Source organism: Lolium rigidum, chromosome 3 (genome assembly GCF_022539505.1).
Source record: "Lolium rigidum isolate FL_2022 chromosome 3, APGP_CSIRO_Lrig_0.1, whole genome shotgun sequence".
In the NCBI taxonomy this organism is placed as follows: Eukaryota; Viridiplantae; Streptophyta; class Magnoliopsida; order Poales; family Poaceae; genus Lolium; species Lolium rigidum.
The window spans coordinates 370124134-370196222 of record NC_061510.1 but is presented as its reverse complement, the minus strand read 5'-3'; the positions used below and the strand labels follow the sequence as shown (position 1 = coordinate 370196222).

At 46.8% G+C, this 72089-nt stretch overlaps 2 protein-coding genes and 1 pseudogene across 2 annotated transcripts; 2 read left to right on the top strand and 1 right to left on the bottom strand.

The window, feature by feature from the left end:
- Positions 1-17974: 17974 nt before the first annotated feature.
- LOC124697406 (BTB/POZ and MATH domain-containing protein 1-like) lies at positions 17975-19081 on the top strand. Its single transcript, XM_047230004.1, has one exon. It carries the CDS (start codon positions 17975-17977, stop codon positions 19079-19081), a length of 1107 nt encoding a protein of 368 aa, XP_047085960.1.
- Positions 19082-21704: 2623 nt separating this feature from the next.
- On the top strand, positions 21705-22787 carry LOC124697405 (BTB/POZ and MATH domain-containing protein 1-like). The gene has a single exon (XM_047230003.1). It carries the CDS (start codon positions 21705-21707, stop codon positions 22785-22787), a length of 1083 nt encoding a protein of 360 aa, XP_047085959.1.
- Positions 22788-27916: 5129 nt separating this feature from the next.
- Positions 27917-40113, bottom strand: LOC124697404 (annotated as a pseudogene).
- Positions 40114-72089: the final 31976 nt, after the last annotated feature.

The window sequence follows — 72089 nt, the reverse complement described above, 5'->3', positions numbered from 1 at the left end:
CTCGCCACAGCACACCTGATTCATCAATGGCCGCCGCGGATCTAGGAACCGCGGAGTGGGAGAGGTCCAAGGTCACAAACCAGGATGTTAACCTGCTGAAAAGGCTTGGCTTGATGAAGAAAGAAGACGCCATCCGCTTCCCCAGCGAAGAAAGCTACCCCAACCCTCCAATGGAGTACCGGGTTAGTTTCGTTGATCATCTCATCCGCGGCCTTTCTACCCCAATTCACGATTTCCTCCGCGGCCTTCTCTTTGTCTACGGGATTCAGCTACACCAGCTGACTCCCAATTCCATCCTTCATATTTCTATTTTCATCACATTGTGCGAATGCTTCCTTGGAATCACTCCAAATTGGGTTCTTTGGAAGCGCATTTTCTGCCTCCGCCGCAATGGCTCCCACAGCACCACCTATAACATAGGTGGAGTTGTTATCTCGCGTCCGAACCGATGTTGATTACTTCGACGTCAAATTTCCCGATTCTCGTCCAAGGATGGCGCAGAAGGTGGCTCTATATACACGAAGAAGATGCCAACTCTGTCGAGCACAACATAGTCCCTTTTGACGGAAGTGCCAAAATTCAACGCCGCCATTCCTGGGATGCTGAAGCTTCCGAAGAAGAAAGAAAGGCGACAGAAGCGCTTATGACTCGTATTCATGAGCTTCAGAATACTCGAGGCAAAGAACTTTCTGGTGTTCAAATCATTGCCTACTTTCTTCGGATTAGAGTGCAGCCTCTTCGAAGCTCGCAAAAATCCCCTTTGGACGTATGCTTCGGTGAGAATGACGCCAATAGGTTGTCGAAGGATCTTGCTGTGAAGGACTTGGAAAAACTTGTCCAAAAAATTACTTCGCTGAACAAGAAGGATCCTATTCCTTCCTCTTGCCGCGTGAAACCATATAGCTCTACCAATCCTCTCCCCAAGGTATGTTGTCTTCTCGAATTTGTTCCTTGTTCCGAACTTTTCCTGCATCTCATTGTTTTGATATTTCTCTAATTTTTTTTTTTATGTCTTTATATTTCGACAGAACCATCCTTCTATGGATTCGCTTCCTCCTCTTCCTGAGGGTGGAGATGTCGAGGAAAGGGCCATTGTCACTGATGACAACCAGGAAGCCCCCTCATTTGTAAATGAACCCGCAGATTCTCGAAAATCTGCGGGATCTGTTGAAAAGGATGTTGCTTCTGAAGATACTGCCTCAGCACAAACTCCTCCTCCTGCTGTTTCTCCGAAGAACAAAAGGAAGAGAAATGACGTCGAGGACTCCGGGACCTCTCAACCCAAAGAAACTGCTCTTTCACCGCAAAAGGCAGCTTATGACCCATATCTCGCGAGTCTCATCAGTTCGTGAGTTCCCTGTCTTTTTTATTTTCCTATTCGAAGAATTTTGCTTGCCTTGCTTTTTATGCTGCCACCTTGTTTTGATAGTGATGATGACGAAGAAACACCAACTTTGGATGTGGCTGCTCGAACGAGTACGTCACGTACTCTAGTTATTTCAGAGCCGCGAGTTGAAGGAGAGGAATCCTCGCCTCCTCAACAAAACATCGGCGCTTCTACTCCTCCTCCGAGCCCCCGAGCCTCTTTACCGAAAAGGGCAAGGATGGAGATTATTGCGGAACCTACTTTCCAATTGAGTAGCTCCTCGAACCCTCTCATGGAGGATGTAAGTTCTTCACTTTTTTTTGTCATTGTTTATGTTTTCTCTGTTTACTTCTGTGTATCACCATATTTTTTTCATACCCCCATTTTCTCTGTCCTCTTTTTTTTAACAGCCTATGATCAAGGATCTTCTTCGCATCGGTACCCAATTTGTTGGGTACCGTGAATATGCTAATAAAACTGAAGGTAATGTTTTGCTACTTCTTTTTGCCTCTGCCCTTTTGCTCCTTTGTTGTCGAAGTTTTTAACTATATTTTTCTTCTTTGCCAGAAAAACTGGCGGAGGCCAATGAGCGTGCCAACACACTTGCTCAACAGTTAGAGCATAGTGAAAAGGCTCGCAAAAAGGCCGAATTGGATGCTACTGAAGCTAGAGCAGAAGCTGACAAGGCCAAGGCTGACGCTGCTGGTGTCGAAGATCTTAGAAAAAGGCTTCACACCGCTGAAACTTCACTGAACGATCACATAGCTGCCCAATCTGCTCGCGAAGAGGCGATCCTTAAGCGTTTAAGGACGCAAAGTCGCCGCTTCGTCGGTAAGTACCACTTATTATTTTTTGTATTTCCTTCTCTGCGCTCGTTTGTTGCTCAATAAGTTTCTTTCTTGACAGCTAGAACAGCTCAAGAGTTTCAACTTGAAGAACCCGCCAATGATCCTCTTCTTGACGCCCTTTCATTCCTCGAGGTTCATGGATCAGAGGCACGCGAAGGCATTGATCAGGCCAAAGCAGGGTTGTCGCGGCTTTTTCCTTATTTTTTCCCAAAGAAAGAGGAACCCGCAACTTTCCTTAACCTCGCCAAGTGCTTTAATCCATCAGAAGATCTTGGGCTAAGGGTGCGTCATGAGAATATGAAGGTTGCCGTGGAAAATACTGTCGCCTTGGTTGCTGATAGCCAGCAGTCTATCGACTGGGCGAAAGTTGGCGACACTGATCAGATAGAACAGTCGAGGTGGAAGTCTTTGATCAAGGCAGCTAAGCCCAACACAAAGAAAATCCTTGCTTATATCGGGATCAAGCCGTCTTCGACCCCTAGCTCATCAAAGCCGGAGGTCTAGTTGAATGCCTCTTTGCTTTTTCTTTTTAGCGTACCTCTTTCTTTTGGCTTTGTTGCCGCAGTGTTTTTGGCGAGAACTGCTTCAGTAGGTCTCTAGAAGGTCCTTCTTTTGTAATAGACATGTATATATTATGGAGATGAATGGAAATCTATCTTTGCTCAGTGATTGATGTCGAAATATTTCTTTTTTCCAGTTAATTTTTGACAACTATACGTCAAGTCCTGGTCCTTCCGATGTTTTTCCTTCGTCTCATTCGAAGAAGTCTTCTGTCCCTGTTAACCTTGTTGATGATTCTACGAGTAAGGATCTGACAGAAGAATTGAAGGAACTTCGAGTACAACTTCAGTCCGTGAAGAAGCAATCGCTTATGCTTATGGAGCAATCTCGAGAGTCTTCTGAAAAGGAGAAAATTGCATGCCAACAAGCTCAAACTGCCATCGCTGAAAAGGACTCTGCTGTTGCTGAAGCTGCTGCAGCTACGTCTCGGGAAAATTCGATGCTCCAGCTGCTAATAGATGCTAGCTTGGATATGGCAGGTATGCTTCATTATCTTTGTCGTGCTTCTTCTTTTTCTTTGTTGCTTGCCTCCTTATTACCCACTGACTTGTTTTAAGAATCAATAGGTGCTTTTTTGGATACTACAACTGAAGATGAACGTGTCGAAGCTCGTTCCAATGTTCTTCTTCGGCTTGCACGTGAACATGGGTCGACTTTTTGGGGCACACCTGAACGGACTCGCCAAATCGTGAGATTTCAAGATCGTGCGCTTCAGGTTCGCGAGTATCTTGACTTCTGCACAAGGACTTTGTCTCTGGTTTATGGTACCATGTTTCCTCGCAATAAGATGCCAGAGACCCTTCCTGCGTTGATGGACAAATTTCGAGATGCTCCTCGCATCCACGGCTTTGTACGAGCCCAACTAGCTGCTGGCGCAAGGTTTGCGATGATCATGATAAAAATTTGCTACCCGAAGTTAGACGTAGGGCAAGTTGTCCCAAAGTGCTTGGAGAAGATGTCGAAGAAGAAAAGAAACTTCGGCAAATATGATGACATTGTTACTCCTGTTGCTGAAGATATGATGGATGAACTTCTCCGGATGGATTCCGAATTCTTCGTGAAGGGTAGCTACGCTGAGCATAGTACTCACGCTGTAAATAACGAGCGCTTAACCATAGACAATATATTGGGAAATCCTTGAAGACGAACTTATTCCGAAATTTGTATCCTGTATAGACGAGCTATATTGTAAAGTCATTATATATTTTTATTTTTATCGCCAAGCCCCCGGGCGTTTTGATTGCAATATTTTTTGTTTATTATAATGCGAGGTTGTCCCAAGGCAAGATAATATACATTGTGTTCTATTTTGTGCGGGTGCAAGCCCCCGAGCTTTTTGTTGATCACTATTTTGTCGACATCTCTTTTTTATTTTGGCGAGGTATTTTTACCAAGGCAAGATGCTTCTTTTGCGTTCATCGACGCTGTCTGTATATATATATTGTATCATTTAGGGGGGAGTCCCTGATCCCGTCGAGAAAAAGATATATAATTCCACTATCTTTATTATATTGCAGCACCGCGAGCCCGCCTCATTAAAAACCTTTCCCGGCCCCACTCGATGCCCCGAAAAAGGAAAAGAGTGCGTCTGAAAACTCGCGGGCGTTTCAGTACATTGTATGTTTACAGAGGAGACTATATTTCGGCATCTAAGCGTAAAAACGCCTGAGCTGTGCCACGTTCCAGGGATTTGGCTCGGCAATCCCTGTCTTCTTGTCTTTGATTCTGTATGCTCCTCCTTCGATTACTTCTGTGACGATGTAAGGTCCAAGCCATGGTGACTCGAGTTTTTCGTGACTTTTTTGGTTGAGTCGCAGAACTAAGTCGCCAACTTGAAAAGACCTCGGGCGCAATCGTCTACTGTGGTAGTTCTTCAGATCCTGTTGATATTTGGCGACTCGTGACAGGACTTCGTCTCGAGCTTCGTCAAGTGCATCGACATCGTCCTCCAAGGCTTTTCTCGAGTTTTCTTCATCATATTCAGTGACTCTTGGAGAATCATGCTCTATTTCTATTGGCAGGACTGCTTCGGCTCCATGGACCAGAAAAAACGGCGTTTCCTGTGTCGCCGTATTTGGTGTTGTTCGGATGCTCCACAAAACACTTGGCAGCTCCTCCGGCCAAGTATGCCGTGCTTTTTCCAGTGGTCCTAGCAGGCGTTTCTTGATGCCATTGCAGATAATGCCATTGGCCTTCTCGACTTGACCATTGGTCTGTGGATGTGCAACAGATGCAAAGCTCAATTTGATGCCCACTTCTGCGCAGTATGCTTTGAACTCTTTTGACGTAAAATTACTGCCGTTGTCTGTGACGATGCTGTGAGGGACTCCAAATCTAAAGACGATACTTTTCACGAACTTAATCGCCGACGCGCCGTCCGGTGAATTTATCGGCTTTGCTTCTATCCACTTGGTGAATTTGTCGACAGCTACCAACAAGTACTCATATCCTCCTGGCGAAGCTTTGTGCAATTTACCCACCATGTCGAGACCCCATTGAGCAAAGGGCCAAGACAGTGGGATTGGCATAAGTTCTACTGCTGGCGAGTGAGGTCTTGCCGCAAACCTTTGGCACGCATCACAGGTTCGCACTATTTCCTTCGCATCCTCGATTGCTGTTAGCCAATAAAATCCTGCTCTGAAGACTTTGGCCGTAATGGCTCGGCTACTCGCGTGATGCCCGCATATTCCTTCATGTACGTCCTTTAGGATGATCCTTCCTTCTTCGGGTGTAACACACCGTTGTAGCACACCCGAGATACTGCGTTTGTACAGCTCCCCTTTTACCACAGTGAAGGCTTTTGATCTCCTGATTATTCGCCTTGCTTCGACTGGATCGTCAGGTATCGTTTTCCTTAGGATATATGATATGTAAGCCTGCATCCATGGAACTTGCACCATCATGACTAGCTCTTGCTCTTCTTCTTCTTCTTCTGCTGTGTCTTTGGTGGTACTCGAGGTTTTCTCTTTCTTCTCCTTATTTGTTTTTGCTGGTTTTGTTGATCTCTCGCTTATCTCTTCCCAAAACACGCCTGGAGGAATCGCGAGACACTGCGATCCGATGTTTGCAAGAACGTCGGCTTCATCGTTGCTCATCCTACTGATGTGATTTACCTCGCATCCATCGAATAGCTTCTCCAGCTCGTTGTACACCTCTTTATATGCTATCATACTTTCGTTGACTGCCTCGCATTGGTTCATGACTTGCTGTGCCACCAATTGTGAGTCGCCGAAAATTTTCAGTCGGGTTGCACCACAAGCTTTCGCCATCTTCATCCCGTGTATGAGAGCTTCATATTCTGCTTCATTGTTAGACGCGTTTGAGAACGTCATCCGCAGAACATACTTCAATTTGTCGCCTTCAGGTGATACTAATATCACGCCTGCTCCAGCACCTTCCAATCTTTTGGATCCATCAAAATTCATGGTCCAAGTTCTCGATAAATCTGGGGGTCCCGTGTTTTGTAGCTCCATCCACTCTGCAATGAAATCTGGTAGTACCTGCGATTTTATTGCTTTTCTTTTTTCATACGTGATGTCCCGAGGAGAAAGTTCTATTCCCCAAAGGGATACACGACCCGTAGCTTCTGGGTTGTTCAGTATATTTGACAAGGGAGCCTCGTTGACCACTATTATTGGGTGCGCCGAAAAATAGTGTCGCAATTTTCTTGCTGTCGTGAATACTCCATATGCTAGCTTTTGATATTGCGGGTACCGCTGTTTTGACGGCGACAGTACTTCGCTGATGAAATATACTGGCCTTTGAACTCCATGAAGCTTGCCTTCTTCTTCTCTCTCGACCACTAGGGCCGTGCTGACCACCTGCGGTGTGGCTGCAATGTACAAGAGGAGAGGTTCTTTCTCTTTTGGCGCCACCAATATCGGTGGTGTCGAAATTGCTCGCTTGAGGTTCTCGAAGGCTCTGTCTGCTTCCTCGTTCCATTGAAATTTTTCCCCTTGTTTGATTAATGCATAGAACGGCAGTGCCCTTTCTCCTAGCCTGGCGACGAATCTGCTTAAAGCTGCGACTCGCCCCGTTAACTGTTGTATCTCTTTGAGCTTTGTTGGCTTTCTCATAGTGACGATGGCCTGTATTTTTTCGGGATTAGCTTCGATCCCCCTTGCTGATACTAAAAACCCGAGAAGTTCTCCAGCGGGAACTCCAAAAGAGCACTTTGTCGGGTTCAGCTTGAGGCAGAACTTGTCGAGGTTGTCGAAGGTTTCCTGCAGATCTTCGATCAAAGTCGACCCTTTCTTTGATGTTATTACGACATCGTCGATGTAGACTTGTACATTTTTTCTGATCTGTGTTGCTAGGCACTTCTGCATCATCCGCTGATATGTTGCTCCCGCGTTTTTCAGACCAAAGGGCATTGTTTTGTAGCAAAACACGCCATAAGGTGTGATGAACGCTGTCTTGGCTTCATCTTCTTCTTTTAATCCGATCTGGTTATAACCAGAATATGCGTCCAAGAAGGAAAGACGTTCGCATCCTGCCGTGGAGTCGATGATTTGATCGATCCTTGGGAGGGGAAAGTGATCCTTGGGACAATGTTTATTGAGACACGTGAAGTCGACGCACATGCGAAGGACTATTGTGTGTTTCTTCGGCACCATCACTGGGTTAGCTACCCATGTGGCTTCTGTAGATATTTCTCTGATGAAACCGGCGTCTTTGAGTCGATCTATTTCTGATAACATGGCTTTGCGGCTAGGCTCCGAAAAACGCCGCAAAGGCTGCTTGACTGGTCGTGCGAGAGGATCCAAATTGAGGTGGTGCTCGGCAAGTTCCCTGGGTACTCCTGGCATGTCAGCTGGACACCATGCGAAGATTCTCCGGTGCTCACGAAGGAACTCGACGAGCGCGCTTTCCTATGCGACATCCATGTTTGCGGCAATGGACGTTGTTTTCTTTGGATCTGTCGGGTGGATCTGTACCTCTTTTGAATCCTTGGCTGTGTTGAAAGTCGGCTCTTTAGAAGATCTCCCTACCTCTGGCAGTACATCATAATCGGTGAACCGTGGCGCCGCATATTCTGCTTGCATCCCGAAGGTTTCTGACAGTCGATGAAAATCCTTGTCGCATTTATCAGATAACGCGAAACTTCCTTTGATTGTGATAGGTCCCTTAGGCCCGGGCAACCTCCACAACAGATATGTATAATGCGGCACTCGCCATGAACCCGGCATACGCTGGTCGTCCCAACAAGGCGTGATATTGCGACGGGAAATCCACCACTTCGAACTCCAGATTCTCTATCCTGTAGTTTTCTCGGGTTCCAAACTGAACGTCGAGGTTGATCTTGCCCAATGGGTAACTTGGCTTTTCTGGTGTAATCCCGTGGAAACGTGTGTCAGTTGGTTTCAGATTTGCTAGGGATATGTTCATCTTCCTCAATGTATCTGCATACATGAGGTTTAAGCTGCTGCCGCCATCTATGAAAACTCTCGATACGTCGAAACCAGCAATTACTGCGGGTAAGATGAGTGCTGATTGTCCTGGTCGAGGAACTTGCTGCGGATGGTCTGCGATTGTGAAGCCGATATCTTGTCCCGACCAATTTAAGTACTCGACTGTTGGTGGAGGCATCTTCTCTGCCATGAACACTTGTCGCGAGATTACCTTCTGCGCCCTGTTCGATGGCCTAGCCTTCTGTATCATCGAGACCACACCGTTAGAGTTGGGGTCAACGTATGGAGGTGGATGTGGTGTTGCCGCAATTCTAAGCTGATGTCGATTTTCTTCGGTGATTGCGGGAGGAGGTGGAAGGTGTATCTCGCTCCTTGGCTCCCGAGGATTTCTGTTATTTGCTTGGGCATTTGCAATTCCTGCGGCTCGCAACATTGCCTGAAAATTACGGCAGTCCTTCTGGAGATGTCCTGACTGCCTCTTTCCATTGTTGTCGAGGTAAAAGTGCATTTGACACGGGCCGTTCATCATCTCCTCGGGAGACACATAAGGTCTTTGAGTCCTTGGTCCACTATTTTGCCTGTTGCCGCGAAAATCACCTCTACTGTCGCCTTGTTGCTCGTTGCTCCTTTGATAATCATCTCGACTATTTCCTCCGGGATTTCCCCGAAAACCAGCCGATATATGGCCGGGAGCATCGTTGTTGTAGAACTGGCGAGAAAATCGCCTTCTATTTTGATAATTTCGACCACGATCCTCTTCTGGCGACCTGTGTCGTTTGTTGTATATTGCGTCTTCTCCGTCTGCCCATTTATTGGCTATCTCCATGAGTGCTGATATGGTCTTAGGGTTAGTTCTCCCTAAGTCCTCGATGAAATCTGCTCGGCGGACTCCTGCCACGAACGCATCTATTGCCCTCTCGTCGGATATATCTTCTGCCGAGCTTTTTATAATGTTCCATCGCTGTATATACTTCCTCATCGACTCGTCGTGTTTTTGTCGGCATGCCCTCAGCTCTTCCAACGATGCAGGTTTCTTGCAGGTGGATCGGAAGTTTTTCACGAAGATGTTCTCAAAGTTATCCCAGCTGTCGATGGAATTTAGGGGGAGTTTCTTTATCCAAGATCTCGCGGCACCACTTAGGTGGACTTGGATACTTTGCATAGCTGTTGCTCTGGTTCCTCCTACCAGCTTTACCATCTCGAGGTAATCCACGAGCCAATCCTCGGGATCCTGCAGGCCGTCGAACTTCTTGAAATTCTCGGGTAACTTGAACCCTTTCGGTACTCGAGTTTTGCGAACTCTTCTCGTAAAGCATGGGAGTCCACACATATCTTCATCGGCAAGCTCTGGCGAGTGCTGACGCTCCCTTCTTTCTTGTCGCGCTCTGTCCACCCTTACTTGGACTGTCGTGTCTCTTGCCCCACTTGTTCTTGGTGGGTCTTGAACTGTCGCGGTGTGTCGTGGACTATTTTGCCTAGGATTTTCTTCGGGAGGCGTTGTTGCGAATGCTTGTTCCCATAACTCCTACTCCGGCCATTGCCATATTGAACAATGGTTCTCTCGGGTCTCCGAGGAGGTGGTCTGGATGCGAGGATGTAAGCTTGTGTTGCCATGTAACCTGCCTCTGGCGTTTTTGGGATGATATTTCCCCGTTCGTCGATCGACATAAAGGACATGTCGAGATTTTGGATTATACTTCCTCTTTCTGCTTCCGGTATGTTTTGCAGCCGAGACATTGCTCTCCTCCGAGCTTCTCTGTGACTATCTCCCGTAGTTCCTGAAAGGCGACTTAACTCTGCTCGGCGTCTGCTTGATGCAGAAGCTGCTTCTTTCCTCCTATTCGGTGGATGCTGTCTGTTTTTCTAACTCTCTGCTTACTCGAGCAAGTCTATATTGATATGCTTGAAGTTCTTGTACAGTAGCAGTGGTGGTCATAGGTTCTGAACCATCCATGGCTTTCGCAGCCCTATCCCACGCTTCTTGCGGGAGCTGTACTCTTGCGCGAGTTGAGGATCCAGGATATTTAGTGCCTAAGCCATGTCTGAGATCAGCGGGATCGACGTATGGATTTCCCAATTCGTCGAAAGCCTCCGACGTTTGCGGTTCCGATGTGCCTGCCCCTTCTACCACATAGATCCGATGATATTTTGCGCATTGATTTTTATCGGGATTGGTGACACCATCATATAGAGTGGTGAAGACCTTTCCGATGGCAGCAGACTTGTCGATGAAGTTGAAGCTGTCGACGCTGTCGGAGTCGCTGCTTATAAAGGAGTCCGCAGACGACTCGAAGGATGTGTTGCTGAATATCTTGGCGAGCTTTCCGCTTGCCTTGTTGTCGACGAAGTATGGCGACGAAAACTCCTCGTCACTCGTCGAAAAGTTAGAGTCGACCGCTGAAAATTCCGACGAGATCGGAACTTCGAGACGGTAGGATCCTTCCTTGTTGACGCCAAATCGGAATTCTCCGAACGTCATGATGATGGGCTCCTCCAGATAGGCACATGCATCCATACGGGAGGGCGGGTGAGGAATAAAATTGAATAGATCAGTTTTTCCCTTGTTACCTCGATCCATCGCGTTGCTTGCTGTTGACGATGTCGAAGATCTTGAACGTGCCATCGAGATCAGCTCCTTGCAACCTCTAGTTCCCACAGACGGCGCCAATTGACAAAGGATTAACTTGTCAATGCCTAAAAATTGTAGACTAGGGTTTTGCTAGAAGTAGAGGGCAAGTAGATCTCGAAGGTTTAGGCGGAAAGTACTCGACGATTACGAAAGCTAGGGTTATGTTGACAATAGATTCGATCCTTTCTTTGTCCCTCGACTCCCCCTTATATAGGAGGTGGAGCCGAGGGTTTTCGTTTTGTACAAGTTACAGAGTCCTGGACGGTTTCTAACTCATCCCGCCAGATTACAAATAACACTTCCTATTACAACTCTAGCTTTCTTTAATATATCTTGGGCTCCCGAATCTTCTTATTCTTCGGATAGTGGGCCTTCAGTAAACTCCGGGTACTATCTTTGGCAGGCCCATTTGGGATGCCTATGTCAACACCGGATTATCCGGCCTGGAGCTTCATAGCCGCTGCTGTTTGGCTTCAATCTATCATGTCTAGATTTGTACCGACTTATAGCATGTTTCTCGAGTATATTACTGTATCTTACATGACTTATGAGCATTACCTTTCCTTTGCTACCCGCCTTTGCTTCTCACAGGTGGTGCTTCTCGGGGTGGTCGGAGACGCTCAAGGCATGATCGCTCTAGTGATGAGTTTGCCCCCAATGCACCTCGCAAGTCCGTCACTTCAAGGCGGAAGAACAAGGAAGTGAGGGAGAACTACAAGACCATGGACCCAGTTTCTTACTCCGCTATCCGCTTGAAGAACTGGTATGATGATGTCCCAAGGGATGAAGACATAGCGGGCAGGAGATACTGGTGCACTGAGCAGGAATTCATCTACAAGGACATCTATGAGCCCATGAAGAATCTGAGACCCATGCAAGCTATCGATGTGGACATTCTGGCAATCAACAATCACTTTGAAGATGCTATCTGGGTAGCTGGAAAGATGGGCTTGCATGATATCATGAAGATTCAGTGTGACTTTAGCCCAGATTTGGTGAAGCAGTTCTTTGCCACTTTGGCAATCAGGAAAGATGAGGAACACACCATGGAATGGATGACTGGCTCCACTCACTGCACTGCCACTCTGCGCCAGTTTGCTGGTTATCTTGGAGTTCCTGTTGATGGGGGTCGTCGACTTCATGGACCACAACAGACAGATAAGAATGCTCTTGTGCATCTCTATACCTCAGCGGGAAAAATTGGTCAAGCTAAGGGGCTGCTTCCCATATACAGTCAGTTGCTTCGGTTCTTTCGGGCAACCATTTGCCCAAGTGGTGGCAACAATGATGCTCTTCGGGGAGCCCTTGTGGACCTTTTGCACCTCAGCTATAAGTGTGCTCGTGATGTGAATGAAGAACGGGACTACACTCTTGATGTCATGGACTTTATCTTCCATGAGATCCATGATGCCATGGTCTCTCGGACCACCATACCCTATGCACCCTACATTCAGCTTCTCATCAACAACTCTGTGGCTGGGATTGATGAAGACATAAGTGGGTATCCTTTGGTGAAGCACCATGTCAAGAAGCCCTACAAGCTTAAGCCAGTCTCTTCAGCCGTACCTGCTCCTGACACTTTCATGCGTGATGCTCGCTCCAGTGGCTTTGCTCCTGCTCGTCACCCTGATGTCCCGGCTATGAGGAAGCAAGTGAGCCGGCTTAGTTGGTTTCAGCGTCACATCTTGTGCATGAACATTGAGATACACAAGGAAAACTATGCTGCTAGCCGAGAGCGTTCTGAGATTAAGCACACTCAGGCGGTTATTCTTCACAAGCTCAGTGGTGATCAAGGACCCCCGCCTCAGCCTCCAGCTCACCAGGGTTACAGTGGATGGCACTCTGCACAGGTTCCATGGAGTGAACTTGATGACTGCCTTCAACGGTCCAACACCTCTCGCCGCTCCCCGGATGCACCTGACACTGATGAGGATGAAGAGGAAGCGGCAGACGAGTCCGATGATGATTATGCCTCCGAGTGATTCCCATGGGACGAGTAGCATCGCGCTTGTCCCCTTTTGGCGTTTCGATGCCAAAGGGGGAGAAGTGTTCTATTAGGAACTATCTCGGGGATTTGCATGGTTTGGGCACAAGCATTTGCGTTTACCATTCCTTTATTGCTTGTGTTCCCTCGTATTTGCTCTATTTGCTTTGGTTGTGTCTCGTTTAAAACTATGTGCTATGTGGTGTGAGACATTGTTAAGTGTGAGACATTGTTATGGTTTTCGGATTTCTATATGTTGAGATCAAGGATGCTATATTATGTGTGATGTTATATCTCCGTATCTTATATCTACACATGGGTATGACTTCTTGCATCCTATCTCAACTTCATATTTGTTTATGTCTCGTGTTAGAGCTCATGATGGATATCTCTAGTGTTGAGGCAACTCAATCCTATGTGTTGTGTATTTGTATTCAAATGCAAATTACTTATATGCACACATGTAGGGGAATGCCTCTATGTTTTTGCCATCATGTTTGTCTCTATAGTTATTCTCTTGCAAATCCATATATTGTCATCAAACACCAAAAAGGGGGAGATTGAAAGAACATCTCTCATATTATGTTTTGAGTGTTTGATGTCAATGTATGTGATACACTAATGATTGTTTAAGTGGTACAGGAATTACATAGATATTTATTCATGTATGTTGGAATTGTTCATCTGCCAAAAGATACCAGAAAATGTTGGGTAGGCCGGATAATCCGGGCCGGATATTGTTGAAATATCCGGCCCCCTGATTTTGGCTAAGTCTTCGAGGAAAAGCAGCTCAGTATGGGGGCCGGATATTTGCCTGGATATTGTCCCGGTATTGTACCAGGGCCGGAATATCCGGGCCGGATATTTTGGAAATATCCGGCCCCCTCGAATTTGGCTAAGGACCTGAAGAATTGTCTCTCTGGTTGTGGGCCGGACATTTGGCCGGATAATGTCACACTTTTGTCCCGTAGGCCGGATTATCCGGGGGCGGATTATCCGGCCCTTACTTAGGCCGGAATATCCGGCCCCCCGGAAGCTGCAACGGCTCGATTTTGAAGGGAGGTATAAATACCCCCCTTCTCCTACCTTGGTTGCTTGCTCAATCATTGCTCAAGAATTCTGCCAAGCTACACCACCATTAGAGCCACCTCAAGAAACACAAGATTTGCAAGATCTCCTTCCTCCCCCAACCAAAGCTCTTGATCTTTGGGGATTCGAAGGAGAAGCCACCGATCTACATCCTCACCGAAGCGTTCTTCATTTCCCCCTCACTTGTTTGAGGGATCTCATGCTAGTGTTCCTATTTGGTTCCCTAGTTGATTTGTTGTTGATGTGTTGTTGTTGATTGTTGTATTGTTACAGATTTGGGAGCCTCCAATTCGGTTGTGGATGTGTGCCCCAAGAACCTTGTAAAGGCCCAGTTTCCGCCTCGAGGAAATCCCTTAGTGGAAGTGGGCTAGACCTTCGTGGCGTTGCTCACAGGAGATCTGAGTGAAGCCTTCGTGGGCTGTTGGTTTGGCTTGCGTAGCAACCACACTCCTCCAAACGTAGACGTACCTTCTTGCAAAGGAAGGGAACTACGGGAATCATCTCCGTGTCAACGCGTGCTACACTCTCGGTTACCTCTATCCCACTCTATCTCCTATATATTGCGTAGCTATATCTTGCTTAGTTGATAACCTTGTCATATAGGTAAATTCACTTAGTTGCATATCTAGAGAATTTACCTTTGTGTCAAACCTAAATTGAAAAAGAACTAAAAATTGGTTAGCACCTATTCACCCCCCCTCTAGGTGCGGCATACGATCCTTTCAACTTGTACCCGTCACGGGATGGGTTACCGGAGGTGGCGAGTCCATGACGGGTCGTTGCCTTCGTCCATTGACCTCAACCATGCGGTGGCGGCGCACTCCAAGGCCCCCAAGCAGCTGGGAGCAGCATCGATGACCGGTGCCCGCAACCTGTTCGACGATTTGTCGGGCGAGCGCGCGCCGCCATCTATGCAGGCAACGTCCACCATGCAAGCCCCTCCGTCTTACCCGCCGACGATGCCGACCACCATGCCATATCTGTCGATCGAGCAAGCTCCCCCGCCACCTCCCATTGACATAGAGGAGGACACCACTGGCCATCCCTGCACCATGAACATCGACCAGGAGTCATTGTTCAGTGATGAGCTCATTTGATAGGTGCTGAGCAGAAGGGGACCGCATTCTGGTGCCTGATCCATGACTACTTCCATGAACATCGCCGGTACGGGGAGGAGCGATTTGACAGCGACCGCAACGAGTGATCCCTCCAAAAGAGGTGGGGAACAATTCAAACGGAATGCAACAAGTTTTAGGCGGCGTATGATCATGTGATGAGCTCATCACCTCCAAAAGAGGTGATGAGCTCATTTGATAGGTGCTGAGCAGAAGGGGACCGCATTCTGGTGCCTGATCTATGACTACTTCCATGAACATCGCCGGTACGGGGAGGAGCGATTTGACAGCGACCGCAACGAGTGATCCCTCCAAAAGAGGTGGGGAACAATTCAAACGAAATGCAACAAGTTTTAGGCGGCGTATGATCATGTGAAGCGGATTCCCGTTAGCGACATCGGCACGAAGGACTTGTATAGTTCTTAACCTTAATTTGTTCTTTCGTTGTTTGCACATATGTTTGTCATTGTTGTCTCGCTTTGCTCTAGGTGTGGCAAGCTTTGGATTTCTTCAAATCGGCGATGAATGAAGGACCTTTGGGCTCTCCCATTGTTGGAAGGAACTCGTGTGCACCCCCAAGTTCCAGGAGGGGTACGAGGGGTACATGGTGAGTTTGGTTGGTCGCAAGACTGCAAAGATGCCACGGTCATTGACCTTGATGGTGGCCAGCCTTGCGGTAGCTCCGCTTCTCGTGCAAGCCGTCCACGAGGCCACAAGGCAACCAAGACCGACATGAAGCGTGATGCTTTGGCCATGCAATTGCTCGGCTCCTTGAAGGAGATGTATGCTGACAAAGAGGTGTCCACGGAAAAGAGGAATGAGAGGAGGCGCCGAGAGAAGGAAGAGAACATGAAGACCTACTTCGATGTCCAAAAGAGGAAGCTTGAGATTGAAGAGGTCAAGGCCAAGACGAATGCTATGGAAATTGAACTCAAAGAGAAAGAATTGGACCTCATTGCAACAGCAAGGGCCAAAGAGATGGAGCTGAAGGAGAAGAAAGTTGAGCTGAAACGGCAAGCCGAGGACCACATGTGATCAGGACCACCGAATTGACCGCCATGAACAAGGGGAAGAGAGCTTGGTCCGAGAAGAGGCAAAAGGAGATCCTAGAGCACACAAATTGAGTTGACAATCTCAACTTGTAATTTTTTATACTCGTTCAAACTATGACACATTTCTCTTGGTCTTGTTAGATATTATTCTATATTTGTTAGATATTATTTATAAATCTATGTGGCCAAATGGCCTATTTTCAAAAAAAAAAAGACCAAATGGCCAAATGGGTGGTCGCTGTGTTGGACGTGCAACCCAAACGGACACGCGGACTTAGGGCATCTCCAGCGGGGCGACGCATTTTTGTTTTTTCGCCAGTTTGCGTCCGTTTGCGTCTGGATACTCCTCCAGCGGAAAGACGCATTCCGGTTTTTTCTGTCCGTTGCGTCCGCAGAGACGCATTTGCTACCCAAATATGCGTCAGATTTGCGTCCGGCCGGACTGATCGCGCGTGACCGTTTCTGTCCGCATGCGTCCGCTCTGAACCAAAGTTGGCCCATATGTCAGTCACTATTTCCCTGCTACCTCACTTTCCTCTCTCTCCCGTCTCTCTCTTCTCCTCTCTCCGACTCTCCCCAAATCCTCCGACTAGAACCACGGCCCATCCAGATGCTCCTTCTCCTGGGGCGGCGTTGTTGGGAGGCGAGCTCCGTCGGCGGCAGCTGGTACATCGACGGCCGAGGAGCCCGCCATAGCTGCAGATGTCCAATGGGGGCGTCAAGGAGCCACAGATGTGCCCGCGTGTTGGCCATTGACGGTTGTGGGTGGGCGCGGGGATGCGCTGCTCGTCGATGCCGCGCTCGGAGGCTCGAGGCAGGCCTCCACCGGCAAGCCGTCGGCCCCGCCGCGCATGTCGTCGACTTCTTCAACCTGGCTGTTGGCTGCGGGGCGGGGCGCACTCGTCGACGCCGCGCTTGGAGGCTCAAGGCAGGCCTCCGCCGGCAAGCCATCGGCCCCGCCGCGCACGTCGTCGACTTCTTCGACCTGGCCGTTGGCTGCGGGGCGGGGCGCGGGGGACGCGCTGCTCGTCGACGCCGCGCTTGGATGCTCGAGGCAGGCCTCCGCCGGCAAGCCGTCGGCCCCGACGCGCACATCGCCGACTTCTTCGACCTGGCCGTTGGCTGCGGGGCGCGGCGCGGGGGACGAGCAGCTCGACGCCAAGACCTGCGAGACCGCATCGGCGTACCCGCGACCTGCGAGCCGAGACCGTGCGCCCGTCACCACCAACATCTTCAACAGGTCCCAGGGGCTGCAGCGCGATGCCGCCATCGTCTGCAACGTTCGCGCTCGCGAGTAGCACACACGCGAGCAGCAGTGGTTGCGCACGCGGTGCCAACAACAAACAACAGCCACGCCGGTGGCCCATCAAGCAGCAAGCTGCAGCAGACCAGAGCTCATTGTGAGCAGCAGCAGTTGCGTACACGCTCGGCAGCGGCACCGCCTGGCCAGAGCTCATCGTGGAGCCGACCATAGCGCCTGGAGCAGCGGCAGCGGCGAGCAGGGCTCTTCGTGGAGCCGACCGTCGAGAACCGAAGACGAGCGGCTACGGCGGCGAGGTGGAGGCTACGGCGGCATCGCTGGAGACACTCCGACGCAAACGGACGGTTTATTTTTTAGTGTGGACGGACACGACGCAAATGATCAAAATATGAACGTTTTTAGCGTCCGTTTGGGTCGCCCCGCTGGACTGGAGATGCCCTTATGGTGATGTTTCATGTGCAGGCGCGACCATCATACGGTCCAAAACGGAGGGGGTCCCGCGTTGGAGATGCCCTAACCACCATGGACCCGTCTTCTCTGTATCGGCCCATTCACGCCCACAGAAGAGCCAGTTGCACCTCCCAAACTCCAAACCCTCGCCGCCACCCCCTTCCTCCCTCCCCACTGGCGTCCTGCCCAGCCGTTCACGCAGCACACCATGACGACCTCCTTGCCTATCGCCGGCGAAGGCCTCCCCTCCGGATCCGCCTCCTCCATCGTCGCCGGCGCCGTGAGTGGCTACCACTTGCTCAAGATCATCGGCTACTCGCGCACCAAGGATGTCCCTAATGGCAAGTGGATCGACTCTTGCCCGTTCGTGGCCGGAGGCCGCACATGGCATGTTCGTTACTATCCCAACGGTGGCGACTCCAATAGCACTAATTACATATCCTTCTATCTCAAACTTGATGATGCCATTGCCGAAGCTGAGGCCGTGAAGGCACAAGTTAAATTCAGCTTACTCGACCAACATGGGAAGCCGGTGCCGGACTATACCAAGACTACCAAGATCACAGACTTCTCGTTAGGTAACCATTCTCGTGGATTTACAAAGTTTATCAAGAGGAAGGCAATGGAGAAATCAGAGCATCTCCAGGACGATTCCTTCACTGTCAAGGTCGATGTTACTAACATGAGCAACTTCCACGCGCTGGAGACACCATCCATTTTGGTGCCACCATCTGACTTGCACCGGCACCTTGGGGATCTCCTGTCGAGCAAAGCAGGCGTCGATGTTGAATTCCGAGTCAGCGGGGAGACATTCTCGGCGCACCGGACGGTGCTTGCGGCGCGGTCCCCAGTCTTCAGAGCAGAGCTCTTTGGGCCGATGAAGGAGGGGACCACGAGAGCGGCCATACGAATTGATGACATGGAGGCAGAAGTGTTCAAGGCTATGCTCGCTTTCATGTACACAGATGCACTGCCTGATATGCATCAAGGAGACGAATATGCCATGGCTCAGCATCTGCTCGTTGCAGCTGACAGGTACGGCTTGGACAGGCTGAAGCTGATTTGTGAAGATAAGTTGAGAAGTAGTATTGACACGAGTTCCGTGGCGACCATCTTTGCATTGGCGGATCAGTACAACTGTCGTGTTCTTAAGGCGGCATGCTTGGAGTTCCTCGGCTCGCCAGCCAATCTGGACGAGGCCATGGAATCTAAAGGTTTTGAGTTATTAGCCAAGATCTGCCCTCCTGTTCTAATGGATTTCCTCACGTACCTGGTTATTCCTTGTTTACTTGGGAAATGGAAATCAAGGGCATGAACATGAAGTTTCAGCTATCATTTTATTTGCAATCATCTTTCCTGAAATAACCTGAAGACCCTGAATTCTATCTAATGTAAGTAACCCCAGATTTCTTTTTCTGTGTTGTATTTGAACTTTTGTTTTCGGATCAAGGAGCTCAAACAGCCCCCAGATTCATTGATAAAATAACACTAGGTTCAAAATTTAAAATGTTCAGATGTTTGCATGCCTAGATATCAATAGCACTTGCTTACAAATTCTTCTTAGAGGGCCTTCTGCCTGTCAGATTTAGATGAGTGTGTCATAATCATAGGTCCTAGTTACCACAGTGCTCACATCGCACTGAACATATTTTAGTTTGAATACTCAAATTGTTATGAACATACCTAAAACTTAGAACGACCGACGACCATAGACGCCCGTTATTTTATTTATTTATTTTTGGAACAGAAGCAAATTGATGCCAGTAGTGATGGAAACAAAATAACCATTGTGTGTTCAATGGAGCCTCCCCTCATCGTGCGGATTTAATGAATTTCGTTCTTAGTGAGGCAAAGCTCTATGGGCCTGATTGCAAGCCCATTTTTGCACCCAGGGAGAAGAAAATGTGTAGTTTGGTTGCCTGGGTCGCATGGGATGTTTCCCCTTAACTCCCCACCCCATTCTACTCACCGCCTAAACCCCCACTCCCTCATCCCATTCGGTGTTGAGCTCCATGTCCGGCGCTCCTTCGCCTCCATTATGTGTACTTTGGTTGTCGCAAGGTTGCGATGTCCATTGCTCCTTTTTTGTTTGGTCGTCGTATCCTTGGTGGAGAATTATTAAGGGTTTGACAAGCTATGTGCAAAGCATGGACCTTGTGTGCTAATTAGTAAGGCCTAGTTTGGCAACAAAGTTTTTCTGAAATTGAAGTATTAGAAAACTGAAGTATTTTTGTGCGTAGGAAAAAATACTTCAGTTTCTTAATACTATAGTATTTCTCAGTTTTGGCAAAAACATCAAGGCGTTTGGGAAGTGCTGTTTTACCATCCCATTCACCACGTTGAATGTATGATTTCTTTTGACATATAGATGTGTGCATGGCTATTGCATGCATGGTTGTGGGGATCTGCACTGATTGCACTGGATTCATGCACGAAACTATGACAACAAGAGGCCGGTTCATACGGAGACACTGCAGAGTGGCCGGTTCATACGGAGACACTGCGGAGTGCCAGCCTACTTGATCGCTGTATGCCTATATGGACACCTTGACTGATAATGTTACGGCAAAGTGCCACTGTTCCGTCCTGCCTGCGGCAACGAGAGCCGCCACCAAAGTCCCGCACAGAGCGGACGCAAGGAGATCAAGCTCTTCTACACAAACTCCCTTGCAGGCCGTACGCCGGACCAAAACCAACGGAAATAGATAATGGACGAATCGATCTGATTGTCAAGAATATAGGCTGCGGCAGCAGCTCAAAGTACCGAGCAAGGCGGCAGTGTTTTTATCTCCTTCTCCGTTTTAGAAAAAAGAGGTCTGAAGTTGTTTTTGCAATACTTCAAAAATACCACAGTTTCAGGGATACTAAAGTATTAATACTGCAGTTTTTAGCCGTAGCCAAACACATCAAAGTATTTGAAACCGTGGTATTTTAAAAAACTGTGGTATTGCACAAATACTTCAAAAAAACTTTGCTACCAAACGCAGCCTAAAGAGTTAGTTCAGAACTTATTAGACTGTCAACTAGTTGATTTATATTTTGCTCTGTAACAATTGTTGCAGGCCTTGCGCCTTTTCCTGAATTCATGCATCCTCTTTTCACCGCAGGGAAGTGTTTATTTGCTAGTTGCAGATAGACATGTACTTGTTGAAACGTTGGATTGGGATCCTGTGAAGAAATGTTGGCCTTCTTCTCTTCTTACAAATTTTTTATGGCTCCAGTTTTTAGTGATGATATTGTGACACAGTAGTGGGCTAGTGTCTGCGGAGGCAGTGATCTTATGAAGGTTGTGAAGTTTGGCCTCAAGTACTTTCAGTACAAGGCGGTGGCCTCATGATTTTCCTTTTCAAATTGTGCAACCCGAAAGCTCTTTTTTTTTGTCTTGTATCTGAAATTAAATTTTCCGAATTAAATATCGATTGAAGGCAACCGATCGATCGGGCTGCAGCTGGGCTGGGCGTGGAGCACGACGTAGTACGTACAAACACTGATCGACTCGATTCGTTTTTATACTTCTGCCGGGACGCAGATTGTACGCTAACGATCCGGAGACTGAGACCTGGTAGGTACTGTATTCGTCCTCTCAAAGAAAAAAAAGGTACTACTGTATTCGTTTTCGATTCTCTTTTCCTTTCCCTGGCCGGACGAAAGGGTTCACGATCGCTCGCGCCTCGTCCCAGCCTCCTTGCTTTAGAACGACGGATATCAGATACTCCATTATCGATTTGCTTAGATCGGATGCTTCTGGTATCATGCAGAATCCATCACCATTGCCAATCCCAACTTTGTCCGCAACGGAGTCCAGTTGCTTTAGCCGGCCGTGTAGTAAAATATTTCCTTCATCGCTAGTCCGAGACACCATACAAAACCCTCGGCGTTCCTGATATAAAACAAGAGACCCGGCCGTGATACTGGAGCCACCGGACCGATCCTCTACCATGCCGACCTCCTCGAGCGTCTCCGCCTCGTCCATCGTCGCTGGCACCTTATGCGGCTACCACACGCTCAAGATCGTCGGCTACTCGCACACCAAGGATGTCCCTAATGGCAAGTGGATCGACTCTTGCCCGTTCCGGGTGGGAGGCCGCACATGGCATGTGCGCTACTATCCCAACGGAGAAGACTCCAAGAACATCGATTGCATATCCTTCTTTCTCAAACTTGATGGTACCCTTGCTGAAGGTGAGACCGTGAAGGCAGGATTTAAGTTCAGCCTACTCGACCAAGATGGGGAGCCAGTGCCGTCATATACAACCTCTGCCGAGACAAGAGACTTCTCCGTGCATCCTAAAACTTGGGGATTTAACAGGTTTATCAGAAGGGTTGAGTTGGAGAAATCAGAATATCTCAAAGACGATTCATTCACTGTCAATGTTGGTGTTACTATAATGAGCCAGTGCCGCGCGCTGGAGAATACACCCATCGTGGTGCTACCGTCTGACATGCATCGGGACTTCGGGGATCTCCTCTCGAGCAAGGCAATCGTCGACGTCGAATTCCTAGTCGGTGGGGAGACATTCTCAGCGCACCGGTCAGTGCTTGCTGCGCGGTCTCCGGTCTTCCGAGCTGAGTTCCTTAGCCCGATGAAGGAGAGCACAGCAACAGGTCCCATACGTATAGATGACATGGAGGCACAAGTCTTCAAAGCTCTTCTTACTTTCATGTACACGGATGCACTGCCTGATATGGACCAACAAGAAGAGTATGCCATGACTCAACATCTGCTTGTTGCGGCAGACAGATACGGCTTGGACAGGCTGAAGCTCATTTGTGAAGATAAGTTAAGCAGCGGTATCGACACGAGTTCCGTCGCGGCCATCTTGGCATTGGCGGATCAGCACAACTGTTCTGAGCTTAAGGAGGCATGCTTGGCGTTCCTTCGAGAACCGACCAATCTAGACGAGGCCATAGAGTCTCAAGGTTTCGAGTTATTAACCAAGACCTCCCCTGGTGTTATTAAGGAACTCCTCAAGTCCCAGGTTATTCCCAGTTCACTTGGGAAAAGGAAATCAAGGGCATGAAAATGAAGTTTCAGTCATCATGTTATTTGCAATCATCAGTACAGGAAGTTACTGAAGACCCCGAATGCTATCTAATGCTAGTATGTAGTTTAGTTCTGTCAAGGATGCGATGTACGTTGTTTCTTTTTCTGTTTGGTCGTCGGATCATTTGTGGAGGATTATCACTCGATAAGCTATGTGCAAAACAAGAACCATGTCTGCTAAATAGTGAATAGTTACTTAAATACATACAAGCCTTTCAACTTAGTTCTTACCCTTTACCCTTCCCTCATTGCTCTGTAACGATCGCTGCCAGCACTGCGCTCCTTTCCGATTTCATGCATACATGCTCAATACAGGCACTGTTTATCTCTATCAGGTTCAGAAGATAGACCCTAACTAGTTGAATGTTGGGGTTTAAGCAAACAAAGAGTACACATGACACATTGCTTGGTCGTGGAAGTCATCATCTACCAAGGCGAAGCCACCCACGAGAAGCGATGAAAGTTGAAGCCTGGAGGTAGCTCGCCATCGAAGAGAATTCAGTCCGCGCATACACCAAAGGGAAGAATGCCATGATCCATCTCAAAAGCCGAAGAGAGCCCCTCCTCCCTCGCCTTCGTTCAAAGAGCGTCTCAACGTCGGTCGAAGTCGATCAACCTAGAGATCGAACAGAAATCAAAGACATCAATTCCAGGAGCAGAGAACAAGCATGACCACAAAGAACAACCAAGATTACCACCAGAACAACACCACCACCATAAATGAGAGCTCAAGATGTCCGATGCAAGCATTTGGTGCATCAAAGGAGCAGTACACACAAGATATGACACCCTCGCCGGAGAAGGGAAGAAAGGGCGCCACAAAGGATCCAACCACTGCCACCCCTCGAACTTGGACCAACACATTGCCTCCTCCTTTGTTTCTTCATTGTCCCTTTGCAAAAATTATTTGGCGTATGGTGTATCTCACTACAATATTCCTCCACCAGCTAATGTTACTAATATGTTTGGTAAATGGCTTAATGGTGTACGTAAGGAAGATAAACACAAAATCCGTGTGGGTGTTTCCGCTTTATGCTGGTCCATTTGGAGGACTAGGAATGATATTATCTTTAATAAAAAAAATGAAACTAATTTTTTGCAGATTATCCGACGCGCTGCTCATTGGATTCAACAATGGGTTTTCCTTCTCCCTTTGGAACACCGGGAGGGTATGGTTACTGGATGCAACCGGATGCTAGTGGTTGCTCAAGACTTCTTTTTCCGGGCTACTGGATGGCGACACACTAATAGATTAGCAAATGGATAGCCGTGTTGCATTTTCCTTTGGTTGATTCATATGTCGACCTTAGCTTTCCCATGAGTGTAATCTTGAATTTTTTGTAAACTTTTACCGTACTTCTGGTTTAATAAAGATAGCCGTGTGCATCTATTGATGCAGAGGCTAGGGCGATGCTCCTATATGGAAAAAAAACATTGCCTCCTCCTTAACCCAAAGCGGCGCTTCCAAGAAGGACACCATGGCGAGGGTGTACTCATCGCCCATTCCAACAGAAATCAGGTTTTCTCCTTGGTAGAAAGGGGATGATAGGAGGGCGGGGAACCTCAATGGTTCCTCCAGCGAGGAGGCGGTGGAGCCGAGGGTGTAGTCGCCGCCCATTCCAAGAGAAATTGGGTTTTCGCCTAGGTAGCAAGGGGATGATGGGAGGGAGGAGAACCAACCAGAGATTTCTCTTGGAGTCCCGAGCTGCCCGACCCACCGTGACTCATTCAGGCAAGCTCCGGCGGCCAGGCGAGGCCATGGATCTGACAGACGATGGTCAGAACCAAGAGGTGGCCTTCAGATCTGATGTGCGCGATGCTGGAGAGACATGCTCGCCGGACGAGCACCTACTACTGAGACGATGTCCACGCTGCCGAGGACAGCAGCCAGCATCCATGTGAGGTCACCCCGAGTCAATGCCGCCCGCTAGCCCATGGTCGTCGCCCTGAAGCTTCGAGATCCCCCACTCTATGTATCATAATTTATTTAGGGATACTTGGTAAATGTTGTAACTAGGATTCTTAGTGATTCTTTTTAGGTTATGGCACTATGTTTTGCCCATTTAATTTACTGGGAATCCGTTCATAACAATTTGAGATATTACCATATTAATCCAGTAGATACATCATACATGCGACTATCCCTTGCTTTTAATAAGGACTATCCAAAGGACATATTTATTTACAACTTTTTAAACAGAAGGCCACATGGCCCGGCTTTATAAATAAAACCCTCCTGGCAAACGATCCAACAAAGTCATACAAAGCGCACACACACCACTCGCCCAAAGGCGCTAGAAAGTTTGACCCAACCCAGGTCTCGGAGAAGCACTAAAGAGAGATACAAAGCTGATCCAACCAACACATAGGCACACTCAACCCAAGATGATAGGGAACTCGGAAAGTCCATGGTCGAGCCGCTGCCTGGGTCCTCCGCTACTCAGCTCGCAGTCTCGCGTAGAGTCTCCTGACGTCGTCCACCGCCGCGTCCAGCATCGCCCGGTCCCTCTGTCTGACCAGAACCCTCCAGCACTGCATATGGATCAACATATGGTAAAACACATCAGCCGGGTTTCCGATCATCTTTCCTTCAATGGTAAGTTTGTTGCGTACAGTCCACAAGGTCCAACACTGGGCTGCGAACGTAAACCAAACTAGCCTACGAAGCGGGCCGTAGAGGCCTTGGGCGATTGCAATGAACTCCCCCGGCCCGGCGTGGTTCCAGTCACAGTGGAGGAGTTCCCTAACTCCAGCCCACATCATTTTGGCGATGGGACCGGAGAAGAAGATGTCGTTGCAGTCTTCCACCTCCTGACAAACTGCACACCTCCCATCCGAAGGTCCGTGTCTTTTGGCCACTTGCTCACACGAGGGTAGTCGCCCTCGAATCAGCTGCCACAAGAAAACACGTATCTTGGGGGAACCCTGGTGCGCCAAGCTTCTTTGAAGCAGGTAACTGTCGCCCCCTGCGTCAGCGCTAGATAAACCGACTTGGCTATGAAGTTACCTGAAGCGTCGATGGACCAGGAGACCGTGTCCTCCTCAATCCCCGGTTGCCATCCCATGGCTTCCCGACACAGGTTGTCCTACTCGACTGTTTCGGCAGTGCCAAATGGTCGCCGAAAATCGACCCCCCATTCCCCGGGGTTCCCCTCCCGTGGTCTAGCATCGGCGACTGATATCAGCGGATCAGTGCAGCAGCTAAAGATGAGTGGAAACCTTGCCCTGAAGGGCCCCCTTCCCGTCCACCAGTCCAACCAGAACCTGGTGCGTCTCTCATTGCACGCGACATGCTTGGCTCCCAACTTGAAATACCATTTGATTATTTATTTACAACTTAACAATGTACCAGGGAGACATGGACGATTTATGAGACATGGCATCAGCCATAGTACTTATTATATATAAAACAAGAACCTTGAGATCATACTTTATTTATATGGTGTCTTTGTGATCATTTACAACAATACTATCACTTCATCATCTGGTATCTTGTATACAATCTGTGTGATAATTGTTATGCCATCCTCATCCTTAGATCAAAATGGTTCTCATTTCTCATAGATTTTGTCCAATTGGTTGTCACATCATATCATTTATAATTTCTTGCATTCATCATCTATGGGCGTGATTTCATTTTATAGCTTACAAAGTTGATTCTTGTATCTTAGTTAGCCTTGCAGTGGTTATTTTTGCATTTGTCATTGGAAATATTTTCATATTAATAATGTCTATTTGTTGCACATGGTAATACGTGTATTATTTAATCATGCTCATTTTCTGCACACTATCAATAATATTCTTGTTTCAATGCCCCTTCAACTTTGGTGAATGTTAGATATTTCTTGGAAGGTGCATGTATCATTACGAGGGTCTTGCATAGTATTAGTAGGGTGAAGGAAACATATTATTCTTCTGCGAGTTCAATGTGGATAATACATTATCCCATCAGACGTTTGGAATTGATCGTTGATCAACAATGGCATTGCTATCAAGAGAGTAGTAGTTGTAGGCAAAGTCAACCGTAAAGATTGCAAACTAACAATTTGGGTTGTGTTAAAGAAGTTTAATATCATTTTGATTGCATCTTTGTACTTATTTGTAGTATTTTAGTATTGTAGCAACACAAATATGTGAGGGCATTTTAGATGTTTTTAGTCAACACATCGAGACAATTGTGGAGACATTCACATGGAGTTTTCTTGATGACTAAGGTGAAACGCCCCAAGAACATAACAAGAGCTTTTGCACATCATATGTATATGAAAGACATTTCTGTGGTATGAACAAAGTGGTATCACAAAAGATTATGAATAAGGTGAAATCATAAAAATACTATGTCTCAAATTACATATTTAGCAAAGTAGTTTTAAAAACTTGAGTGGCTTGTCACCCGTGGCAACGCACGGGCATTTTAACTAGTTATATGTTTATTTCTCTTTGTTCAGAAATACAACACTTGATCAATAAAATGTACCACAGCTAGAAAATAAATGTTCATTGCTTTAGCCTGGCCCGCCCAGCTATTTCTTTGTAGCTCCGCCACTGCCAGCTGGTACTTTAAAAACAATACCCATTTTTCGAAGTACTCATGTTGAAATATGTCACTTCACCCTGCTTTCTAAATTGAAAAAAAGGACAATAGATGGGTAAGCATTGTTGCGGTATCTTCTTTTATTCGACTATCAAAGTTAGTTCTAAAGATATAATGCTGATGTGTGCCGAGTAGGAACGATTTGCATAGGATGATAGAAAAAATGTTATAGTTGGTATCTTGATTCGCTTAGATGACTTGTGCTCAACCGGTTATATATCTTTCATCATGCATTTATCAACAATGCTCGCAGGCAACTAGGCAACATAAAGGGCAACTAGTCAGAACTGAAATAACTGTTCGCTAAGTAGCTCACATGTTTCATGCTTTGCACATATGTTGAACCGTTAATAATTCTCCACTATACGTCGACCAAACAGGAAAAAAAAGACCAACGTACAAATCCTTTGTGAGAACTAAACCGCACATAGATCTATACTAGCATTAGGTAGCATTCTGGGTAACTTTCTGGACTGATGATTGCAAATAACATGATGACTGAAACCTCATGTTCATGCTCTTGTTTTCCATCTCCCACCTAAATGAGAAATAATCTGGCACCTGAGGAACTCCATTATAACACCAGGGCAGCTTTTGGTTAATGGCTCAAAACCTTGAGAGTCTATGACCTCGTTCAGATTTGTCGGGTCGCCGAGGAACACCAAGCATGCCTCCTTAAGGTCACGATAGTTGTACTGATCCGCCCACTACTAGAAAAACAGGCTTCCGGTGAGCCCCATAAGTCGCGAAGGTAAAGGAACCGCGACTAATGGTACCTTTAGTCGCGGTTCGGGAGGCGAACCGCGACCAAAGGCCTGGGCCCAGGGCGCTCGGTGGCCAGCCGTTGCACGTGGGGGGCTTTAGCCGCGGTTGGCTGGGCCAACCGCGACTAAGAGTGCCCGAAGGCCTTTAGTCGCGGTTGGTCAGGCCAACCGCGGCTAAAGCCGCCCCCCCTATATATACCCACCCAGCAGCCAACACTTAGCCATTTGGTGCCATTTTCTTCACAAGCTTCACAAGTGGGTGTTAGGTTTGCTTTTGGTTCCTCTTATGCACATAAGGTGTTTGATGAAATGCCCCAAGAGCATGAAACAAACATGATATGAAGTGTTGGAGCCACACTTGAGCTTTCTCATTTATTTTTTCCTCCTCGATCGCGGTTAGCAACTTGAACCTTTGATGTGTCGTTGATAAAATGTGCATGTGTGTGTAGTTCATTGTTTAATTTATATTGTTTGTAGCTAGTTAGTTTAACAAATGCATGATGGTTAATTATATATTTTATATTATAATAATGCAGATGAATCGACAATGGATGTACGGTAACCGACTCTCCGGCGAGTTCAGTACGGGTTTGAAAGATTTCCTCGTAGTGGCTAATGCGAACAAGCAGGGGGGTTTTGTTATCTGTTCATGTGTTAAATGTAAGAATCAGAAGGATTACGCTTCCTCAAGAGATGTTCAGCTGCACCTGCTTCGGCACGGTTTCATGCCAAGCTATAATTGTTGGACCAAGCATGGAGAAAGAGGGGTTATAATGGAAGAAGATGAAGAAGGGGATGATTTCATCGATGAAAGCTATCTTGCTCATTTCGGTGATACTTTCATGGAGGATGTCTGAAGGTGAAGGGGAAGGTGAAGAAGAGGCACGTGATGATCCCGTTGATGATCTTGGTCGGACCATTGCTGATGCACGGAGACGCTGCGAAACTGAAAAAGAGAGGGAGAATTTGGATCGCATGTTAGAGGATCACGGGAAGGCGCTGTACCCCGGATGCGATGATGGTCTGAAAAAGCTGGGCTGCACACTCGGATTTGCTGAAATGGAAGGCACATGCAGGTGTAGCTGACTCGGCATTTGAAGACTTGCTGAAAATGTTGAAGAATATGTTTCCAAAGAATAACGAGTTGCCCGCCGATACGTACGAAGCAAAGAAGGTTGTCTGCCCTCTAGGTTTAGAGGTTCTGAAGATACATGCATGCATCAACGATCGCATCCTCTACCGCGGTGAATACGAGAATTTGAATGAATGCCCGGTATGCACCTGCATTGCGTTATAAGATCAGAGGCGATGACCCCGGTGACGATGTTGAGGGCCGTAAACCCGGGAAGAAGGTTCCCGCCAAGGTGATGTGGTATGCTCCTATAATACCACGGTTGAAACGTCCGTTCAGGAACAAAGAGCATGCCAAGTTGTTGCGATGGCACAAAGAGGACCGTAAGTCGGACGGGGAGTTGAGACACCCCGCGGATGGAACGCAATGGAGAAAGATCGACGAGAGAGTTCAAAGATTTTGCAGCTGACGCAAGGAACATAAGATTTGGTCTAAGTACGGATGGCATGAATCCTTTTGGCGAGCGAGCTCCAGCCATAGCACCTGGCCCGTGACTCTATGCATCTACAACCTTCCTCCTTGGTTGTGCATGAAGCGGAAGTTCATTATGATGCCGGTGCTCATCCAAGGTCCGAAGCAACCCGGCAACGACATCGATGTGTACCTAAGGCCATTAGTTGATGAGCTTTTACAGCTGTGGGGCAGACCTGGTGTCCGTGTGTGGGATGAGCACAAAGAAGAGGAATTTGACCTACGAGCGTTGCTTTTCGTAACCATCAACGATTGGCCTGCTCTTAGTAACCTTTCGGGACAGTCAAATAAGGGATACAATGCATGCACGCACTGCTTACATGAGACTGAAAGTGAACATTTGCCAAATTGTAAGAAGAACGTGTACCTTGGGCATCGTCGATTTCTTCCGAAAGGTCATCCAGTAAGAAAGAAAGGCAAGCATTACAACGGCAAGGCAGATCACCGGCCGAAGCCTGCGGAACACACTGGTGCCGAGGTATTTGATATGGTCAAGGATTTGAAAGTCATCTTTGAAAAGGGGCCTGGCGGACAATCGGTTCCGAAGGGAGCTGACGGGCACGTAGCCATGTGGAAGAAGAAATCTATATTCGGAAGCTAGAATATTGGAAAGTCCTAGAAGTCCGCTCTGCAATCGACGTGATGCACGTTACGAAGAATATTTGCGTGAACATCCTAAGCTTCTTGGGCGTGTATGGGAAGTCAAATGATACAAAGGAAGCACGGCAGGACCAACAAAGTTTGAAAGACCCCGATGACCAGGCATCCGGAATGGTTTCAAGGTCGTGCCGCCTACGCTCCGACCAAAGAAGAGAAGGTCATCTTTTTTGAATGCCCGAGCGAGTATGAAGGTCCCGTCAGGATTCTCGTCCAATATAAAGGGAATAATAAACATGGCGGAGAAAAAGTTCCAAAACCTGAAGTCTCACGACCGCCACGTGATTATGACGCAATTGCTTCCGATTGCTTTGAGGGGCTCCTGCCGGAAAATGTTCGAGTAGCCATTGTGAAGCTATGTGCATTCCTCAATGCAATCTCTCGGAAGGTAATCAATCCAGAAGTTCTACCACGGTTACAGAACGATGTGGTCCAATGTCTTGTCAGTTTCGAGTTGGTGTTCCCGCCATCCTTCTTCAATATTATGACGCACCTCCTGGTTCACCTAGTTGATGAGATTTCCATTCTCGGTCCTGTATTTCTACACAATATGTTCCCTTTCGAGAGGTTCATGGGAGTATTAAAGAAATATGTTCGTAACCGTGCTAGGCCAGAAGGAAGCATCGCCAAGGGCTATGGAAATGAGGAGGTAATTGAGTTTTGTGTTGACTTTGTTCCTGACCTTAAGCCGATTGGTCTTCCTCAATCGCGGCACGAGGGGAGACTAAGTGGAAAAGGCACGATCGGAAGGAAATCAACGATATGTATGGACGGCCATTCTCCGATCGAAGCACACCACACGGTTCGACCAATTCCAGCTTGGTGGCTCCGTACTTTGAGAAACACAAGAATATTTTACGCTCGGACAACCCCGGGAAGCCTGAATCCTGGATTAGGAAGGCCCACATGGAGACTTTCGGCGGTTGGTTGAGAAAACATTTAATGAGTGACAATAAGGTTGTAGATCAGCTCGTACATGTTGGCCAAGACACCATCTTCGACTATAACGACTTTCCAAGGGTACGAGATAAATGGGAATACATTTTACACGATCGCCCAAGATAAAAAGAGCACCAACCAAAACGAGTGGTGTCCGCTTTGATGCAAGCAACCGAGAATGGGCAAAAGGTCACATATTATGGTTACATAGAGGAGATATGGGAACTTGACTATGGACCCTCCTTTAGGGTCCCTTTGTTCCGGTGCAAATGGTTCAAGCTAACAGGAGGTGGGGTAAAGGTGGACCAGCAATACGGAATGACAATGGTGGATTTCAACAATCTTGGTTACCTTGACGAACCATTCGTCCTAGCGAAAGATGTCGCTCAGGTTTTCTATGTGAAGGACATGAGTAGCAAACCGAGGAAACGGAAAGATAAGAAAACGATCAGTACATCATGCGATGATCCAAAGCGCCACATTGTTCTTTCAGGGAAAAGAAACATCGTGGGAGTGGAGGACAAGACAGACATGTCGGAAGATTATAATATGTTTGCTGAAATTCCGCCCTTCAAAGTGAACACCGACCCAAGCATTAAGTTAAATGATGAGGATGCTCCATGGATACGGCACAATCGTAAGCAAGCGGGGACACAAGGGAAGAAATGATGTGTAATAATTTATTATTGTACCAAACTTTGTTGAATGAATCATGTGAATTATATTACCCGTGATGTGTTTGGTGTCCATTTTCGAATGATTCAATTGACTCGAGATAGCACCGATGATACATGAAATTTGGAGTGACTAAGTCATACTCCTGCATACATGAAATTTGGAGTGACTAAGTCATACTCCTGCATAAAGGAAATTTGGAGTGATTTAGTCATACTCCTGCCTAGGCGTATGATATGCATACTCGTAGTCTTCATAGCCGCCGCCGTTGTACTGGTAGTCGTCGCCTTCTAAGTTGCCGGCGTCGTCGTCGCCGCTGCTGTCGTCGCCGCCGTCGGGCGGCGCTCGTGGCTCGAACTGAGGGTAGCGCAGGCGGGGATATCGCCGGCCGTGATGTAGTCCATGACGCTCTGCAGAGTCCGGCCGTACCACCATAGCCGACGGCCGGCCTCGTGGAAGTTTCCAGGAGGCAGACCGTCCTCCTCATACCTGGCGAGCGCCCTCTCACGCCGATTGATGAAGAAGGCGTCCCAAGTATGCTGGTTATCGGGATGCCAGCGGGATTCATCCGCCGCTCCGGCGTGAGGTCGAGGTAGTAGTGGTTCGTGATGGCCGCCCGGCGCGCAGTACCCTGAGGGACGGGAGGGACCGGCACGCCGCCGGCGCTTAGGCTCCAGCCGGCGGGGACGCGGTAGCCCGGTGGGCAAGGGTAGTTCGAGGCGCAAAGCTCCTCCACCTGCCGGTAGGTTAGAGTGGGTGCGGTTGAAGCCATGAGAGAGTGATGAGAGATTGTAGAGATCGATGTGATAATGCTGGCCAAGCCGGGCAACATATATGTAGTGAGAAATGGCGGGAAAAATGGGAGCGGGAAGACAGGAGGCGGGAAGAAAGTGGCGGGAAGAAACAGGCGGGAAGACATGGAAGAAATGGCGGGAAGAAAGAGGCGGGAAGACATGGAAGAAATGGCGGGAAGACATGGAAGAACTGGCGGGAAGATGGGGCCGGCGGAAAGACAGAGGCGGGAAGAGGGGGCCGGCGGAAAGACAGAGGCGGAAAGATTTTTAAATGAATTAGTTTTATTTTTCTGAATTTTTTGATATATTATTTGTATTTTTAAGATTTTTAAATGAATTAGTTTTATTTTTCTGAATTTTTTGATATATTATTTGTATTTTTAAGATTTTTAAATGAATTAGTTTTATTTTTCTGAATTTTTTGATATATTATTTGTATTTTTAAGATTTTTAAATGAATTAGTTTTATTTTCTGAATTTTTTGATATATTATTTGTATTTTTAAGATTTTGAAATGAATTAATTTTATTTTTCTGAATTTTTGGATATATTATTTGTATTTTTCACATTTAGAAATGATTAGTTTTATTTTTTTGAATTTGTTGATATATTTTACACATTTAGAAATGATTAGTTTTATTCTTCTGAATTTTCTGAATTTCGAAAAAGGCCTTTAGTCGCGGTTGGCCTGGCCAACCGCGACTAAAGCTCGTTTTCCGCGGGAACCGCAAAATCTGGCAAAAATGGGATTTAGTCGCGGTTGGTGTTACCAACCGCGACTAAAGGGTAACCTTTAGTCGCGGTTGGTAACACCAACCGCGACTAAATCCCCTCCCCTATAAAAACGCGCGGGCGGCCCGCGCAGATTTCACTTCTCGCTCGAACCGAACCGCCAGGCGCTGCCGCTTCGTCGACCTCGCCGACCGCCGCGCCCTCGTCGCCGCCGTCGGCCGCCGCGCTCCTCCTCGTCCTCGTCGCCGCCGTCGGCCGCCGCGCGCCTCTGCGCGCCTTCTTCTCCCCGTACGTCGTCGTCCCCCCCCGCCCGGCCCCGATATCGAACCCCGGCCGGCCGGCCTTTGCCCGCGCCGCCGGACGACGCCGCCGCGCGCCAGCCTGAGTTGCGCCGCGCGCGCCGCCGCCTCCGCCCGGCCGCCGCCGCCGCAGTAGGGGCGTGCCGCGCGCGCCGCGCGCAGTGCGCCCGGCCGCCGGCAGAGAGGAGATGGCCAGGGGCGCGCCCGGCCGCCTCTCTGGCCGTTTTTTTTTGTTTTTTTAATTTGTAACTTTTGTGTTTTTTTTAACTAACTACTTAACCAAAATTAACATAATAAGAAAAAAATAACTTAAGAAAAAAATAACTTAGCCAAAATAACTTAAGAAAAAAATAACTTAACCAAAATAACTTAAGAAAAAAATAACTTAAAAAATAACTTAAGAAAAAAATAACTTAACCAAAATAACTTAAGAAAAAAATAACTTAACCAAAGTAACTTAAGAAAAAAATAACTTAACCAAAATAACTTAAGAAAAAAATAACTTAAAAAATAACTTAAGAAAAAAATAACTTAACCAAAATAACTTAAGAAAAAAATAACTTAACCAAAATAACTTAAGAAAAAAATAACTTAAAAAATAACTTAAGAAAAAAATAACTTAACCAAAATAACTTAAGAAAAAAATAACTTAAGAAAAAAATAACTTAACCAAAATAACTTAAGAAAAAAATAACTTAACCAAAATAACTTAAGAACAAAATAACTTAACCAAAATAACTTATGAAAAAAATAACTTAAAAAATAACTTAATTGGCATGTTTGGAATTTGGAAAACTTTTGTGTTTTTTTCTAACTAACTACATGGGAATGTTAACTGAAAAATTGACTCTCGGTCACCGCCACCGCTCTCTCGGCACCGCCACCGCTCTCTCGGTCACCGCCACACCGGTCTCTCGGTCACGCGGTTGCGTCCCCGCTTTCAATTCGCCACCGCCACCGGTCTCTCGGTCACGCGGTCACTCGCGTCCCCCTTTCGCCACCGCCACCGGTCTCTCGGTCACGCGGTCACTGCGTCCCCCCTCTCGCCTCCATCGTCGCCCTCTCTCTTTATATGTAGAAGAGATGTGATAATGCTGGCATATACACAATTAATTTTGTTTTGACTACATGTTTTCGGGATCGACATATGGCGGACGATAGAGCTGACCCGATTATGGACAACTATGATCCGGACGTCGAAGACCATATGTTCGGCATCATAAACGGCGATATTCAATATGTGCCGACCGAACAAGAAGAAGATGATATCTCTTCTTATCCGAACCTTGACGGTGAAGATGAAGGGCGCCGTCGGCAAGATGATGCCGAAGAAACGTCGGTAAACGACGATCTTGAATTGGAAGTAGCAACCACCTCCGGCGCCGAGGTATATATATACATTGAGCCTCTGGTGATACAAACTAACTGATTTGAATAAATATGTGTGTACTAACGCGCGCGACTCTCTTTCTTATTTTAGCCCTCGGTCGGATCGTCGAAAAAATCGAGTACGTCGTCGTCAAAGCGTGGCGCAACCAAGACGATGAAACCAAACGAAACATGCACCATCGAGGTTGTCGACGAAGCAACCGGCAGGCCGCTGGAGCCCAGCAAGAACGCCACCAAGTTTATCAGCCAATGCGGAGCCGTTGTTAGAGACAACGTCTCGATCACCGTCCAGGAGTGGAATGAGCCAAAGAAGGCACGTCTTGGTTTCACTTTTGTCGATAAGAGAACAAAAAAAGATTGCTTCAAGAAGCTTATAGAACATTTCGTTCTACCTCCGGAATACCGCAGATACGATGAGGCGGGTAACAAGATTCAGGAAAACAAGGAGAGGTGCAAGCTAGTCAAACAGTTCGCTCTTTCTAAGATGGCCGACGCATTCCGGAAATACAAGCAAAAACTAGGCCATGACTTTGTCAAGCAGGCTAAGACTCCGGTTTTCGAAGGACAATATGAGAAACTGCAACATGATTGGCCAGAATTTGTGAAGCAAAAGAAATCGGAGCAGTTCCTTGAAATGTCGAAAAAAATAAGAAGAATGCGGCCAAGAAGGAGTACAATCATATTATGGGGCCAGGAGGGTATCGCTTTTGGCAGCCTAGGTGGGAGATGATGGAGAACGAGCTGAGGGCGCGAGGAATCCGTCCGTGTACGGAGGGATGGGACCCAAGGGCCAAAAGCTGGTGGTACGGGCATGGGGGATCGCTGAACCCGGAGACAGGGGAGTGTGTTTATCGGGGCAAAATAATTAAACCCACCCAAAAGCTTATTGAGGCAATGAGGGATGCTCAAGAGGGGAGGATCAAGTTCAACAGAGAGAACGACGCCACGACAAAAGCCCTCGGGAATCCCGAACACGGAGGACGTGTACGAGGCATGCCCGGGGACATTCCGTGGAAAGTAGGGTTCCCCGCAACGATGACCCGTACGGTTACGAAGCCGTAAGAGAAAGATGGATCGGGATGCGGATGTTGTGGCGAAGTTGGTAACGGAAATGGATGTGATGAAGAAAACCGTGAGTGTACTAGTAGCCGAAAGAGATGCAGCTCGGGCGCAAGCATGAAGATCATCCAATGGATCTCGGAAGCCAGGAGCAGAGAAGAAGCAGCGTGGCTTCCACGGAGGCCCCACCGGCTGGTGCACCGACGATCGAAATTACTGCACCGGAGCCTCCGGTGGTCGAAATTACTGCACCGGAGCCTCCTCGCTACCCCGTGGACGATATAAAGGAGATGAAAGCATGTCATCTGTATTATCCTATCGGGAACATGTCCATGAAGGTAGCCATCGGCAGTGCTTTACCACCTGGAGCACTCCACCACAACAACCCCATTCCAGATGGCTATGCTCGTGTCACGGTGGAGGACATTGTCCAAGGGTTTGAGGACCTGGACATTGACATTGCTACACCTGAAGGGGCGACAAGACTTGGAGATGTCAAGCGCCAGCTCATTCTATGGCAGAAGAAGTTTATCAAGTTTCCGGGCGAGGCGCCAAGGCAAACAAGTCCACCCCCTCCGGTGGTGGTGGCGGCGGCGGTGGTGGTGGTGGTTCACCTACACCTCCTTCACGTCAGCCGACGCCGTCCCCCAATTCACCTCCGGCGGGTAAGTAGACGCCGCCCCCCAGTCCTCGTCCGGCGGGTGATCGGACGCCGCCCCCCAATCCACCTCCGGCGAAGAAGCAGAGGCAGTCTTGGGTTATTAACCCGGAGCCTTATGTACCTGCAACCACAAAGATACCAGAGCCATCACTAAAGCCTCTCACCCCGAGGCCTTATGACCTTAGTGTGGAGCAAAATGCAGCGGTCGTGGCTGCTCGAGCATGAGAAATGGCAGGCGGACTGCAAGAAGAAAAGAGAGCCCGAGCCCAAACAAGTATTTTCCGAGAAGGAAAAGAGCTGGGCTAAGTCATTTTTGAACACACCGTCCCAGGCCGCGAAGAATCCGCTCGACGACTATGAACGTGAACTTCGTAGTCAAGCACTCGCGGTCAGGGGGAAACAAGTTGCCCAGCTCGGGGAACAAAGTAAACAGTCGATCGCCCCGCTCATAGTGAAAGCCGCATGTCCGGAGGACGATGCCCCTGATGTCATAGCAGCTGCGGCAGCACAGGGATTGACTGTAGCGAGAGCCAAAGAACAAGCGGTAGACTTAGGTCTGACTCTTCGTGTAGCATTAGGCCTTGATGACGTGGCAATGAAGGACGTAGTATTTGCATATGTGAAGGATGGTCCTCTCGTCGAGCCTGCGCAGGAAGAGGATCTACCTCGACAAATGAAAGGTCTGCTAAATTGGTACAAGGGTTACATAAAACTTAAAAACGCCGGAGAATATATTTATGCGGAAGTTAGACCCGAGCATCACTTCAAACATTACTATATAAAAATTCATCGGAGTGAATTGTTCCAGTCTGTTCAATCTGCGCGAGCTCGACAAATCTATCATCAGCTGCTATGTTCTGTAAGTGATTTATTAATTTCTACCCCATCTCGTTCATTATTGCCTGCACTATAAATATATATATTGTCCTAACTATCTTGTTGTGGACGCTATTATGCAGAATGAAGAAGCGGGAAATGCGAATAAGGCACACCCATGATGTTGGGTTCATTGACCCACAAATCGTTAATTCATATGTGTTACAACGCCACCCCAAAGACGTGGAGGGTGACTCGTGGATGTTTCTTACAAAACAGGAACTCAAAAGTGATATTCTATTTCCTTACCATTTTGGGTGAGTGTTTCTGTCTTGAGCACATTCTCTTTTGTTTACTCCATGCATGGTATGTGGCTAATCGATGAGTTATGCATGACTGTGCATGTATCGTGTCCGCAGGTTCCACTGGATTCGGCTAGTAATTCAAATTCAGAACTCCACGGTTCTCGTCCACGACTCTCCGAATATGGATACGAAGCTTTGGGCCGACATGAGAAAAATGATGCAAAAGTAACTACTTTCATTCGTTTGCGCTCTATATCGATCGGCCTATTTCATTCATCATTTCCTAATATCAAGTAACTAATTAATAACTCTCTTGTTCATTTAATTTTCCTTGCCTCATAGGGTTTGGGGACGGTTCGTAGATCAAAAGGTCGGTGAATTCAAAAAAGAGCTACATTTTAAAATGGCAAAGGCTGCGACCGGGGATATTCAGCCACCGGGGACCAATCTATGTGGATACTATGTTTGTGAGAGGATCCGAAGATACACCATCGAGCGGCAGCCGTCCGAGAACAACATCGGGAGGAATAACCTCCGGACGACGCTTACTCCGAAGCTCGCTTCCGACCACTTCAAGAGGAACTAGCTGGATGGTTCGCCGGAGAAGTCATCGATCCTAGAGGAGAACACTATGTAGAGGACGTAGAACTTTATATGCACTAAATATGTATGGAAACTTGTTCAAAATTGTATATGGTCATCCGATATTGAATATATATTGTATATTCCTCTTGAATTCTTTTTGGTTCTAATTTCAAATTTGTTTGAAATTGTACATTCATATGCATGTATGTAGTACGGTAGAATATGTGAAACTCCTTCAAAATTAAAACCCAAAAGAAATAAAACAATACAAATTAAAAACAAACCAGATTTAGGGGAGGGGCTAAACCCTAAACCCTGCGGAGGCCTTTAGTCGCGGTTGGCCAGAAGAACCGCGACTAAAGGTCCTCCGCCCTGGCGCTCGCCTGCCGCCCACGTGGACGGGCCTTTAGTCGCGGTTCGTAAGGAACCGCGACTAAAGGGGGGACCTTTAGTCGCGAATAATAGGTCGCGGTTGCGCAACCGCGACTAATGGCAGTTGCGCACCGCGACCGAAGGCCATTTTTCCACCAGTGGCCAATGCCAATATGGTTGCCGCGGAACTTATGTCAATACTACTTGTCAACTTATCTTGGAAAATCAGCTTCAGCCTGTCCAAGCCGTACATTTCTACCGCAACAAGCAGATGCTGAGCCATGGCATACTCTTCTTGTTGATCCGCATCTGGCAACACATCGGTGTACATGAAAGTAAGCAGGGCGCTGAACACGTGTGGCTCCATGTCATCTATGTCTATGGCCTCTGTTGTGGTTCCCTCCTTCATCAGGCCAAAGAACCGCGCTCTGAAAACTGGAGACCGCGCCGAGAGCACCGACCGATGGGCCGAGAATATCTCCCCACTGACACGGAATTCGACATCGACGCCTGCTTTGCTTTACAGGAGGTCCCCGAAGTGCTGGTGCATGTCTGACGGTGGCACCGTGGTTGGTGGCGGTGTCTCCTGCACGCGGAACTCACTCATGATTGTTACGTCGACCTTGACAGTGAAGGAATCATCTTTTAGAAGCTCTGATTTCTCCAGCTCAACCCTTTTAATGAAGTCGTCAAACCCCCAACGGAAAAGTCGGTGGAGTAGGGCAAGGCATTGGACGGCGCTGGCTTACCATGTTGGTCGAGTAGGCTGAAGTGAAGTTTTGCTTTCACGGTCTTGGCTTCCGCAAGGGTATCATCGAGGTTGAGGTAGAAGGATACATAATCAACGTACTCGGAGCTGGCTCCATTGGGACAGCAGCGCACATGCCATGTGCGGCCTCCCACCTGGAATGGGCAAGGCTCGATCCATTGGCCGGTAGAGAGCTCCTTGGCGGACGAGTAGCCGACGATCTTGAGCGTGTGGTGGCCGCTCACGGTGCTGACTACGATGGAGGAGGCGGAACCGCTGGCGGCGACAGAGACGCTCGAGGTGGTCGGCATGGTAGAGGATCGGTCTCGGTGGCGCCGGTATCGATCATACCTTTTTATGTCAGGAACGTCTGAGGGTTTTGTATGGTACCTCGGACTACCAGAAGCAACAGGACTCCGCTGCGGACAAAGTTTTTTTTTTTTTGAGAAAAGCGGACAAAGTTTAGATACCAGAAGCATCTGTTCTAAATCTATTGGAGTAGTCCTCTACCCGTGGATCTAAATCTAGAGGGCTGGGACGAGGCGCGATCGATCGTGAACCCTTTGCCCAGCCAGAAAAAGGAAAAGAGAATTGAAATCGAAATCGAATACCCATTCTACCCGGTCTCAGACTCCAGCTCGTTAAAAATAATCTTTTTTCGTAGAGTTAAAAATAATCAATTCGATCGGTGTTTGTACTACGTGGTGGTCCACGCCCGAGCAGCCCAGCTTAGGGCCCAGCTGCAGCCCGATCTATCGGTATGGTAGATATAATTTGGAAAAAGAATTTCAGGTACAAGACATAAAAAAGAAAGCTTCGGTTTACACAATTTGAAAAGAAAATGTCGAGGCCACCGGCTGTTGGAATTTGGTGTTGGGCCATAGCACCATAGCTAATGAAATTTTGAATATTTTTTTGGCCCATTTATGTATGATAAGAGGTGGGACTCAAGTTTAATCTCACATTATTAGTGGGGAGAGATATGGAGTGGTTTATAAGGATAGAGAGGGGCCAGGTACATGTAGTTTGTTTTTGGAGAAATTTTAAAAGGACATTTGAAGGTTTCAAAAAAAACCGAAACAAAAATTCTTGATGTAGATAATAATGAAGTCTACTAATGTGAAAAAAAATCAGTCCGAGATTCACTGTATATTGGTGTCAACAAAAACGACAAATGTGTTGATCTGGGTGTGATGAACAGGGCAAATTTGAAAAGTTGAAAATTTGTCATTTTTGTGTACTCTAGAATACAACGAATTTTTAATCGATATTTTTCAAAGTGGTAGAGTTACACTATATGCACCTAGAATTTTGTTTCCGATCTTTTTGAAACTTACAAATGCCATTTTCGATTTTTTTCAAAACAAAAACGGCCACCATGGAGCCTGGGCTCCATTTGTGGTTTCTAGCTCTTGTAAGTGAGTGAGAAGAGAAGAAACCCTCGCTCACTTCTCCTCCTCCTCCGCCGTCCACTCGTCTCTCCGCGTCGCCTCAGGAATGAGCCGAGCCCCTATCTACGCATCTCTTTTATATTTTTGCTATCTGAAAAATTAATTATGAGAGTTTAACAGACGTGGTAACTTGACTGTTTCCGATTGTTCTAGATCGTGGGTTGTGCCGACTCGGACGTGGGCTACTTCCACGTCCTACCCGACCTGGACTATATATTCCCAGATGCGAACACCCTAGCCGATATAGCACATACACGACTGCCTCCTTTCAGAACCTTGCGCCGTCTCTATCGTCTTGCCCATCCCATCTTTTGGTGTGCACAGAAGGATGGGACAATAGGCCTCCGGATCCACACCTCTCGTACACTTGTACGAGTGAGGGGCGATCAGGCTTTTGGGGAGCGCTTACGCGTGACTACTTGCAACATGACATCATCCAGATTTGGGACGGGTGGGATCCCAACTGAGCCTCAAGAATGGTGGTATCTGGAAAGTAAACAACTTTAAGTAACCGAGCACTCAAAGAAATTCGGATCCTGGATCATTCTCCACGACTGCCTCGCTAATACACATAAATTAAATAACTCCAGATCCCTGAACCCTAGACCTCCAAGGTGTTCTGGTAAAGTCATCACATCCCATGACACCCAACATGGGTTTCTTTTTCCCTCTTTGCTACCCCACTCGAATTGGCGGATAAGAGAATTGATCTGTTCACAAAGGCCACGGGGTAGTCTAAAACAAGCCATTGAGAAAACTGGAATTGCCTGAGCAACCGACTTAATTAACCCTTCCTTGCCGCCAGCAGATAAAATCTTTTCAAGCCATCATTTGACCTTGCTCCATACTCTATCTCTTAAGAACTTGAAAGTACCATTACGAGAAGAACCCACATCAGTGGGCATCCCAAGATACCTATCATTTAAAGCTTCAGAGTTAACATCCAGTGTGTTCTTGATGTGATCACACAAAGGTTGGGGCCAAACCTTTGTGAAATAAATCGAATACTTTTCCTTATTTATGCGTTGGCCCAAAGCTTGACAATATCTCTCCAACAGGACAGACAACTCTTCCCACCCCCTCTCTACTTCCCTTAAAAAACAGCAGGCTGTTATCATCAAATAAGAGCTGATTAACTCGTGGCGCCGATGGAGCCACCTTAATACCTCCAAGATGTGACAACTGATTGAGATCTTTTAACATGCACGAAAGGCCCTTTGCTGCCAATAAGAGCAAATAGGGTGAGATATGATAACCTTGTCTAATACCTCTAGTTGGTTTAAAACCCTCAAGCTTTTTACCATTGAACATACAGAAAAAGAAACCGATCTGACCATGCTCGTAATCACACTGATCCATTGCTTGGAAACCCCAACTTAACCATAATGGCCTCTAGATAGTCCCACTCAACACAATCATATGCTTTCATCATGTCTAGCTTTAGAGCGCATAAGCTATTACTCTTCGACCTGTTCCTTTTTCATAAAGTGTAGACACTCATATGCCAAGATGATATTATTAGTGATCAATCTCCCAGAAACAAAGGCCTACTGCTCTTCAGATATATATCATGTTAGGGAGGATTTGTTTCAAAAGGTTAGCCATAACTTTGGAGGCGATTTTATAAAGCACGTTGCATAGGCTTATAGGCATGAATTGGGACAGCAAAGTAGGATTCTTGACCTTTGGAATAAGGACCAAGATGGTATCAGTAATGCTCTCCGCCCACTCAGTCCCTCTGATTATATCTAGAACAGCTTTTGTTATATCCTCCCCACAGATATCCCAGTGCCTCTGAAAGAAGTGAGCTGGGAATCCATCAGCCCTGGAGCTTTGGTAGGAAACATTTGGAACAGAGCCATATTCACCTCATCTTAAGAGAACAGAGCAACCAGTACATCATTCATCGCGGGAGTGGCCTTGCGAGGCACATACTCAAGCACCTGTGCTATATTATGAACACCTTCCGATGTATACAGATTTATATAGAAATCCGAAGCAAGAGATTGCATCTCCTCATTATCTTCAGTAACCTGCCCATTTGGTTTAGTTAATGCATTGGCTGCATTTTTATTCCTCCTCATACTCGCTCGCTGGTGAAAATAACTGGAGTTTTTATCACCATGTGCTAACCAGTCCACACGGAAGCGCTGGCACCATATTATCTCCTTTTTATGATACAACTCAAACAGCCTATTGATACGTCTCAAACGTATCTATAATTTCTTATGTTCCATGCTACTTTTATGACAATACTTGCATGTTTTATACATACTTTACATCATTATTATACATTTTCCGGCACTAACCTATTAACAAGATGCCGAAGCGCCAGTTGTTGTTTTCTGCTATTTTTGGTTTCAGAAATCCTACAAAGGAAATATTCTCGGAATTGGACGAAATCAACGCCCAGGGTCTTATTTTTCCACGAAGCTTCCGGAAGACCGAATGGATAACGAAGTGGGGCGACGAGGCACCGACACCACAGGGCCGCGCGGCCTGGGTGGGGCCCGCGCCGCCCTATAGTGTGGGCCCCTCGCGCCGCCTCCTGACCTACCCTTCCGCCTACTTAAAGCCTTCGTCGCGAAAACCCCTGTACCGAGAGCCACGATATGGAAAACCTTCCAGAGACGCCGCCGCCGCCAATCCCATCTCGGGGGATTCAGGAGATCGCCTCCGGCACCCTCGCCGGAGAGGGGAATCATCACCGGAGGGCTCTACATCATCATGCCCGCCTCCGGATTGATGCGTGAGTAGTTCATCCTTGGACTATGGGTCCATAGCAGTAGCAAGATGGTTGTCTTCTCCGCTTGTGCTATCATTGTTTAGATCTTGTGAGCTGCCTAACATGATCAAGATCATCTATTTGTAATGCTACATGTTGTGTTTGGTGGGATCCGATGAACCTAGAATATTATGTCAAGTTGATTATCAATCTATCATATATGTGTTGTTTATGTTCTTGCATGCTCTCCGTTGCTAGTAGAGGCTCTGGCCAAGTTGATACTTGTAACTCTAAGAGGGGGTATTTATGCTCGATAGTGGGTTCATGCCTCCATTTAATCTGGGACGAGTGACGAGAAAGTTCTAAGGTTGTGGATGTGCTGTTGCTACTAGGGATAAAACATCGATGCTTTGTCTAAGGATATTTGTGTTGATTACATTACGCACATACTTAATGCAATTATCTGTTGTTTACAACTTAATACTGGAAGGGGTGCGGATGCTAACCCGAAGGTGGATTATTTAGGCATAGATGCATGCTGGATGGCGGTCTATGTACTTTGTCGTAATGCCCTGATGAAATCTCATAGTAATCATCATTGATATGTATTGAATCTTTATTTGTCAATTGCCCACCTGTAATTTGTTCACCCAGCATGCTAGTTATCTTATTGGAGAGACACCACTAGTGAACTGTGGACGCCGGTCCATTCTTTTACATCTGAATATAATCTACTGCAATCATTGTTCTTTACTGTTCTTTGCAAACAAACACCATCTTCCACTCGATACGTTTAATCCTTTGTTTTCAGCAAGCCGGTGAGATTGACAACCTCACTATTACGTTGGGGCAAAGTGTCTTGATTGTGTTGTGCAGGTTCCACGTTAGCGCCGGTTTCACTGGTGTTGCGCCGCACTACACTCCTCCACCAACAACCTTCACGTGCTTCTTGGCTCCTACTGGTTCGATAACCTTGGTTTCTTTCTGAGGGAAAACTTGCTGCTGTGCGCATCACACCTTCCTCTTGGGGTTCCCAACGGACGTGTGCTTCACACGTAATCAAGCTCTTTTTCTGGCGCCGTTGCTGGGGAGATCAAGACACGCTGCAAGGAGAGTCTCCACATCCAATCTCTTTACTTTGTTTTTGTCTTGCTTTACTTTATTTTATTTACTGTCTTGTTTGCTTCATATTAAAAACACAAAAAAATTAGTTACTTTATTTACTGTCTTGTTTATTTGCTCTATATCAAAAACACAAAAAAATTTAGTTACTTGCATTTACTTTATTTACCTTTTGTTTATTTCATCATGCTTCACCCTAAGTTTACTTTGAAAGATATATCGGTAGGTAGTGGGTCTATCATTGGAAAAGATAATATAGAAGAATTTTTCACTCATGTTAGTAAGACTGAAGATTTTGAAGATAGATCCTTGGTAGAACTTGCTCCTGATTATGAAATTGCTACTGCCTCTTTAGTGTACATGTTGGAAGCCATAGAGAAAAATTTTCCAAGTGTTGAAACTAAATTGGGAATGCTACTTGATAATACTGATAAACTTGATAAATCCCTAGGAGGAATTGATGAAAGAATTGGTGTCCTAGAAACTTGTGTTGTCCATGATAATCAAACCAATAGGATTAGTGAACTTGAAAAAGCTATGGGAACCTTGGGTTCAACTTTTTCTTCTCTTAAGTTTAAGGAGAAAGCTTATGTGGGTAAAGAGCAAAAATTCATGTATGTCTCTAAGGTGCCTAAACCAAAGAATTATTATAGGCCTAAAATTGATAAAACCCCTAGCACCACCATGGGAAATTTGGATAATGGAGAATCTAAGGTACCCTCTGCAACAAGTTGTGTTTGTAAGAAAAATTATGATGTTGATGCTTCTTCTATTGATGTTACTTGATTTGCACTTTCTGCGCCTAGCTGAAAGGCGTTAAAGAAAAGCACTTCTTGGGAGATAACCCATGTTTTTATTTTGCTACTGTATTGTTGAGTCTTGGAAGTTGTTACTACTGTAGCAACCTCTCCTTATCATGTTTTTGTGCCAAGTAAAGTCTCTATGGTAAAGTTGATGCTAGATTTGGATTGCTGCGCAGAAACAGAATTGCTGTCTGTCACGAATTTGCGTAGAACTGTCTGTAAAAAAATCAAAAAAATCTGCCAATTTACGTGCGTGATCCTCAGATATGTACCCAACTTTCATTAGTTTTGAGTTTTTCCGTTTGAGCAAGTTAAGTGCCTCTGTAAAATTCGTCTTTACGGACTGTTCTGTTTTGACAGATTCTGTCTTTTATTTCGCATTGCCGCTTTTGCTATGTTGAATGGGTTTCTTTGTTCCATTAACTTTCAGAAGCTTTGTGCAATGTCCAGAAGTGTTAAGAATGATTATGTCACCTCTGAATATATGAATTTTTGATTATGCACTAACCCTCTAATAAGTTTGCTTGAAGTTTGGTGTGGAGGAAGTTTTCAAGGGTCAAGAGAAGAGGATGATACAATATGATCAAGAAGAGTGAAAGGTCTAAGCTTGGGGATGCCCCGGTGGTTCATCCCTGCATATTTTAAGAAGACTCAAGCATCTAAGCTTGGGGATGCCTTTCATCGACAACTTATCAGATCACTTCTAGTGAAACTATATTTTTATTCCATCACATCTTATGTTCTTTACTTGGAGCGTCTGTTTGCTTTTATTTTTGTTTTGGTTTGAATAAAGTTGGATCCCACCATCCTTATATTGGAGATATTACGCTCCGCTTTTTCATATGGAACACTTGTGTTCTTAATTGTGCTTTAATGTTCATGGCGAAGGCTAAAATTGCTTCGTTGATTGCTATTTGGTTGGAATCAGAAAATGCTTCATATGGTTTGGAATAACTGGGCAATTGTTTTGAGCTCTCATATATCATGTTTAAGCTCTTGCATCGTGTAGTTTAATCTATTAGTGGAGAACTACCGTAGAGCTTGTTAAATTTGGTTTGCATGATTGGTCTCTCTAAGTCTAGATATTTTCTGGTAAAGTGTTTGAACAACAAGGAAGAAGGTGAGGTTTTGAATGGCTCTCCTCTCCCACCTCGCTCTCCGCCCCTTCCACCTTCTCTCCACCAAGCTTGACAATGGCGTCTAGAGTCTCTCTCCATGGACGCTCTTCTCCATTGGGACTTCTCCCCCGGCCTGGCGGTCGAGGATCAGGTGCATCGTCGGTTTGGTTCCTCGGTTCACTTCTCTCCTTCCTCTGGTTCGTTGGAATTCTTTTTGGTTGTCTCCTTCTCTTCGGCCTCTTTTGCTCTCTCGGAGGAGTCTGTGGGCTTGGCTCTTCAATCTTGTATTGGAGGCAACCACAGAGCTTTCAATGTCTTCCAGCTTAGTGATCGCCGTTTTCGGTTCTCGGTAGCATCCAACAAAGTGGGTCACTTCATCTATGGGTTGAGAGACAGAGTTTGGCCAGATTTTGTTTGTCACTTCTCACTCTTCAAGGGTGTTCTTCCTTCTATATCTGGTTTTATTCATAAGGACATATCTGGTTGGCATTCGGAAGTGCAAAATGTTGAAGTTGCCCAACGTGCTACAACTCTTTTCAAGCCTAAGTTGGATGTTCTGCTTGATAGTGCTCGTGTTGATCATTCCTCAGCTGCTGAACTGGCGAAATTTGGTTTTACTTGTGAGAAATTTAAATCTCCTCCTCAGTTGGTTGATCGTTTGCAGCAGTCTGGTGATCCAAATCCTGGGAGCAGTTCTTCAGCTTTCTCTGTAAAATTCGGCTCATTCTCTGAACCGGTTATTTTGGAAAGTCAATCGACATTTAATGGCCGTTTCTATAATCATAATTTTGCCCGGAAATTCTGTGCTACCATTGATAAGGAAATTCTGGAACATTTGGAAGTTTTAAGGCTGGCTCGTTATAAGGAGGAGGAAATTATGGAAATGCTTAATTTTCCTTTCATCCCGCCTAAGGATCTTGTGTTTGAATTTTTGGGTTATTGTTCGCGCTGTGGGCTGCATGACCATCTCAGAGCCAATTGCCCAGGTATTTGTCTGGACTGTCAGCGTTTGGGCTCTCGATGTCACAGCTGTTCCCTCTTGCCTAGCCAGAATGGTATGCAGCACAACAAAAATTCGGCCTCTACTTCTGAAAGTTTGGGCCAGCCTGTGGCTCCTACCCATCCTAAACCGAATGTTGCCTGTTGCACCCTTTGTAAGTCCTTGGGCCACCTGGGCCGTGTTTGTCCTCGTAGATGCAAGCACTGTAGGGGCACACCCCATTTGGAATCCGACTGCAAACGCCGAAATTTTTGGAGAATCAAAAGGGATAATCGTGTGACTGATTCATTATCATCAAATTTTATTTCGCCTGCCTCCAATTTCCTTTCTAGGAAAGGAACCTTTATTCGCTCTCGTTGGATTTGGGTAAAGAAAGATAATAAAAAGTCTCATACCTTTTCTGCTGCGTCCGACGGTTCCCATTCGAGGAAGGGGCCTACTTCCTCCCTGCAGAGTGCTCCGCCACCCTCCTGTTCCTCACATCGGGACGCCGTCCCCGCCTCATCTCCTCCCCCGACATTGCCGCCTATCCCACCTCCACCTCTCCCACCACATATTTCGCCTCCTCCCCCTCCATTATCACCCCCACAGCCGCCACATACACTCCCTCATTCGCCGCCGCCGGCTCTGCTTCCATCTGCGTCTCTGCCTCGAGGAAGGATGGCCAATTTCCCTGTGCTGCCGTTTCGTTACCTGCCGGGTACGCTCACCATTGATCATGGACCAGCAGACCACATTCAGCGAAGTGTTCTGGTCGTCAGCGACCCGCCTCTCCAGCACGATGAATACGCCATCATCACAGTTAGCGCCGACATCCTGGATATCAACAAAGAAGCTATGCTTGATGAGGGTTCTGAAGCTGTTTCTGATTTGGTTACCAGTCGTCGTGGCCGCGCTCGCAAACGGGAAACTCCACAGGTGGAATCCATGGTGAAGAGATCTCTCCGCAGCAACAGTCAAGGTTATAACCATGTCATGCTACCATATTTGACCTCCAAGCCCAAGACCTCGACTGTGAAGATAGCCTCCGCTCCTGAAGTCCTGCAGATCGCCGAGATGCAGAGTATCGGCGTGGAAGAATGCCTGATCGACCCCGCTGCGCTCACGGTCGAGAAGCTGACGAAGCAGCGTGATGATCAAGAATAAGTCTGGTGGTTGTTTTTTAAGCTATTTTGTGCTTTCTATTTTAAGAACCATGGTTGTGTGTGAGCTCTGTGAGCTCTTTGTGTCTTTGAACCCTGTCGAGTCTCCTTAGCTAATGAACCGTGATCGCATTTGGAACATTTTGTGTTGGAATATCCGTGGTATGAATGATCCGTTGAAATGGCCGGCTCTACGTAATAAACTGGAAGAGAGCAATGCTTCCATTGTCTGCTTTCAGGAAACAAAAAAGTCTTTCTTTGACCATAGCTTCATCAAAAAATTTGCTCCGCGTCGATTCGATAAATTTGCGTTTATCCCAGCAGAAGGGGCGTCGGGAGGGTTGTTAACCATCTGGGTGAGCAGCCTGTTTGAGGGATCAGTGTTTCTAGAAGAAAGCTTTGGGCTAGCTATGGAATTCACCTCACTCATCTCTCTGGAAACTTTCAAGCTTGTAAATGTCTATGGTCCTTGCTCTGGCATTGCACGTGAAAACTTTGTTGCTTGGCTTTTTCATCTAGATATAAAAGATGAGGATTTGTGGCTGATCTTAGGTGATTTTAACTTCTACCGTTTTGTGGAAAACAGAAACAGGCAGGGAGCTAATCTGTCCGACATTGCTACTTTCAATGAAATTATCAGTTATTTGGGAATTATTGAACTGCCGATCAAGGGTCGCTCTTTTGCTTGGAGTAACATGCAATCAGACCCATTATTAGTTCAGCTTGATTGGTTTTTCACCTCTGCATCTTGGACTCTAAAATTCCCTAATACTCTCGTTAAACACCTTGCTCGTCCAACCTCGGATCACATCCCTTGTGTTGTTTCCATTGGGACTTCTATTCCGAAAGCAAAGGTCTTTAGATTCGAAAACTATTGGATTCGTTTGCCTGGTTTTCTAGATAAAGTCAGAACCATTTGGGAGATTGATTGTCCAGGGGATAGTGCCAAAAAGCTGTCAGCCAAGTTCAAGCTACTACGTAAAGGTCTGAAAAAATGGAGCAGCACTTTTGCTGTGCTTGATAATGTCATTGCCAATTGCAACAGGACCATTCTGAGGCTTGATAGCATAGAGTAACAAAGAGTCCTTCACATCACAGAATGGAATTTTCGTAACATTGTCAAAGATAAGCTGCAGTTTCTGCTTCTTTGCAAGCAAGATTACTGGAAAAACCGTTGCACGGCAAGATGGGCTCGGCTTGGAGATGAAAACACCTCTTTTTTTCATTCCATGGCCACCATTCGTTACAGAATTTGTTTTATCTCTTCTTTGACTAGAGAGGATGGTTCTGTGGTAGTTGAGCATGAGGAAAAGGCTGGTTTGCTCTGGAATGCTTTCCGTAGTCGTCTGGGAGTGTCTATTCCTATTGATCCGCAGTTTGATTTCTCTAATTATTTTGCCAGATATGAAGGACTCGGAATTCTCTCTGAACCTTTCTCCCATGCAGAAATTGACAAAGTTGTTGCACATATGCCATCTGACAAGTCTCCAGGGCCTGATGGTTTCTCGGGTCTCTTTCTTAAGGTTTGTTGGCATGTGGTTAAATATGATTTCTATCAGCTCTGTGTTGACGTCAGAAACCCACTGGCGGGCAGTGACTGGTCAACACCGTAGAGCCGGGAACAACTAGGGCTGCGGCTGGCCCCAGTCCCTCAGAGCGACGGCCCGCAAAGCCTCCTGGTCGCGCGCCGATGCAAATTGCAAGGGCGTGCCACCCGACCTATACCCGGTCGGGAAGGTGTGGATGATGCCTCGCTTAGTTTCTCCGTGGGCACACACGTACACGTTAAATACGAGCCTCGATCGGCTCTCGGGTTGTCCTGTGAATCGGCTCATGGAGCCGATCCACCCATGATTCGTCCAAGGTGGCCGAATATATGGTGGTCCTGCTTGATCAAGATAAAGCGTATGAGATCCACGACGATCCGGGGTTTTCACCGCATAATCGGATCATCCTACTCACGATTGGGCCTCGCGCTCACGCACGGTGATCGTAAGCCAGCCCTAGACAAGGCCTAAAAACCAACACTAGGTTGATCCTCGGAACGTCCCGTCTAGGGGCAGCAAACTACACCCCGCATGCCGCTGGATCCTCCAACCCTTTGTAAGGCCTAACTATTGCAGATGTTAAACTAATCCTTGATGAATCAAGGAGCGATCGTAACGGATCAGATCTACTAAACGATGGTCAAGCGGGGTGCCGTCCCTGCACCCATGATGAGGTACAAGGACGGCTAGATGCGCAAGGGTTGCACTACGAAAGCATATGATACTAAGAACAATGCTAACCCTAACACATCTATGATAACTACGTTGCTCGCCATCAAAAAGGCTTCAGCACGAGCAACGCATGAACAACTAGGCGAGCTCGTGCCGCCTAGATCGCGAGATGCGATCTAGGCAGCATGGTGCTTACCGGAGGAACCCTCGAGACGAAGGAGTTGGCGATGCGCCGAGATTGGTTTGTGTTGAACGTTGGTTGTTGTTTATTCCATAAACCCTAGATACATATTTATAGTCCAGGGGACTTTCTAATGTGGGCGTGCACTAAACCGTGCACGAGACAAACTCTAATCTCTACATAACCTACTATATAAAGATACACGGGCTAACAAGCCCAAACTTGATAAACAAGGCCGATTCACGTATTTCTTCCACGTACAATCTTCACGTCCATCTTGATCGCGGCCCATCTCTGACTTGGTCAAATTCTGGTGATAACACATGCCCCCCTGGTTTTGGAAATGATATTTCCAAAATCATTACGCCTTTCCTTCGCCGGGTCATGTCGTGGCAGAGCAGAACCGTCGCAGAGTCCTTCATCATGATAACTTGCTTCTTCAACTTCTCTGCACGATTTGACAGTTTTGACACCACTTCCTCGGAAACTGCTGTGGCATTGAATTTCTATCATGCCCTCTTTTATTTAACCGCCCCAAACAGTTCTCCTCTGCATCTCCTTTGCATTAGCACCCAAAAACCCTCCTGCGCCACCATGTCTTCTTCCTCCTCTGCCTCATCGGATCTTTCCACCCAGTCCTCTTCGTCTCGCGAGCCGACGCCGGAGCACAACCCGGCGGAGGTCCATGCGGCCAACACCCGCCGCGCCATTGCGGCCGGGGAGGAGTCAGACCATGACTTCTCCATCTGGTCAGAGGACGACAAGTCCCTGACCGATGGGGAAAGCGATCTCCGCTTCCTTGCCGACAAGGAAGCGGTGGAAGAAAGCGAGGATGATCGCTTCCCCTGGGATGGGGCCTCCTCCGAGGAGGTGAAGGAGGAGGAAGAGGAGGATGACGACGACGACAGCTCCCCCGACGAGCCGCCAGCCAAGCGCCATTGCCCCTGGCCGGGGAATCTGAGTGACTTCGACAGCGACGACGACGACGACGACGAGGAAGATGAGGACAATGAAGGTCCTGCCGGCGGCCGCTGGAACAGCGACGACGAGCCGGCCGGGAGCAGCGCCGACAGCGGCGATGACGGCGACGACGAGGGCAGCAACGGCCCGTAGATAGGGCCCCTAGCATAGGATCCGTAGAAGTAGGCGGGGCATTGTATCCCCTTTTGAGGGCAATCAGCTCTACTATGTAAGAAATCTCGCCTATTAATGAAGATCTTTTCCCCAATTTGATTCGCCGATTTCTTCTGAGTTCAATTGAGCCGATTCCCTCTCCTACTGACCTTGCCGATTCGATCCCTTTGCCAATGCGTGATGAGCCGATAGCACCGCGTCGGTCCTTCAAAATTAGCCCTTCCCTTCTTCAACTGATGATTTTCTAAATTCGGCAGAAAATGCAGGATCTTCAAGAAAACCTTTGAACTTTCCCAACCAAACCTAATAACGCTCTTCAATACTCATCATTTGTGAAGAAGGTCGCAACGAAGGACCAGCCGATGGCATCCCCATCGGCTTTTAAACAAAGTGAAACAGAGCATCCACCAGGCCTGCTGCCCCCCGGGCCTTACTCGAGGCGAGACTGTCAAAGAGAATGTGCCAAAGCCGATCCCCTTTCTTCCTCAGACAGCCAGAATTTGGTTCAGGAACCCAGATCGGCTCGAAGCAACGGAAGGCACCACTGCTGGCCTGAATTTAGTGAAGACTCGATAAATATCGCATAATTCCGCTAGAGTCCATGCATCGGCTTCGCTCGAGATTTTTGAATTTTTTGAATTTTTTAGGCCGATTTGTGTGTCGGCCCCCATATTTGATAGTATTATCTCATATCCTCGTGTTTTATCCATCTAGGTGCCCCCCCGAGCCGATTCTGTCAAGAGAATTGATGGTATCGGCTCTTCAGGTAGCCCCTGTTGGGTCAAACGTTGATCCCAGGCAGAATGGATGGTGAGGATAATTTTGGCCGATCGCAGGAATCGGCCTCCACGTTGCTTGCTCGGTGAAGGTTTAGTAATATCCCTTCAACAGTTTCGGAGGGCCGATCGCAAGGATCAGCCTCGCCACGTTGCTTATTGACGTAGTCTTGCTACTCGCCCAGGCCGGTAGACAAAACCAGCCCAATCTCTGACTTTAGCACGTTGGTGCGCTTGCTGTCGTCTACCTCGAGTGCGCCGTGTAATTGTGGAGCTCTACACTTCGCCGGACGAACGAGCACCATGTTTGTGCCAGCCGATGTTTCATCATCGGCTTTCCTTTGCTTGGGGCGCCACTCTTTTCTTTGCGGCAGTCCCTCTTCACCCAGGGTCCGCTGGACTTTCGCAGCCCAAATCAGGTCGTGCCTTCCTCGGCGTATGCAAGTATAACCTTTCGGCCTCCTCCGGACCGCGCAATCGCTGAACCCTGCGTTTACGTGAATGGCTGAGACCATCGTGGCACCATCTTGGACGGTGACACCTATCTTCTTCGTCTTCCCCCTCGTCTTCCGAATCCTCGAGATCTTCCAACCGAGGGATCTCGAAGCACGTCCGTTTTGTGGTGGGAGAGGGCCTAGGCGCTCGAATACAGACACGTTGGCTGCCTCCTTCTTTTTCTGGTTGCATTCTGGGCAGTTGCCGATTGTTGGTAATCGGCTCATTCCTGAATCCCAGCAGTGTCTGAAGAAGGGGCAGTCCCAATGCCTGTCCGTGTCGTCCTGCTCCCTGGCGTGGCGCTCCCGCCGCTCCTCATCGTGACTATGCCGATGATGTCTTCTGTCGTTTCTGGCCAGACGGCCTCTTTCATCATTGTCGCCGTGTCGCTGGCGTTGATCATACCGACTCACGTACTTATTGAGGAGGTGATCGCAGAGGGGTCGTTGATATCTTATGTTCTTAACTTCCCCTCTCGTGACGTAGCGCTTGCCATCTTGACGGAGCCGATCGCATGGAGCGGCCCCTCTCGTGTCCTTGCTCTGAGAGCAGCTGTCCTCATCCCCGTCCTTCCCAGAGCGGTGTCCAAGCTCTACCGTGCTGATGTTGGCTGAGAAATCAGGCTGGCACCCTCCGAGGTGGGCGAACTCCACCATGTTGACGGCGGGGAAGGGGTGTGTGTCGACCTTCATGGCATACTGGTTAAAAATTAGGCGCCCATTTTCTATTGCCATCTGGATCTGCTCGACGCCACACCCTGCGGTCGTTAGTGGTGTGGGTGAACGTGTTATGCCACTTGCAGTATGGCTTTCCGTTCAGCTCTTGCACCGTGGGAACTTTGTGGCCTTCGGGAATCTTTATATGCTTCTCCGCGAGTAAGAGATCGAAAATCTGCTCGGTTTTCGTCACGTCGAAGTCGAATCCTCTTGGAGGTCCTGGCGGCTTCACCCATTTGCGAGTTACTTGGACCTGCAGCTCGAGTCCACTCAGCTACCGCGACCTCTTGTTCTCCCGTAGCGACTTCATCTTCGCCTGCGTCAACCATGGTAACCACGCGCTTGAACTTGTCCCGATAGACATCCGGGTGACGCTGTTCATACGCCGACGCCTTCGCACCATGTGCGCTAATGACGGGTAGTCCGCTTGGGAGGCCACGTCCTTGATCGATGATGATAGACCCACCACCGCCAACTCGATCGCTTCCTTTTCGCTTACGTGAACCGAATAGCATCGGTTCCTAACGGTCCCGAAGCGCTGGATGTATTCGACACCTGTTTCCCCGCGCTTCGTCGTACTTGTGCTAGATCGGCGATGCCAGCCTCGGAAGCCTCCGAGTGATATTGCTCATGGAACCGTTCTTCCAGTCTGCTTCCAAGTCCGGACCGAGTTCGGTGGCGGCGACGTGTACCAACCGAAAGCCGATCCTGTGAGGGACTGTGAGAAGTACCTCACGCGCAGCTCGTCTGACGCCGAGATCATGCCCAGCTGCGCCAAATATCGGCTCACATGCTCGATGGAGCTGGAACCATCTGATCCGCTGAACTTTGTGAAGTCCGGGAGCCGATATTTGGGTGGTAGTGGGATCAATTCGTACTCGTTGGGGTACGGCTTGGTATAGCCGATCGCCTTCCTCTTCGGCATCATGCCGAACTGATCTTTTAGAATCGTACAAATCTGATCCGCGGTGATGGCTGAAGGCTGTAACACCCCAAAATTTTAAAACAAAAAGAAAATGAATTTCTTTTTTTCAAAAATGAGAACCAACAAAAACTTTTATTAAATTAAGTTTGGTGCATAGTGAGCATGCTTATATGTTGTGATATTGCCATGATTGTTTATTTATGGCATTGAACCTAGTTCCAAAACCCTAAACCCTAATCTTCTCAAAACTAAATAGTATCAAATAAGAAGGAACTAAAATAAATAAAAAGGCATATGTGCCTATGGCTATTTTTATAAATCTTAACCCTAGACCCTCCTACCTTGTTTAGAAGTTTGGAAAACCTTCATACACTCTACCTAGCACTTATCAAACCAAATCCAAAGTGAAACCAAAGAAACTAAAAAGAAACTAAAAATGCCATAGAGGCATATAAGAGTAAAATGCAAATTTATAAATTTGGGAACCTTGACCCTAATATTTGTTATGAATGGTGGGATCACTCCTATATACCATTTCAACACTCAACAACACCAATTGGGTCAAGCAAAGCCAAATTAAAAATCAAATGCCACCTATGCATAGAGGTATATGGGACACATAGCCATAATACCCAATTCTTGCCCTATGACTCTAAATCTTGACCAAATGATGTGAAACCATCTATCAACCTCATATAACACTAAATTGACCCTAAACCATGTCCAAGTAAAGCAAGATCAACAATTTACAAGGTTAATGAAATTTGACACATCATCTCTTATGTATTAAGGCCAAATTTGCAAATCTTTGAACAAGACCATTTGAATTGGTTTCAATGCTCTTAAAATGTTTCTAAACTAATAAGAACCACATTAGAGTCAAGAAAAGTCAAATCAAATGGAGAGAATTCAAATGGTGAGATAATTCCATTTTTACTCACATACACTCTATGTAGAAATGCAAATTCTTCACCAAGGACATAATTACTTGTTTCCTTGCTTCTAAAATACTTCAATATGATAAACTAACACAATTGCATCATTGGATCAAGAATCAAATCAAGAGAAATCAAGAATTCTTCATACATGTGATAATGGTCACTTGGGCTAAAAATATTTTCTTCATCACTTTACCCCCCTGTATTTCTCAAATCCTAAACTAAACTTTGTCAACCAAAGCCATGTCATCCAAGACCATGTCAAGGTGAGTACTTTTCATGTTGACCACCATGGCTAGAGTTGACTAGGTTGACCAGAATTAAAATGCCAAAATGGGATCTCGAGAATAAAAAGAAGATCATCTCAAATTTGAAACTTTGCAATTCTCTTCCAAAATGAGTACCACCACCACCAATACTTCACTCTAATTATATAAAAGAGATTCACCAAAAAGATCTGCAAAATTCAAAGAAAAGTCTCTTGCGGCCATTCTGTCGAACAAAGTTGCGTGCATCAATTCCAATTAGAGTTACATGCTATTGTCCAACAGATTTGAGCCTAAACCACTTTGCAATGGTGATCATTAGCTAGTTCTACACCCCCTGCCTCTAGCCCAGTACATGCATGGTCGATTAAAGCCAAGGAGAAACCCTAAAATAATGCAAACCTACACCATGCCGGCCACCTTTGGCACCTCCATCTCCAGCCCTCGTTTTAACCCGTGCCCTTGTCCTGGAGCATCTGCAATGCATAAGGACACCAAAGGTACCGCTCACTCGATCGATCGTGCACGGACTTGATCAGAACAGCCATGCCAAAACCCTGCCGTACACGCCCGTGCACGCGGTGAGCGCGCTCCGGCGTGCGCCGGACGCCGTGCACTCGAGCGTGCTCGTCCTCGCCCCGCATCCCTACGGCCGCGTCGACTAGCCACTCCACTCACCCTACGCGCTAGACACGCTCAAGCACCGCCCGCAGCCTCGTCACCGTCGTCCTCCTCGCCGAAGTACCGCGGGTACCGAGATGCTCCCCGCAAGAAATCGAGCAATCCTATCGCCCTCTCTCTGCCCTAGCTAGTCGTTGAGCATCTCCAGGACGACGCCTACACGTACCCGTCCTCGCCTTGCCCTTTGGAGCACCACGAGAGCCGCGCCATGGCCGCGCCCTTGCAGCACCCCTCGGCTCACCTCGACACTATAAATAGAGACCACTCCGGGACGCTATCTTCACACCATCTGCTCCCCTCTCCTCACTAAGCATTCCTACACCGTCAATTTCACCGCAGCTCGCCGGAGCTGCTCGAATTGCGAGCTCGAGTCCGCCGGAGCCCGCGGAAGCTCCGCCTCGATTGACGCCTCCCCGAGCTCCACAACCGCGCCGCAGCCTCCTCGTCGACGACAGCCTTCTCCGCGCACCTTGCCGCAGACCCGCAACGGCCCGGTAAGCTCTCCGACCCCCTACCGCCGCCGTGGCCTCGCCGGAATCCCGCCGGGGACGACGACGCACACACGCCGTAGATCTCTCGTTTTAATCCGACGGCCTAACTCTCGCATACCGTTTCGGCGAGTTAAGAGGCACTGACGGGTGGCCCCCACCCTGTCAGCGCAGCCCACCCGCACCCGTTGCTTGCTGGGCCGCGATGTGTAATTTAAATCGTTTCGGCCCGTTAGCATTTCCCGCCGGGCCCAAGAATTCAAATAGAATTAATCCAATTAGTTCAAATTCAAATACTGATGCTAACTTCAAAATTGAATACCTCGAAATCTACTGCACCAAATTTGACCAATTTTATATATTTAGAAAGCCCATAAAATTATCTAAATAATGGCACTGGCCTCATATCCAAATTCGTATTAGAATTTAAATGACAAAAATAACAAGGCAGGGCCTTTTCTAACTTCAAATAATTATTAAAAATAATCTATAAATGATTTTAAGTTAGTTCCAACTCTAATAAATCACAAATGATGTCCTCTAATTGATTATGCAATAATATAGCATAGTTGTTTGCATGATCATGGACTAGATCCCAATAGTGGCTATGTGGCCATTTCTAGCCCATTTAAATTATTTCCCAATTTAAGATTTTAAATCTATGAGGTGTAGCACCTCATTTAAATCATATTCTCAAGTTGTATGAAGTAATGTGATGACCCTTGTTGCTTGGTCTCATATTTGCTCACCTAAGAATATTAAATGATTGCCATAGTAGCATTTAAATTGTTCCAACTAATTATTAAATCATATGAGAGGTATCCCTCTCATTTAAACCTTTGTCTCAAGTAATTCTACATGAGGTAGAGACCATGGTCTATTAACTCTCATATGAAATTATTTGATGATATTAAATCATTACCATGTTGGTATTAAATTGCATGAGGTGTATTCCCTTATTTAAATCATGTTTCTCAAATAATAAGTGTAAAGTGTTGACCTTAGTCAACATGTGCTCATACCTTAGTATTTGAGGAAATTAAATCTTAACAATATTTAATAAGAGGAGATTAGTTCTCCAAATAAATAAATAGAAACATTAATTAATATTGTAATGAGAGGAAACTATTTCCTCCAAGGCATTAAGGAGTTATACTAATAAATAATTATAATGAGAGGAAATTATTTTTCCTTTAAAATAAAACCAAGTAGATCACCATGCTACTAAGATGTGATGCTAGCATAGGCTTGTGTGAATCTTTGGTGTGTTTAGTCTAGCATGTAAGTTTTGTGTGGTGATTGTATCCTCGTATTCGTTTATAGACGCTAGTACCGAAGGCTACGAAGGGGACGACGAGAACATCTACGGAGAAGAAGGAGGAACATTTTGATCCATACACCAACCAAGGCAAGCTATTACCAATGCAAGCTAGACTAATGCAAGTTATAATATTGCAAGCTAATATTCTTGCAAGATACCCTAAGGCAAAGCTCTACAAGAGCAAGGCCTCATCCCCATTTAATTTATGCTTAATGCTCCTATCCCAAGTTTTTACCTTACAAGCTTTTGACTTTGGTTTATCAAAGCTTTACTTGAGTTTATTTATCAAAGTTTACTTTTTGATTCATGATTCATTTTGGTTTAGTTATGGAGTAGAGCAAGAGCATCAAACTTAGCCTAGAGCAAGCCAAGTTACTTAGCACCCCTCATGACTAGTTGCTAGTGCTAAAGATTAGAATTGACTATTAGAGATGGGAACTTGTGAAAACCAATGACTTTGAAAACCTTGGAATGATGAGTCATTCTATTGAAAGATTTTGAAGGTGAATATGACTGGTGAAAGACTTGGTGAATTTTACGAAAACCGATGGTTGGGTTCGGATGCGATACCATTCCAATTTACAAGTACCCCCACAATACCCGATTATGGGTAGGGCTTAACTGGAAGTTTATGTGTCTTAGTATGGGTTCCCTCTAAACAAGCGTCATCGGGGTTATGCCCAAAGCTGCCTCCACAACACAACAGAAACGACGTTAAAGAAGAGGTGAATGTCCGGCCCAAGCCCCGTGCGGTTCCCGGTTGATCTGCGGTTTTCACCGGGAGGCCAAGCTCATGGGGAGAGGTGCTCATACTAGCATATATAAGTGAAAGGTTATGGTTGATGATCCGCGTACCGAGTTACGATTATTCGGGGTTACCCCCGACGGATGTAATCAAAAGTTGTGGCACAAGTGTACAACCTCTCGCAGAGTGTAAACCTATTCGAATAGCCGCGTCCACGGTTAAGGACGGTTGGAAAGGCCATACTGTTCCGTCATCAGACCATTTTCAAAAAATGTGACATATGACTTGTGTTTTAAATTTGAAAAGGTGAATGGTGAATTTGAATTAAATCACAACCGAGTTGTGGGAATGACACTAATGTTCCCACTTGAGTTAGTCTAGGGATTCAAGCATCTTTACTAAATGTTTATGAAATAAACTTGGCTTTATGCAAATAAACCTAGAGCTTAGTATCCCCTTACTAGAATTGATAGTTCTTACACTAGTATTAGTTTGCGAGTACTTTAAAGTACTCATGGCTTTGTCCCCGGCTATTCAAATGGCCGGACTTTGAAGGAGAACAACGAGTACGAGGAAGATGGACAGCAGGACGTCTACGACAACTAGGACCGCTCCCGACGTCAAGCGTTGGCCTCGTGGATTAGATAGCCACTACTACTTCGCTTCCGCTATTTGTGATGTTCGTTGATCGATAGATCAACTACTATTGTAATATTGGATCATGTGATCTACCTTTGTAAGACGATTATGTGTTGTAATAAATGATGACTCTATGATATTCAACTATTATGTCTCGCAACAACAATATTCCCGGGATTGCGATGTATGGCATAATAGGCATCCGGACTTAAAAATCCGGGTGTTGACAAGTTGGTATCGGAGCCATTGTTTGACCTTAGGAGACCCTAGTTAGAATGGACGTTCGAAAAACCTAAGTTCAAAAACAAATGAAGTGAATATATTTGGAAAAACTTAGTCACTTTCGTATCTTTGAGATCTTGTTAAAAATAAGAAGTCATGCTCTTCTTTATAAACCTACATAAAATTTTGACACACTTGTTCACTCTCTAAACTTACTCATCTATTTCCCTTTCAGATGGAGCCAACCAACGTCAAGTTTTACCAGCTTGGGAATGGCGGAGACTTGAGCTTCGAGAGGGACCTTGATGCCCCGTCGAACTTTCTTGGACGCCCCCACCCCGAGTTCCACGGAGTTGAGGTCAACGACCAGCACGGTGGGGAGCTTCAGTGGGTGATCACCGCTGATCCGAGAGGCAAGATGGAGCCTCCTACTTCCGAGAGGATCCTCTTCTCTTTCGGGGAAGGCAACCGGCTGGACGGACCGACACGTGCTCTTCGAGAAGCACTTGCCCGTCTATGCGGGCGGAATGAGGCCGCCATCCAGGGAGAGCGCTTTGCGCATCTCGCAAGGCGTGACTCCGATGGAGAACCCATGGACCTGCCGCTCCACCCCGAGCTGAGGCACCATGTGGATCACCCGGACTTCATGCTCGTTCCACACCCGGAAGGAGCTGGACAACTCGCGTGCCTACGCCAACCGGACCCACATGGCATTGGCTCATCATGCCGATGCTATCAAGCTGCTCGCCAAGGACCGCAAGTCACTCCGTCCGCAGCGTGCCAAGAATGCCGTTACCATCGACCACCTTCGCGCCCGGATAGTATCCTTGGAGGCCACTGTCAAGGCTCAAGAAGATCAGCTGAATGGGATGGATGAAGACGGTGAAGACATTCAGGGAGGAGAAGCCTTCCTGAGTAATGACGAGGACTTCGAGGAGGATGAGTTCACTGAAGAGGAGGACTATGAGTTTCTGGAGGCCGGAGAGGATGGAATCATCCCGATCGATGTGGATGATGAGGATGAGTAGTTGCACTAGTTCACATGTGTAGGTGTGGGTATGTATCAGGATCCCCTTGTATCGTAGAGCGGTGAATGGTTCTTAAAACCAACGGTGTGTTAGCTTTGTAATGTTTGATGTTTGGTATGAATGAAAAAGTGTTGTTGGTTGTACCCCTCAACACTACTCAAGTTTTGAAACTTTTCAAGTTTATCTCAAACAAACCATAGAAATTCCCCGCTTATCTTATGATCCACCTTATTATTCAGATGGCCCCTCCTACCCGCAACAACCCCCGTGCCCAAGCCAACCAGATGCACCTTGAGCACGCCAAGATGACTGACACCATCAACATCCTTGCCATGGAGCGCAAGGCACTTCGTCATCAACACGCCAAGAAGGACTACCTCATTGCTCGCCTCCGCGTCCGAATAGCATCACTGGAGCAGCTCATCTCAATACCCAACCATGCCCCCGGAGGCAAGTCCACCGTGACTTGCTATGAATGTGGTGTTACTGGTCATTACTCTAGAAAGTGCCCGATAAAAGCCGCCAACAATGCCCCAAGGACTCGGAAGCAACGCTGTACCCATTACCCAAAAGGACAAGTCAACGGTAACCTGCTATGAATGTGGAACTGTGGGTCATTACTCCTATGAATGCCCCAAGAAGCTTGCTAGGACTGCCTTCAATACCGCCGCAATCGCCCAGCAGACAGCGACCGTGCCACAACCGGAAGGAAGTTTGCCCCAAACTACCCACACAACCGCAACGGTCGTTACTACCGCTTGAATGCCACCGAAGCTCGGGAAGCACCACGGACCATGCCAAGTATGTCTTCCTGTTAATAAAATGCTCAATCTCTCTTAGGAACCTAACTTTTCTTAAAATCTCGGGACGAGATTTGTTTAAGGGGGAAGGGTTTGTAACACCCCAAAATTTTAAAACAAAAAGAAAATGAATTTCCTTTTTTTTTAAAATGAGAACCAACAAAAACTTTTATTAAATTAAGTTTGGTGCATAGTGAGCATGCTTATATGTTGTGATATTGCCATGATTGTTTATTTATGGCATTGAACCTAGTTCCAAAACCCTAAACCCTAATCTTCTCAAAACTAAATAGTATCAAATAAGAAGGAACTAAAATAAATAAAAAGGCATATGTGCCTATGGCTATTTTTATAAATCTTAACCCTAGACCCTCCTACCTTGTTTAGAAGTTTGGAAAACCTTCATACACTCTACCTAGCACTTATCAAACCAAATCCAAAGTGAAACCAAAGAAACTAAAAAGAAACTAAAAATGCCATAGAGGCATATAAGAGTAAAATGCAAATTTATAAATTTGGGAACCTTGACCCTAATATTTGTTATGAATGGTGGGATCACTCCTATATACCATTTCAACACTCAACAACACCAATTGGGTCAAGCAAAGCCAAATTAAAAATCAAATGCCACCTATGCATAGAGGTATATGGGACACATAGCCATAATACCCAATTCTTGCCCTATGACTCTAAATCTTGACCAAATGATGTGAAACCATCTATCAACCTCATATAACACTAAATTGACCCTAAACCATGTCCAAGTAAAGCAAGATCAACAATTTACAAGGTTAATGAAATTTGACACATCATCTCTTATGTATTAAGGCCAAATTTGCAAATCTTTGAACAAGACCATTTGAATTGGTTTCAATGCTCTTAAAATGTTTCTAAACTAATAAGAACCACATTAGAGTCAAGAAAAGTCAAATCAAATGGAGAGAATTCAAATGGTGAGATAATTCCATTTTTACTCACATACACTCTATGTAGAAATGCAAATTCTTCACCAAGGACATAATTACTTGTTTCCTTGCTTCTAAAATACTTCAATATGATAAACTAACACAATTGCATCATTGGATCAAGAATCAAATCAAGAGAAATCAAGAATTCTTCATACATGTGATAATGGTCACTTGGGCTAAAAATATTTTCTTCATCACTTTACCCCCCTGTATTTCTCAAATCCTAAACTAAACTTTGTCAACCAAAGCCATGTCATCCAAGACCATGTCAAGGTGAGTACTTTTCATGTTGACCACCATGGCTAGAGTTGACTAGGTTGACCAGAATTAAAATGCCAAAATGGGATCTGAGAATAAAAAGAAGATCATCTCAAATTTGAAACTTTGCAATTCTCTTCCAAAATGAGTACCACCACCACCAATACTTCACTCTAATTATATAAAAGAGATTCACCAAAAAGATCTGCAAAATTCAAAGAAAAGTCTCTTGCGGCCATTCTGTCGAACAGGTTGCAGGCATCAATTCCAATTAGAGTTACATGCTATTGTCCAGCAGATTTGAGCCTAAACCACTTTGCAATGGTGATCATTAGCTAGTTCTACACCCCCTGCCTCTAGCCCAGTACTTGCATGGTCGATTAAAGTCGAGGAGAAACACAAAAATAATGCAAACCTACACCATGCCGGCCACCTTTGGCATCTCCAACACCAGCCAGCATTTTAACCCGTGCCCTTGTCCTGGAGCATCTGCAATGCATAAGGACACCAAAGGTACCGCTCACTCGATCGATCGTGCACGGACTTGATCAGAACAGCCATGCCAAAACCCTGCCAGTACACGCCCAGGCACGCGGTGAGCGCGCTCTGGCGTGCGCCAGGACGCCGTGCACTCGAGCGTGCTCGTCCTCGCCCTGCATCCCTACGGCCGCGTCGACTAGCCACTCCACTCACCCTACGCGCTAGACACGCTCAAGCACCGCCCAGAGCCTCGTCACCGTCGTCCTCCTCGCCGAAGTACCGCGGGTACTGAGATGCTCCCTGCAAGAAATCGAGCAATCCTATCGCCCCCTCTCTGCCCTAGCTAGTCGTTGAGCATCTCCAGGACGACGCCTACACGTACCCGTCCTCGCCTTGCCCTTTGGAGCACCACAGGAGCCGCGCCATGGCCGCGCCCTTGCAGCACCCCTCGGCTCACCTCGACACTATAAATAGAGACCACTCCGGGACGCTATCTTCACACCATCTGCTCCCCTCTCCTCACTAAGCATTCCTACACCGTCAATTTCACCAGAGCTCGCCGGAGCTGCTCGAATTGCGAGCTCGAGTCCGCCGGAGCCCGCAGAAGCTCTGCCTCGATTGACGCCTCCCCGAGCTCCACAACTGCGCCAGTAGCCTCCTCGTCGACGACAGCTTCTCCGCGCACCTTGCCAGAGACCTGCAACGGCCTGGTAAGCTCTCCGACCCCCTACTGCCGCCGTGGCCTCGCCGGAATCCCGCCGGGGACGACGACGCACACACACCGTAGATCTCTGTTTTAATCCGACGGCCTAACTCTCGCATACCGCTTCGGCGTTTAAAGAGGCGCCGACAGGTGGCCCCCACCCTGTCAGCGCAGCCCACCCGCACCCGTTGCTTGCTGGGCCGCGCTGTGTAATTTAAATCGTTTCGGCCCGTTAGCATTTCCCGCCAGGCCCAAGAATTCAAATAGAATTAATCCAATTAGTTCAAATTCAAATACTGATGCTAACTTCAAAATTGAATACCTCGAAATCTACTGCACCAAATTTGACCAATTTTATATATTTAGAAAGCCCATGAAATTATCTAAATAATGGCACAGGCCTCATATCCAAATTCGTATTAGAATTTAAATGACAAAAATAACAAGGCAGGGCCTTTTCTAACTTCAAATAATTATTAAAAATAATCTATAAATGATTTTAAGTTAGTTCCAACTCTAATAAATCACAAATGATGTCCTCTAATTGATTATGCAATAATATAGCATAGTTGTTTTGCATGATCATGGACTAGATCCCAATAGTGGCTATGTGGCCATTTCTAGCCCATTTAAATTATTTCCCAATTTAAGATTTTAAATCTATGAGGTGTAGCACCTCATTTAAATCATATTCTCAAGTTGTATGAAGTAATGTGATGACCCTTGTTGCTTGGTCTCATATTTGCTCACCTAAGAATATTAAAGGATTGCCATAGTAGCATTTAAATTGTTCCAACTAATTATTAAATCATATGAGAGGTATCCCTCTCATTTAAACCTTTGTCTCAAGTAATTCTACATGAGGTAGAGACCATGGTCTATTAACTCTCATATGAAATTATTTGATGATATTAAATCATTACCATGTTGGTATTAAATTGCATGAGGTGTATTCCCTTATTTAAATCATGTTTCTCAAATAATAAGTGTAAAGTGTTGACCTTAGTCAACATGTGCTCATACCTTAGTATTTGAGGAAATTAAATCTTAACAATATTTAATGAGAGGAGATTAGTTCTCCAAATAAATAAATAGAAACATTAATTAATATTGTAATGAGAGGAAACTATTTCCTCCAAGGCATTAAGGAGTTATACTAATAAATAATTATAATGAGAGGAAATTATTTTTCCTTTAAAATAAAACCAAGTAGATCACCATGCTACTAAGATGTGATGCTAGCATAGGCTTGTGTGAATCTTTGGTGTGTTTAGTCTAGCATGTAAGTTTTGTGTGGTGATTGTATCCTCGTATTCGTTTATAGACGCTAGTACCGAAGGCTACGAAGGGGACGACGAGAACATCTACGGAGAAGAAGGAGGAACATTTTGATCCATACACCAACCAAGGCAAGCTATTACCAATGCAAGCTAGACTAATGCAAGTTATAATATTGCAAGCTAATATTCTTGCAAGATACCCTAAGGCAAAGCTCTACAAGAGCAAGGCCTCATCCCCATTTAATTTATGCTTAATGATCCTATCCCAAGTTTTTACCTTACAAGTTTTTGACTTTGGTTTATCAAAGCTTTACTTGAGTTTATTTATCAAAGTTACTTTTTGATTCATGATTCATTTTTTGTTTAGTTATGGAGTAGTGCAAGAGTATCAAACTTAGCCTAGAGCAATCCAGGTTACTTAGCACCCCTCATGACTAGCTGCTAGTGCTAAAGATTAGAATTGACTATTAGAGATGGGAACTTGTGAAAACCAATGACTTTGAAAACCTTGGAATGATGAGTCATTCTATTGAAAGATTTTGAAGGTGAATATGACTGGTGAAAGACTGGGTGAATTTTACGAAAACTGATGGTTGGGTTCGGATGCGATACCATTCCAATTTACAAGTACCCCCACAATACCGGATTATGGGTAGGGCTTAACTGGAAGTTTATGTGTCTTAGTATGGGTTCCCTCTAAACAAGCGTCATCGGGGTTATGCCCAAAGCTGCCTCCACAACACAACAGAAACGACGTTAAAGAAGAGGTGAATGTCCGGCCCAAGCCCCGTGCGGTTCCCGGGTTGATCTGCGGTTTTCACCGGGAGGCCAAGCTCATGGGGAGAGGTGCTCATACTAGCATATATAAGTGAAAGGTTATGGTTGATGATCCGCGTACCGAGTTACGATTATTCGGGGTTACCCCCGACGGATGTAATCAAAAGTTGTGGCACAAGTGTACAACCTCTCGCAGAGTGTAAACCTATTCGAATAGCCGCGTCCACGGTTAAGGACGGTTGGAAAGGCCATACTGTTCCGTCATCAGACCATTTTCAAAAAATGTGACATATGACTTGTGTTTTAAATTTGAAAAGGTGAATGGTGAATTTGAATTAAATCACAACCGAGTTGTGGGAATGACACTAATGTTCCCACTTGAGTTAGTCTAGGGATTCAAGCATCTTTACTAAATGTTTATGAAATAAACTTGGCTTTATGCAAATAAACCTAGAGCTTAGTATCCCCTTACTAGAATTGATAGTTCTTACACTAGTATTAGTTTGCGAGTACTTTAAAGTACTCATGGCTTTGTCCCTGGCTATTCAAATGGCCGGACTTTGAAGGTAGAACAACGAGTACGAGGAAGATGGACAGCAGGACGTCTACGACAACTAGGACCGCTCCCGACGTCAAGCGTTGGCCCGTGGATTAGATAGCCACTACTACTTCGCTTCCGCTATTTGTGATGTTCGTTGATCGATAGATCAACTACTATTGTAATATTGGATCATGTGATCTACCTTTGTAAGACGATTATGTGTTGTAATAAATGATGACTCTATGATATTCAACTATTATGTCTCGCAACAACAATATTCCTGGGATTGCGATGTATGGCATAATAGGCATCTGGACTTAAAAATCCGGGTGTTGACAAAGGCGCTGAACCTTGAAGGTTCGCCGGGGTGGTGTACTTAACCAGCCATGCTTGCTTTTCTGGTTCTGAGCCAACTGCAGGAGCTGGGCTCGGGAGTTTTGTCGGGGTGGCGTATTTAGCTAGCCACGTTTGCTTCTCGTGTCCGCCTCCGACGTTCCTCCCGTTGCCCCGTAAGTCCCTCGCTATAGCAGCCTGGTTCGAGGGTGCCCAGTGTGTCAGCCTCGGCACGTATGCGCATGCGTATCCGTGCGGGATCTCCTTGGGCGCGTCATGTAGGAATTGGTAGTCACTGGGGTCACCACCAATCTTGTAGACGACGTAGGCCGATGAGTTCGGCGCTTCGGGTGCTGCCAACGCGAACGGCAGCGGTGGACGGGACTGGAGCGGTACCGCTCCTTGGTGCGTCCCTAGAGCTGGTCCTGATGGAGAGTATTGATGGCTCATGACCTCCTCGGATCACGCGCAGCCGCGACGCGCTCCAACGTATTCACCAGGCTCTCAGAATGGCGGTGCAGCGAATGAGCCACCATGAAGTTTATCTCCTGACGCAGCGACCTGGTGCGTTCCTCTGACGGGGTAGATAGGTCCACTCCATCAAGTGCGCCTTCAGGTGAGAACCCCTTCCATCTGATGCCATGGGAACGGGTCCTGTGGAAAGAGCCGATGAGGTCGGCTTCGAGGAAGGCTTTGACCTCGTCATACTTCTTCTTGAGCTCGCCATTGAGCTCCTCATAGGTAACAAGGAGTTTCTTCACCATCTCTCGATGTAGATGGCGAGGTGGTTGTCGTTGAAGATTGTCCCACCGGGCGTGCGCGAATGTGTTGACGTCGAAACCCACCGGCGGGCAGTGGATCGGTCAACACCGTAGAGCCGGGAACAACTAGGGCTGCGGCCGGCCCCGGTCCCTCGCAGCGACGGCCCGCAAAGCCTCCTCGGTCGCGCGCCGATGCAAATTGCAAGGGCGTGCCACCTGACCTATACCCGGTCGGGAAGGTGTGGATGATGCCTCGCTTAGTTTCCTGCGGGGCACACACGTACACGTTAAATACGAGCCTCGATCGGCTCTCGAGTTGTCCCGTGAATCGGCTCATGGAGCCGATCCACCCATGATTCGTCCAAGGTGGCCGAATATATGGTGGTCCCGCTTGATCAAGATAAAGCGTATGAGATCCACGACGATCCGGGGTTTTCACCGCATAATCGGATCATCCTACTCACGATTGGGCCTCGCGCTCACGCACGGTGATCGTAAGCCAGCCCTAGACAAGGCCTAAAAACCAACACTAGGTTGATCCTCGGAACGTCCTGTCTAGGGGCAGCAAACTACACCCTGCATGCCGCTGGATCCTCCAACCCTTTGTAAGGCCTAACTATTGCAGATGTTAAACTAATCCTTGATGAATCAAGGAGCGATCGTAACGGATCAGATCTACTAAACGATGGTCAAGCGGGGTGCCGTCCCTGCACCCATGATGAGGTACAGGACGGCTAGATGCGCAAGGGTTGCACTACGAAAGCATATGATACTAAGAACAATGCTAACCCTAACACATCTATGATAACTACGTTGCTCGCCATCAAAAAGGCTTCAAAGACGAGCAACGCATGAACAACTAGGCAGGCTCGTGCTCGCCTAGATCGCGAGATGCGATCTAGGCGAGCATGGTGCTTACCTGGAGGAACCCTCGAGACGAAGGAGTTGGCGATGCGCCGAGATTGGTTTGTGTTGAACGTTGGTTGTTGTTTATTCCATAAACCCTAGATACATATTTATAGTCCAGGGGACTTTCTAATGTGGGCGTGCACTAAACCGTGCACGAGACAAACTCTAATCTCTACGTAACCTACTATATAAAGATACACGGGCTAACAAGCCCAAACTTGATAAACAAGGCCGATTCACGTATTTCTTCCACGTACAATCTTCACGTCCATCTTGATCGCGGCCCATCTCTGACTTGGTCAAATTCTGGTGATAACACTCTGTCATGACTTTTGGGAGGGTAAGATCAACTTGCAAAGTATCAATGACTCGTTCATCACTCTAATCCCCAAGGTCTTATTTCCTGAAGGTCCAAGTGATTATAGACCCATTTCTTTGCTGAATATTTGCTTAAAACTAATCACCAAGCTTTTAGCAAATAGACTTCAAAATAAAATTCTAGAGCTGGTTCATGTTAATCAGTATGGTTTTTTTACAATCAAGGAATATTCAGGATTGTGTAGGTTGGGCTTATGAGTATATCCATCAGTGTAAACAAGCTGGTACTCCCTCTGTCATTTTGAAGCTTGATTTTGCCAAGGCGTTTGACACTGTAGAACATGCAGCCATCCTTAAGGTCTTTGAAAGCTGGGGTTTTGACCCAAGATGGTTGAATTGGTTGACAATGATCATGTCTACAGGCACCTCTGAGGTTCTTCTTAATGGAGTACCAGGGAAAAAGTTTCCTTGTCGACGTGGTGTTCGTCAAGGAGACCCTTTGTCACCTTTGTTATATATTGCTGCCTCAGAGCTTCTTCAAGCAATGGTAAATAAGTTGTTTCATGAGGAGATCATTAAAGCACCCCTCGACATACCAAATGTTGACTTCCCTATCATCCAATATGCCGATGACACGCTTCTTATTATGCAAGATTTCCCAACTCAGTTGGCGGCTCTCAAGCTCATCTTGGAACAGTTTGCTCCAGCGACAGGTTTAAGAGTCAACTATGCTAAATCAGCTCTTATGTCTATAAATATTTCGGATGAGCAGCTCCTGTCTCTTGCGACATCCTTCGGTTGTGCTGTGGGTTCTCTGCCTTTTACTTATTTGGGTCTCCCAATGGGTACTACAAAACCCACGATTCAAGACTCACTACTAGGAAAAGGCCTAGCCGTAAGATTGATATCAGTGGCGCACCACTAGACAGGTGCGCCACTGCTATATAGTAGTGGCGCACCAAAAAGTGGTGCTCCACTGGTAGTCAATTACCAATGGCGCACTAGTATAGTCCTGCGCCACTACTAAGTGCGAAACTGAGTTATAAATTAGTCTAAAGTTAGTAGTGGCGCACCAAATACACGTGCGCCATTACTATTTAAATAGCAGTGGCGCACCAAAAAGTGGTGCTCCACTAGTACTTAATTGCCAGTAGCGCATGCATAAGTGGTGCGCCACTACCCTCAGATATTAATAGCGCACTAGAGTCGTGCGCCACCGGCCACCACACATGCATGCCTTTCATATCGTCTGCTTCGTGCAGTGCTTGGGCCCACCGCACGAGAGACGCACGCGAGACGCAGAGCAAAAAAATCTCGTGGCTTCTTCCTCCTCCAAGATCCAGTTTCTCTCTCCCACCCCAACTACCTCTCTGTAAAAAAATCTCGTGGCTTGCTGGTCGGCCGCCTGCTGTAAGAACAGCTGCCCACCTCATCCTCCTCCCCCCTTCCCTCTGCCATGCCCTTCTTCCCCAAACCAACCGCGCCCCTCCAGAAAATCCCCCTCCAATCATCCGCCGTCGGCCGATGTCCTAGCGATGAAGGGGTACTGGGCCGGCGAGCCGCCATTTGGAGGAGGGAGAAGCCAGGTCGGAGGCACGAGTGAGGTCGGGCGCGGCATTTTTCACGATCTGATGTTCTTCACGTCTTTTTTCCGATCTGGATTTTGCATCACCGTTTGACGAAATCAATTTGCTTTTTAGATTTGTTTACACGGTGTCTTCTGATCTAGATCCCATGATTTTGATCCAAATCCCATTTTATCAAGTGTTTAACTTGATGCTCAAGATCTATGCGCTTCCGTACTAGAATTTCCTGGACGACCACCTCTGTGTCTTATACTCTTTCTGAATTTTTGATTGACTTAGATGTGCAGACTAATCATTTTCGTGATGTAAATCCAGCTTCTGCGCCGCCCTCCCCCCCAACTACCTCTCTGCAGATCCCCATCGATGGAAGGCCGGCGGCCAGCGGTGGCGACCAGAACGGGCACCTTTGTCCCAGCGCTGGCCACCCATCCATGGATT

Bases quoted from the DNA above. Each gene is read 5' to 3' on its own strand.
- LOC124697405 (XM_047230003.1), top strand. From the start codon at position 21,705: ATGCCGACCTCCTCGAGCGTCTCCGCCTCGTCCATCGTCGCTGGCACC.
- LOC124697406 (XM_047230004.1), top strand. From the start codon at position 17,975: ATGACGACCTCCTTGCCTATCGCCGGCGAAGGCCTCCCCTCCGGATCC.